The 71,628-nt window shown below is 45.8% G+C and overlaps 4 protein-coding genes across 5 annotated transcripts; 2 read left to right on the forward strand and 2 right to left on the reverse strand.

The window, feature by feature from the left end:
* Positions 1-6,862: 6,862 nt before the first annotated feature.
* Positions 6,863-7,897, forward strand: LOC136458363 (glutathione S-transferase U17-like). Its single transcript, XM_066458311.1, has 2 exons — positions 6,863-7,263; positions 7,348-7,897. The coding sequence occupies exons 1-2, from the start codon at positions 6,934-6,936 to the stop codon at positions 7,726-7,728; spliced, it is 711 nt and encodes a 236-aa protein (XP_066314408.1). The 5' UTR covers positions 6,863-6,933; the 3' UTR covers positions 7,729-7,897.
* Positions 7,898-14,941: 7,044 nt separating this feature from the next.
* On the forward strand, positions 14,942-18,561 carry LOC136458364 (uncharacterized). The gene is made up of 5 exons (XM_066458312.1): positions 14,942-15,393; positions 16,038-17,072; positions 17,180-17,405; positions 17,852-17,994; positions 18,083-18,561. The coding sequence occupies exons 1-5, from the start codon at positions 15,034-15,036 to the stop codon at positions 18,383-18,385; spliced, it is 2,067 nt and encodes a 688-aa protein (XP_066314409.1). The 5' UTR covers positions 14,942-15,033; the 3' UTR covers positions 18,386-18,561.
* Positions 18,562-22,144: 3,583 nt separating this feature from the next.
* LOC136460676 (uncharacterized mitochondrial protein AtMg00810-like) lies at positions 22,145-22,678 on the reverse strand. The gene has a single exon (XM_066460286.1). It carries the CDS (start codon positions 22,676-22,678, stop codon positions 22,145-22,147), a length of 534 nt encoding a protein of 177 aa, XP_066316383.1.
* A 13,585-nt stretch (positions 22,679-36,263) lies between these two features.
* LOC136456114 (DEAD-box ATP-dependent RNA helicase 40-like) lies at positions 36,264-41,219 on the reverse strand. Of its 2 annotated transcripts, XM_066455897.1 has the most exons (7): positions 40,671-41,219; positions 40,507-40,575; positions 39,423-39,692; positions 38,845-39,195; positions 38,464-38,741; positions 37,671-37,997; positions 36,264-37,248 (listed from the first exon to the last, which is right to left on the reverse strand). In XM_066455897.1, exons 1-7 carry the CDS (start codon positions 41,097-41,099, stop codon positions 36,600-36,602), a joined length of 2,373 nt encoding a protein of 790 aa, XP_066311994.1. In that variant the 5' UTR covers positions 41,100-41,219; the 3' UTR covers positions 36,264-36,599. The 2 variants fall into 2 exon arrangements, with proteins under 2 accessions (XP_066311994.1, XP_066311995.1); XM_066455898.1 differs by lacking the exons at positions 40,507-40,575; positions 40,671-41,219 and adding an exon at positions 39,910-40,481.
* Positions 41,220-71,628: the final 30,409 nt, after the last annotated feature.

Raw genomic sequence — 71,628 nt, forward strand, 5'->3', positions numbered from 1 at the left:
CTAGCAGGCCAAAACTGACGTGTCTATGAGTGCCGAGTTGAGGCAAGTTGCCAATGGATTTGAATTTAGGGTCAAGTCATTCTCTGTGTATGATGTCAATGGATATCGCTTTCACACAACTCGGCACGAGCAGAGTCGGCCGAATCGAAGAACCACAAATACCGGTGTTTTCACGCCAGGCACAGATGGGTTGGACTACTATGGAATAATTGAAGAAATATACAAACTCAAGTTTCCTGGTTGTGTACCTCTTCGTCCTGTCATATTCAAATGCCATTGGTTTGATCCCAAAGAAGTGATAAAGACCCCTGAGCTTGGGTTAGTCGAAGTTCTAAAGTCATCCGTCTTGCTAGGAGACGACGTGTACATTGTGGCCCAACAGGCCACGCAAGTTTATTATCTCTCATACCCGTGCCAAACCAAAGACCGTCTTAAGGCGTATGATGTTGTGTACAAGGTATCGCCGCATGGTAAAGTACCCGTCCCAAACGATGATGATTATAACATCGATGCAAACACATATGACGGAGAGTTCTTTCAAGAAGAAGGATTAGAAGGGAGTTTTGAGATTGTCTTAGATGTAGATCTCGCAATGGAAGTAGACAATGATACGGTCATTGTTGACGGGAATGATGGAGAGGAGGTTCACAACGCGAAGGACTTGTTATTACTTGAGCAACACCATTCAGGCAGTGTCGCTAGTGATGAGACTTTGAGAGACGATCATAATTACGTCGACAATAGCGATGATGAGATTTTTGGCCCACCTATCGATGATCTTGATGATTATTTCTAGTACATGTAAGATCTATAGTACTTATGGCAATTTTATACATGTATGATACATTTACTTATTTTGCATCTCTTTTATACATGTATGATACATTTACTTATTTTGCATCTCTTTTATACATGTATGATACATTTACTTATTTTGCATCTCTTTTATACATGTATGATACATTTACTTTTGTATATGCGTACTGATAGTTTATTCCTTTTGTTGTAGGTGATTGATGGTGGGCGGTGGAATCAGGAAGATTAGGTCGGTTATGACCTTACTGGCTGGTGGCGAGGGGTCCAGCCAGGGTGGAGGAGGAGGGCGTGCACAGACTAAGGGTGGAGGGCGTGCCCAGGGAGGAGGAGGAGGACGACGACGAGGGCGTGCCCAGGGAGGTGGAGCCCAGGGTGGAGGTGGAGCCCAGGGTGGAGGTGGAGCCCAGGGTGGAGGAGGAGCCCAGGGTGGAGGAGGAGGACGGCGACGACGAGGGTGTCGAGAGCCGACACCTCCTCCACAGGACGACGACGACGAGTTCGTAGCGGCCACAGAGGAGGATGAGGAGGAAGAGACTAGGGAGGAGATAGCAGAGGCGGTGGAGGAGGCACAGAGGGAGGATGAGGCCGAGCGGGCTGAGCGCGAGGAGGATGCTGACTTGCTGGCAGAGGAAAATGGGGTGCCTACGGTTTGGCTGCGAGGGTCGTCGCGCCTCCCAGACTTACCCATACAGAGACGGCCAGTGATTCGACCCTCCGGAACTAAGTAAGTAATTTTTGCATGTTAACACTACTTCACAGGTTTTTAAGTTATAACAGAAACTAATATTCAATCTCAATAACTTTGTGGAGGGATTGGGAAATGGTGATCCCAGGGAGTCACTCTCGCCGAGTAAACGGGATCCTAGGTCTTCTATGCAGGGCAAACTACCCCGGGATGGTGAGGATCGATGGTGTTGTGCAGCCCGCCATGAAGTGGTCCCACTGGCACGCCGCCAGCGATCAAACTGATCGAGCTGGCAGGTGTTATAATAGCAAGGCCGACCGGGTGATGAAAGAGCTATGGGTACATGTTCATCGCACTATGCTGATAATAACATCACATTAATTGTATATTACTAACTGTATTTGCTTGTAGGATTACTACACCTTGGCGGAGGGAGTACGTAGGGAGGACGTGGATGATGTGGTGAACAGAGTCTGTGTTCACCGAGTGCAGGACCTCTTCTACGAGACAAAGCTCCTGTGCAGAAGAATTTACCATGGCCGTAGAGGACACAGAGTCACCAGAGCGTAGGCAGTGCACCTACCCCTGACTAAGGAGCAATACTTGACGGTAAACATGAGATTACATCGTCTGCGATTAATTGCACTGAAATTGATTTATGATTTGTCATGTGCTCGTGTACGTGCAGGTGCCTCCTGCTTGGTGTGCGGGGATGGACAACTGCTGGGAGGCCATTGTGGACAAGTGGTTGAGTGAGGAGTACGAGCAATATCACGCCGTACGCTCACGTTGCCGTGCGATGATGCAGGGTTCCTCGCACAAACAAGGCCCCACTACCCTCAAGGAATATGCAGCCAGATATGTACGCGGATTTCATTTCGTTGTTGCTATGCTAACTTCTGAATGCATAATATCTTATTGTTGTGCTTCTTCCTGCAGACGCGGTTCCACCCCGGCCAGGAGTGCGCCTCGTTCAAGGCATATGCCTTGGCACACAAGGGCAAGGCAAAGGACCCCGACCTCATCTACAACCCAGAGGACCAGCCCGAGGCATACAGCAACCCGAGCGTGCACAGGCGCCTCAGCGAGTACACGGCGATGGCGAGAGAGATCCATGGGTCAGAATTTGATCTGAGCACTGCTGACCTCGAGGGTGACATCGTCATGAGGTTGGGACCAGGTAAGCCACACGGGCGGTACTATATGGGCAACAGCACCATAGACACGGCCAACACTCAGACACTCGCCCAGATTAGAGCCCGGAGCACAAGTTCGAGTCCGGCCATACGCCCACGCTCACAGCCCCAGGTGGTAGCACTCTAGGTTAGTTCTGTTGCATTCGTTGTCCATTCATTTTCTACTCGTTCTTTATTTGCATTCTAACTATGTGATAAATAATTGTAGGCCCAGATTGAAGCCCTGCAGGAGTCACAGCAGGCCTCACAGAGCCAGCTTCAGGCCCTCGAGCTGTCGCACCAGGCTGAGTTGGCACAGGAGAGGGCGCGAGTGCAGACCCAGCTTGAGGCCTTCCAGCAGGCGCACAAGGACTGGTACGAGTACATGGCCCGTTTTTCTCAGAGCATGGGCCAGCCTCCACCGCCTCCGTCGCCGCCGATGATACCGTTGGTGCCTCCACCTCCGCGCGACGGCACTCCTGTGAGTCACTTAGATGCACTCTTCACTTTCGTGTCATATAGAGCTACCTTCGACTTATACCTTAGTTTGACCTACCATAGCTTAGACCCTAGAATTTGCTTTGATCCAGATAACTCACATGTGCAATCTCATTCTAGGGACCTTCTACAGCTGGATCGAACAACGATATGCAGGGTGATCAAGACCTGGACTTGACTCCGTTTCTCCGCAGGCCTCCGACCATGTGACAGGCCATCCGACCTTGTTTGATAGTTTTGTATGTTGAACTGTGGACTTGGTTGAACTTTGTGGACTTTGGACATATGTTGATGGTGTTTGTGGACTTTGCATGGTGCTTGTCGACATATGTTTGTTATTGTGAGTGGATGTGACATTTGTGGACATATATGTGGTATATATTACCTATCTGTCATGTTATTATAATTTCCTGTGATTTTGTTGCTTATTGTGACTGGATATGCACTGAAACAAACAAAAAAAAATTCTGTGGACATATTTTACCGAGTGTAGCACTCGGTAAAACAGAGATTCTGTTAGTTTTACCGAGTGTAGCACTCGGTAAAACAGCCAACAGAACCAAATTGGTTCTGATTCTGTGAATTTTGCCAAGGGTGCCATTTTTTACCGAGTGCCGCTTCCCCACTCGGAAATATTTGACTACTTTTTACCGAGTGAGAACACTCGGTAAACATTATTCCTGAAGTTTATTTGCGGAATTGTTTTAATCACGAAAATGGTTATTATTTTATCGAGTGTTAGGAGCTACACTCGGTAAACATTATTCAAAAAATTTATTTGCGGAATTGTTTTAATCATGAAATGCTAATTTATTTACCGAGTGCTGCTAGTGACACTCGTAAACGTCGCCGTTAACGGTCAGTTTGGAGGCTGACGACCGTCAAGTCATAATTGTTTACCGAGTGTCATTGTAGCACTCGGTAACTCTCTGCTCCGAGTGTGCCGATATTAGACACTCGGTAAAATAACTTCACCGAGTCGTTGTTTGCCGAGTCCACTTTACCGAGTGTGGCACTCGGTAAAGAGTTTGCCGAGTGTGTAGCACTATTTGCCAAGTGTTACTCACACTCGGTAAATTAACAGTATCCGTAGTGAATACACGTAGGCATGGAATGACTTGGACTCCAAGCCCTCATTGCAAACTACAACAAACCTAGCATGTTCGCGTGCTCGTAAACGATCGTAAATTTTCAGCCGAAAACAGTGTTTTTCTCTCACACCAAACCAGTCAGCAGTAAATAATCCACGATACGATACGGCCTCCCCAACGTGGGCTAACAAGTGAATGCAGTACTAGGACCCAGTGCACTGACGTCTTCTACTTTTTTTTTTGTGTTTTCTGACACTTTATAGAGCAAAGCCACCATCCAGTAGCATCACAACGCGCTCCTACATGCTGCCTCCAACTTTTGTCAGATGGAGCAGTTGTATCTCCTGCCGGAGACTTTGACGTGCTGCGGAGCTACAGCTTACGGTAACACGGAGAATCAAAGCAGACGTGGTTTTAGGGCAGTACTCCACACTGCTGCGTTAGAGAAGCCCTTAGGGGCATAACGACATGTGGTGTTTCTATTCGTACAGATAATTAATTATGATATGCCTGTGGTTCCTGATGCCAATATAATACGTGTGTAGTTTTGAATCACCCGGTGTGGATTGAACTAGAATGGGTGGTCCTGGATTTGTAAATTAATTTTTAAAAAGGGGTGTCTACACCCGTAGCTCAAGTTTTTTTTATATTAACTGCACTTTATTCTTATATAGCGCCAGTGGCGAAGCTAGAGCAAATTGATGGTGGTGCCCCACTTAATCATAATCACAGTGACTCATATGATGTTCAAAGAAAATAGCATATCTAATGCGCAACTACCATATTTTAACATTAAAATTTGACTTCTAGCAATAACGATGAGATTTTGGTCGAAACATAAGGTAGAGGTAAATGATAATAACACTCACCATTTAACAAAAAGAAGACCACATTGAGCACTTTAGCAAAATATGTCATCCACTCCAGGAGACCAGGATCAAGATCCCACTAGCCTCAAAGGAAAGAGAATAGATAGGTCAACTATTTAGAAAACAAACTGCACAATTATCTATTAAGAGTAGACGTGTTGCATTACCTACCAGAGATCATATTTACGCTATTTTCCTTCCATGGTCACGAAACTTCCAAACTCATCGAATCATTCCGGAATAAACTTTCTCGTCTTGTCTCCAATATCTGAAACAAGAAAATTACATTTGCAAGCATAATCAAATTGCAGATCCGCACTATTATAAATGTATATATAAAAAGAGAGAAAACCCAGCTAATATTAACCCTAAACCAGTAAACCTGTAGGCTACAATTTCAATTTGAACACTATGAATTGGATGTGATGCCTTGCCTTTTCTTTTGGACCAGAAGAGAAAGCCAGAGAGGGTTGAGGCCGATCTTTTCAAAAGAAAAAAAGAGAGGGGTGAGGCAATGAGGGACTGAGGGTTGCTGGCGGGTTCTTCCGCCGGGCGCCGCCTGCTAGTTGCGCTGTCCGGTGCTCTGCTTGGCTACACAGCTACTTCCTGTGTAGAGCCGTAGAGATGGAAGGGGAAGGGACGTCAGTGTCGCCGCTCGTCGGCTCGCGCTCGCCGGCTCGCGCTCGCTGCGTGCGTTCAGGCGAAAAAAATGCGGACTCGCGGGCATATGCGGCTGTGCACTAGCGAAAAGTCGCGGCCTCCTGGTCTCCTGGGAGCCTCCGTGCCTTCTCCTGGAAGGAGCCTGCGAGTGCGAGGTAGGCTTGGGCAGCTGGGCCTCAATCTCTCAAACGTGTTGCTTGCTGGCCAAACTGGCTTGGTGGGGGTGCCTCGTTTTGGCCTAGGGGGTGCACAAGGGGTGAAATGTTGATAGTAACGATGTATTTTTGTTTTTGGCCTGGGTGCCTAGGCACCCGGTGGACTTAACTGGGCTTCTCCCCTGTATAGTGCAGATGAGAAAATGAATAAAAACAAAATTGATTCAGGGGGTGTTTGATATGACTCCTCCTGAGGGGCTCCTCTGAAGGCGTCAGAGCTGTTTTGGAGGAGCCACAATTTATAGTTTATTCAAAATGGCTTCAGCTCCTTTGCTTTTACTAAAAAACGGCTCCTCTAGAAAAACATTTGGCAAGGCTCCTCTGGAGGAGCCGGAGAGAAGCGCGGCCAAATAGGCCCTTAGTGTCTGTCAAGATATATTGTATAATAGTAGATTTATTAGTATCACCCAAGAAGTGGTAAGCCTTGGCAGCCATAATTTGGTGGACGAATCGGCACCCACGAAGCGGCCATCTGCATGCGAGGCTTGAAAATATCCGTACCCATTTTAATTTCCAGAAATACTACGTGACACACATGTGTTTTAGCATAGAAAACACATGAATTTTTTTTTTAATCTCTCCCTCTCTCTTTCTCACCGGTGACCACCGCGCGCCGACGACGGCGACCGGCGAGCTCGCCCCGGCGCCCGTGCTGGCCATGGCAGTGGCGGTGATGGCGGTGGCGGATATGTGATTTATTCTTCCATAGAAAAAAATTATGATCTACGATCTGTGATCTGTGGAGGCTGAAAGTAAAAAAAGAGTAGCTGTTGAATCTTAATCTTTACAGTGAAAAAAATCTGCGAAAAACAAGTCGTTGTGTGCTGGAGAGACTCCGATGATTCAGGTCGTGTTCATTGACCCACTCGCCACCTACCGCGGGTCCGCGCGCAGCTCCTGTCTTCGCTGCAGGGGTGCCCAGCTATGGCATCAGACGACGCGGCGGCGGTGGGCGTGGTCGGCGGGTGGGCGAGCCCATTCGTGATGCGGGTGTGCGTCGCGCTCAGGCTGAAGGGCGTGGCGTACGAGTTCCTGCAGGAGGAACCGGGCAAGAAGAGCGAGCTGCTCCTCGCGTCCAACCCGGTGCACAAGCAGATCCCCGTGCTCCTCCACGGCGGGAGGCCGGTCTGCGAGTCGCTCGTAATCTTGCAGTACGTCGACGAGGCCTTCTCCGGCGCCAGGCCGCCGATCCTCCCCGCCGACCCCTACGACCGCGCCGTCCACCGCTTCTGGGCCGAGTACGCCGACGCTAAGGTACAGATCCGGAGCCATTTCAGCTGGAAATCGAATGCTCCATCTCGTGGCTAATCTCCATGACTCGAAACCAAACTTGGGCAGCTCCCGATGGCGCTCCGGACGCTGAGGGGCATGATCGACGGCGACAAGGCCGCGGCGGCGGAGCAGGTGGCCGCGGCGCTCGCCCAGCTCGAGGAGGCCTTCACGGCGTGCAGCAAGGGGCAGCGTTTCTTCGCCGGCGACGACATCGGATTCTTAGACATCGTCCTCGGGTCCTACGTCGGGTGGTTCCGGGCAGCGGAGCGGATCACCGGGCAGACGGTCCTCGACGAGATGAGAATGCCCCGGCTCGCGGCGTGGGCGGCGCGGTTCTGCGGGCACGAGGCCGTCAGGGACGTGATGCCTGACGCCGGAAGGCTCGTTGAGTTCGGCGAGGCGCTCCGGGCAGCGCTGGCCGCCAACGCCAACGCTCAACGGATGTAAGGGGACGTATTGCTCTTCCAACCGTGCTAGGCTTGATTTGTCATGCGAATTGAAATATCTGAACAAATTATCAACGTCAGCTCTAGCCATTGAGCTTACTGTTTAGAAATTGTTTGGAACACCGAGTTTTCATAGCTAAAAGAACTTAAGATCCACGGTTATCGTGCGAAATTCTTATGTGCCAAACGAAGACAACACTCCCATTCAGTCTCAAGCCGCTTTGCCCACTTTCAGCTCCATGGCTAGTGTTCATACACTACCTACAGTAGGACGACTGGATGAGAGCTTCATTCAAACGTCTTCATGCTACAGTAAAACCTGCCAGAGAAGTTTGAGCCCTTTTGAGCTATGCCAAAGAAGCCCTCGACACTAAATAAGTCACCGTCCTATCATGGTAGTATAATTCTACTGTTCCATCTATCCTGAAATAAAAGGTACGAAAAGTTCAAAATTTGTCTCAAATCATAAGGTATTCTGGATTGCCCAACCCCATCTATATGTGCTTGACTTTTAAACCAATCCATACATGTCTTTAAACATCATCTTGCGCAAAAATGACTTCTATAATTGGTAGCCGAAACCAACGACATGCATGCATGTCTTTTTTAAACTACAGTATGTGTTACTAGGAAATTAAACAAGTTGACAACCAAGCTAACTAATTAGTGAATGGCAAGTTAGTCTTTTACCAACCTTCTTATTTGGTCCTAAAATTGCTTGATTGCATGCCTTGCATTTCAGGATTGAATGAGTAGTAAATATACAACTCTACCACCAAATAGTTTTAGGGTTGCCTTTGCGACAATTCAAATTTTGCACCATGGGATCTCTAAATCAACGGTCACGATAAATTCTCTTCCCACCTTATCTCTTCTCAACATCCTCTACCCATGCGGTGCACATCCACCCTCGACCACAACCCTCTTCCAGTAGGCGCACACAGCCTCGTTGGCATGTCTGGCACCTAGGAGGCCCACCCACTATAGCCATATGTCCTTCCTTCTCCTAGCATCGATGGGTGCTCGCCCCACCATCCTTCCCACTCTAGCGGCTCTTGCTACTGACAAATATCCCACTGTTGTGGTCGCTCCCATGCTAATTCATCGCCCGTGATCAGGTCGACATTTGTGACCGCCCTCGCCCCTACATAATCAAATCGATGAGCGACACCACCATTGTCTTGACCACGGCCACTGCCTGCCTCCATGCTACGCTGGAGCTCCCTCTAGGTCCACTAGAGACAGATATGCACCTTCCACAAACCTCATAACACTAAAAGATCATCGTTGGAGCTCGTCAGAGTAGGGGACATTCATCCATTAGCCAAGAAAATTGGATACGTGTAACACCCCTGGTGTTACGAGCTTGCTTAGCACCGAAATTTAGGACCAAGAAGGATTAGCTTAACAAGTTTCCGGGTTTTAAAAATTTATAACGCACGTGAGGCGGAAAACAATTTCTATGAACAAAGATCAAACATAACTTGTATTTAGTACTAAAATAAAAATTGAAGTACAAGTTTAGTAGATGGAAAGGCAACTTTAACTTTTGGAAAATAGATGTTGTAAACTAGTGTTTTGGCAGCTCAGAAATCAAATTTGGCGTTAAGATAAGCTCTTTTCGTTAAGTCAGCAAACACTTGAACTATTGTGTAAAATACCATTTTTGATGAATTATATTGAGCAAAATAGTTAAATGGTGCTTAAATATTTTGCTCCTATGGGTTAGTATAAGGTATGGACTATTGCATGAAATACTTGTTGGTAACAGTTAATAGGGTTTAGGCCTTTTAAAAATTGTAACAAAAGTGTTAATGGCTGTTAGTTTGAACTGAATCATTAACTTTTCTACGTATGGAAAAGTAGTAAGACAATGCTATTTCAACATGTAATTTCTAACAAAAATGTTTAAACACTAGCTGCATGTTTTAGTATTGTTGATTACATCAAAGCAGGTGCTTGAGGATGGCTTAGGTCGAAGTTGTGTTGGATGTCACGTTGCTCTCGTAAAAATTGCCCAAACTTCATTGGAACGCGTTGTTAACTATGTTGCTGGTGCCCTGTTCATGAACCGGCACTCCAGCGATGAACCCAAGTTCGCATCCTTTTATCTCCCTCTCTGGTTGCTCTCGGGTCATGACGATTGCTCCGCTAGCTAGCTGGTAGTGTCGACTTTAGGTCAGTAGGATTGGTTGAACTTCGGTTGAGATGATCGACATCCTTTGCTTCGCTTTAAAATCCATGCACGTCACATGCTTGGCTCGGGCGCACGATCCACTTGCGTGGCCGCTCGACGTAGCGTGGCTGGCCATGTTCTGCGCACCGCGGTGCCGACCCCGGTCGGGCGGTCTCACCGTGGGTTGGCCAAGGCCGGCCCAACAGGCCGTTGTCGTCGCCCTGCAGCTGCTGGCCGTCGCGCTGCTGTCCCACCTCACTGCTGCGTGCACCGCTGTGCCATGCCGGAGGGTTGCCACTGCGCTACACCGGTGCAGCCACTGCGCGGTCATGTGGCGAGGCGTTGTCGCAATACGGTTGCTATGTGCCCCGCTGTTGCTGCATGCGTGCGCCACCGTGTCCGTTGAGCCACGCGTGGGGTCGAACCAATGTTGTGGCCATTGTCATCGTATCGACGTGGCAGTCGCCCTACCCTGCGTCTCACCTACCGCGAGCCCATGACCCCGCCCACCGTGTCTAGGTCAGCCAACCCTAGGTTTAGGGTGACGGTGCGCCTCCCTGATTCGCCCTATTCCGCTAGCCGACGCCGGTGAGCCGCTCGGGCTCGGCTACCACATTCAAGTGCCTCGCGTGCTGGCACACCTCTTGGCTCCGTCTAGCACTACCCAACGCACCTATTGCCCTCAGTCGTGCGGCCATGTCCTCGCGTTGTCGTACCCTATCGGGTTGTGGCTGGGTTACCTGTGATGGGGCCGTGTCGCGTGAGGTAGCAGGGGCGATGCGTCACCCTCTTTCCTTCGTAATAACCAACTCAAAGCTTCCCAGCTCAATTCCTCGTGTTAGTGAGAAGCAGAGGAAGTTAGTTAGATGCCCCACTCTCGTCGAGTCCAACGGTGGTCTAGTCGTGGCCAATTTTGGATTTTGCTCGCCGCTGATCATGTGCGCCGCCGTGACTAGAGGGTTGGGGATAAGGCCTGTAGGACTGGTAATAGTTCAATTGCTCGTAACCCCGAGTTCGTCGTGACTCCTTCCATCCATTGCTCGCGTTATTTTGGCTAGGGTGCTCGTCGTCGGTGGGGTGACACGCCGGTGTCCATCGTAGAGCGCCGCCGCCTCGCTCGATCACACGTGGCTAGACCGTCACAGCGCTCCCCTACTTCAACCGTCAGCAGGGCGTATACCATAGTGATCCGCTGATGCTTATCCGCCACTTCTACTCTACCGAGCGTACACAGGCACGTCGGAACAGTCACGCCACCGCTGTGGATAGCCGCTCACCGCTGCAGCCCGCGACAGTACGCCTCCGAGTCCCTAACCGCCACCCATCCTTACGCGTTTAGATATAGATGGTGGTCGGTCCCTTAATTCCATCGTAGAGAGCCTAGTTTGCCCGACGTAATCGCCTTGTGCCGTCGGCTGACGCGCCGGCGCGCGCGGGGATTCCAGGGACCTCCCCATGGTAAAGGCAAAAACATCTAAGGGTTTGATTGCAAAATTACTGACGGAAGGAATAATGCATATAGCAGTCGTATTAATCTCTGAAAGCTTCGGGCCCTTTCTGTCGGGCCAGAAGGATCGCTGCCGGCCCTTTCCTTTTTCTAATTTAGTTTCTAAGGTAAACTTGTAAATTCAATATAAAATTGTGTAGTTAACCGAAAATTGTGAAACCAATTTTGTTAGGTTCCTAAAATCATGATCTATCTGCTAGTATATTTTATTCACCTAGTTTTATAATATTTTCAAGAGCTATCTAATTAATTTAAGATGCTTAATATTGTAAGATATAAACTTGTTGGATTTTTTGTGATAAAGTGGTGATAGTGTTGGCTCTGAAACTTTCACAGTAAATTCCTCACATTATTAGGTGCTCACTGTAACTTTTATAGCTCCATAATAATTAGTTTGCTAAGGTAGCTAAATGAGCCCTAGTTTAAAAATATATGTTTAATCAATAAAATGCCGAAACACCTTGGAATTTTAAAACTAGAATATTTTTTTCGAAGACAAAGCCTTACTTGGTGACGTGGATACGTAGATTAGTACGTTAGTCATTAAAGCTAGCTCGTTAGCTTGTGGAGCGTAATCGTATTTTAGAATTGTAGTTGTCATTGATTATTTATATCTCTACGTTGCATCCACGTATATCATAATAGGAACCACTTGCATATATAAATCCTTACCCTATGAGTCCTAATAGTATATTAGGATTGTGTAGATTGCTATGCTATAGGATCCGATAGAAGTCGAGTGATTACCTATCACTCGTGAGAAATAGGAAAGATATTATTATTACTGTCACATGGAATATAAATGAATGATAATTGGAGACCGGGCGGAATGGTACTTTGGATCTAGACTTGGTTAGGCATTCGAGCGACGCTTGGATTGCATTTGTTTCACCTATGTCGATTGAGGACCATTCGTTGCTGTGGATGGTAGTCAGGTCACAGACTTATTATCCTGAGTACATACTTGCTTATGGAAGCGGGAAGGCTCGTTACGCTCTTGTCGTGAGTTCCAGCTCTTTCTGGACCAGCTGATTGGAGGCAGGGAAAGGTGGAAGTCTAAGCACCATACTGAGACCGGGTCTCAAGTGTGGGGGCTAAGTTTGGACGGTACCTGGATCCCGTGACAAGAGTGGAATGGGTTGGTCTTGTTTGTGCCTGGGTCCAAACAGGACTTGTGTTTCGGGGTACCCAGCTATGATACATTGGTTCGTGAATCGCCGTTTCCGTGAGACGGTACCGACTTGGCTATGGTCTAGCACTGTAGTAAGAACTGGAATATGAAAGATGGTAAAATGGTTCTGATTGGTTACCACCTACTTGAAAGTAGCATAGGTGCTTACATAGAATGGTTAATTAATAAATTTATGATGACTGCTAATAAAATTAAATATAAGAACGCACATTTAGTAATGCTTCCGCAGATGCAATAACCCACAAGCCAAATAAGCCTTGCATATCCTTAGAGACTTTTATTTTCCTCTTGTCGGGTAAGTCTTGCTGAGTACAATCGAGTACTCAGGGTTTTATTTCCCCTATTGCAGGTGATTGGAGAATACCTAGAGCTAACTCTTGTGTGTGGAAACCTCCTGGTGGGCTCAAAGAGGATTCCTTTCACGCTACGACCATAGTGTTTATTTATAACCCTTACTAAAAGTTTTTATAAAAAAAGATGTAAAATCTGCTAGCATCTCTTGTATATAAATGCCCACTATATTAATGCACCACCATGCCGTTAAATTAATCTTTGCTTCCTCTGTAACTCTGATAATATTGTTAGATTCCGCTGTTATAATCAATTGAGGTAATATTCTACTTTTGTAATAAAGTGATGTAAGAAATGACTTCAGAATGTTATAAGCTTTATTCTCTCATTTATGATTCTGATGGAAAAATATGGATTTTTGAGTTCTCCCTTGGGGTGTGCTCGATGGAACTGTCCGATATAGCTCCCTTTCGAGGTGCTTAGTGTTGAAAGACGAGCGCCTCTGAAAGCGTGTTATTTCGGACGGTTCTGCTACAATGCGGAGGCGAAGTTTTTCAATCCAATGCAATATAGGAAACTTAAAGAAAGCACCTCCATGCCATTATCCAATTAAACATAGCCCAAAACTTAGGTGATAACCCGATTAAATTGCAGGTGTTAATATGCATTTGGAAAGCCACCTAACAACCCAGTGCTGATCCAATGGGGACGCTAAAAGTATCATAGAAGAAACATCCACCATGCAATACCATCAGTGCATATCATTCTCCCATCCCACAGCATCCATCCACACCATCTTCCACATAATTTCTCACCCCCCCCCCCCCCCCCCACGTCCTCACTTTCGGCCCAAAATGTAACACCTTTGGTGTACGCAAGGACCTTAGTCTGATGATACGTGCATTAGTAAGTTTTTCGAGATTTAGTGTAAGATTAGTGTATAAGAAACTCAAAAATATGAAGAGGCCAAAACAAAATTCTTAAACGAAACAAGGTAATAATCTAGATAAACTTAACCTGAGAAATTCAAAGAAGAAATACGGATCGTAAATGAGTTTAATTTCAACCCAAGTTTAAGTGTTGATATTTAAAACCCTAGCTCCCAAGTTTAACTTGGAATTTAAACCACAAGAAATAAGGTGATTTCTTAAACTAGAAACCTAATGATAAATCAAGTATAGGAGAAAGACCCTAAAAGCCTAACATGTTCTAATTTCATAATATAGAAATAGTGTCTAGATTAATTGAGCTTCAAAGCTTATAAAGGTTAGGATTAGTCCTTTAGCTAATATAACTTCTATGAATAATTCATAGGTTAATCCTTGAATAGAAATAGTGTGAATTAAGGAAAAGTAAACAGACAATCCAAATTAGATGTTTTCAACAAATTATATATTTATTAAGTACACAACAAAAACTACTTTCTCTGTACAAAAAACAATGCAATTATGATATTCGTGCCCGTCAAACAAGCTTCAGTTCCACCAAATTTATAATGAATAGTATTAACATTTATATCTCTAAATAAATTTATTATGAAATACATTCCGTAATTAATCTAATAGTAGATATATTATATCATAAATGTTAGTACTTTTTAATAGTTTGGTCAAAGTTCGAATCATATAACTCAAAAAATCGAGAATTGTATTATGTTTAGGAGAGAAGAGTACAAACTAGAAAAACTCTTATTAGGCTGTCTCCAGCAGGAGACCCATCAGGAAACCCAAAGTGAAAATGAGTCTTTAACAGAATACGTATAGCCTCCAACAGAGTACCTATATAGAAGACTCATTTTAGATGTCAAGAGATATATAACTCAAATCTGAGTATCCTCTCTTCTGGAGACCCGTTTATAGAAAAAGTTTTCTTTTGTGTCTTTTTGTTGGAGAAGATAAAAAATGGTATTGAACTCTTTATCTACAGTGCTACCCAAATATAAAATGGTTATTGTATTTTGGGTAACGGTCGTTGGAGAGTGTCACGTGTACTTGAGCAGTTTCGATTAAAAATTGAAATAGACAAAAGTACAGGGAAGTTAGTGCAAGTCCCCGCTCTTCTTCCACCAGGAAACGAAACGACATCGCCAATCCCTAGCAGCAGACACAGCCACGGCGCGCGGACCGGGATCCAGTCCGGCATGGAGCCACCCCGGCGATCCGCGGGCGGCGCTGCCTCCGAGGCCTCCTCGGCGGCCGGATCGGACGCCGAGGACGACAGGTACTGCAGCGCCAACTCCGCCCTCGGCACGCCCAGCTCGATCGCTACCCTTCTCCCCTCCTCCGACTTCTGGGACCACCAGATGGACCTCCTCGACGACCATCCCGCCGCCGGCGGATTCCCCAAGAAACAGCAGCTCAGCCGCCTCCAAACGCTGGCATCGGCGCAGTCGCGGCCGGAAACGGGTCCTCCTCCGGCGACTGCCGGAGTCGACGCCATCGCGCGGCAGGGGTCGAGTCCTGCTTCACCATATATTCCTCAGCGCCCCGATCACAACCAGGTGGGTTTGCTAGTGCTTCAGTTAATAACTTATTAGAGATGTGAATTTGAGCGGAGCAGTTGTCAATTTCTCTTGTCGTGACGTGGTCAGCTTGGTTTGGACTGATGACTAGAGGCATTTGCAAATGTAGTCGGATCCAATTGGTACGAGTTTTAGATGTCTTGGGTGTTTTGGCTCCCAAATTTGTTTGTCTTACCTTGCAAAAATGCTCTGCTCAGCCGGGGAAACAAAATATGTCCACTAAATTAGGAAAAAAAAAAGTTGGTGGGAGCTTCTGGGTTTATCGTCTATTCTGATATCTTGATATGAAATTTAGATTAAAAAAATACAAATTTACAGCAATAATTGTTTTCTGCTTATTCGTTACTTGACCACAACAAGGCTACTGATTGGTCTGTATCAAATCTCTACTCGTGAATATATTGGTTTGGTGCTCCTTTACTTGATTGGATTGTAATATTCTAATTCTGACATACATGTGCTCATTACATTCTTGGGTTAACAGTCTCATATGCCCAAAAGAAAAGGACATTTCTTGTAGGTCATTTGCTTGACCAAATTCTAGTATTAACTATTAAGTGAATCATGAATGTGCAGGTGTTAAGTCACATTGTTGTATTGACATGTTCTCTTTCTAACTTTAGGTGCATGGATTTGGTGACAATGATTTATTTGATGATATGGTCCAAGAGATGGAACAGATTCTGCTCAATTCAGGGGAGCCACATGAAAATGGATCTTTTATGGATAATCGCAGGAGTAATGCTCGCCAGGCTCACCATTTCAGAGATGGCAGCACTACTGCCTCTACTTCTGGTACAGATGACGCCTATGTATGTCGTGTTCCTCAGTATTCTTCAAGAATTGATTGGGTGGAGGTTGTGGGGGCAAAGCAAAGAACTGGAGATGTTTCTTTCGGTGAACGGATGGTTGGTGTCAAAGAATACACTGTTTATTTGTTAAAAGTAAGGAGTGGTGAAGATGAATGGGAAATTGAGCGGCGATACCGTGAATTTTATGCGCTTTATCGGCAACTTAAGGACTTTTTTTATGAGAGAGGTTTGAGTCTTCCCCCTGCATGGGAAAATGCTGAAAGAGAGTCAAGTAAAATATTTGGGAATGCGTCACCAGATGTTGTCAATGAGAGAAGTGCCCTCATTCAAGACTGTTTGCGTTCTTTACTGGTCTCAAGTTATCCATTTGGAATTCTCACCCCTCTGGTTAATTTTTTGTCACCAGGGAGGCCTGGATACGAATATAGTTTTTTGAAAACTCTCATTCCACGATCTTTGCAAAGGCGAACCAGTGATTTAAATTCCAAAGATTCAGATTGCAATGGAGGTCCACATGATGATTGTACCTCAATGGGCAAGACGATATCACTTATTGTGGAGGATAGGCCTCAGAAGTCGACCAGGCAGTTGTTGGAATTACAGCATTACAACTGTGCGGGGTGCCATAGGCATTTGGATGCTGGTCGAACATTGCTGCAAGAACTTGCACAGACTATTGGATGGAACAAACCTCGGTTTTGTTCTTACACTGGCCAATTGTTTTGTGCTTCTTGTCACACAGATGACACTGCAGTTCTTCCAGCAAGAGTTCTACACCACTGGGATTTTTCATTGTATCCAATTTCCCAGTTAGCAAAAGCATATTTAGACTCCATCTATGACCAGGTAATGATAAACTTAAATTGTATGTTGTTTATTTATTTGTTAGTTCTGAAATAAATTTACTTTCATACTTTTTGGGACCTGAAGCAAATGATGATTTGCATTTTCAGCCTATGCTCTGTGTAAGTGCAGTCAATCCTTTCCTATTCTCGAAAGTACCAGCTCTGCTTAACATCATGAGTGTCCGGAAGAAAATAGCAGCTATGCTTCCTTGTGTCCAATGTCCTTTCCGGAATTCCATACTTAAAGGACTAGGAGTTCGAAGATACCTTCTTGATGGGAATGACTTCTTTGCGCTTCGTGACCTCGTTGATCTCTCAAAAGGAGCTTTTGCAGGTACCGTTCAGTTTTAACAAGATATTTCTGAAGTGCGCAATCCAATCTGGGTGTAGACTTCTGTGCAACTTCTTGTTAATGTTAACTCCTGACACGTATGTCAATAAAAGAGGTTTAAATGGTAACTGCATCTATACATGCTGCTCCATTATTCAGCACAACCGAAATCTGTACTAGACTGATATTTCTACTTATGTACATCACAAACCACAATTGAAGAATTGTGTTTCCTCATCCTTTTGAGCTAATTCAGCAAATTATTTTTAAAACAGTTTTTAGGTATAATTTTTGCTTATGCTGCCCTTCTGATTGCTGTTCAAGACTGATTAATGCTTGATGATCTAAAAGATTGGAACCAAAATTATAAAACCTTAAGATGATATTCGTAATCACATTCTCAGTGAGTTAGTTGCACCACTAACACAAATTCTGTTTGCTTCGAACAGCACTTCCAGTTAAGGTGCAGACCATATCAAACAGGATACTTGAGCACATCACTGAGCAATGCCTTGTGTGCTACGACAGCGGTGTACCTTGTGCTGCTCGACAAGCTTGTGATGACCCGCTGTCCCTTATATTCCCATTTCAGGTGCCCTGCCAAGTCCTTGCTTTCTAATTCATTTCAGCTTAATATAATATATACTCAGTGCTAAGAAAATCTGTTACGATTGTTGTAGGAGGATGAAGCTACAAAGTGCAGTTTGTGTGGGTCAATCTTCCACAAGCAATGCTTTAGAAAGATCAGTGTTTGCCCTTGTGGTAAGGCTTCTAATGGCAGGAAGATCGCGGCACTTGAGCAAGCTGTACATGATGGCACGGGCATGCCATCAACGGAGTCTATTCAGCCTCCACCTTTCTCTTCATCTTCTGGGTTTTTCTCTGATATTCTCTCCAAAGCAAGGCCGGACAAGCTTTGGAGGCCGAGAAATAGCAGTCCTGTGATCCTTATGGGTTCTTTGCCAGACGTCTATATGAGCTGAGTTGTATTTTTATGCTCCATTGATTGTGATTTTGCCCCCAAACAAGGCCATACTGTACAGTAGAGAGGAGATTCTCCTAGTTTTGAATGAATGTAATAAAATGCAATGTAATCCTCCAGTGTTATTACTTGCAGTATGCCATACTGATACAGAAACGTCCAAACAAACAAAAATTACATGAGGTGTGCGTGTAGATTTATTTTTCTCGAACTATGAAGGAGTTGTGTCATTTCATTTAAGGGAGGAAATAATAAAAGGAGAGACTGAAGCCGCCCCCCGCCCCCCCCCCCCCCCCCCCCCCCCCCCCCCCCCCAACACACACACACAAAAAAACACTCAACGTACACTAGCAAAACAGCTAGAGCGCTCCACGGTGAAGAAAAAAAAATGACCTCTAGCCAGTCAAGGCCGCTCCACGGTGAAAAAAAAAACATGACCTCTAGCCAGTCAAGGCGCCACTATGAAGAAAAAAATGACCTCTAGCCACTCTAGAGTCTAAACAGTCTAGAGCTATCGATCTAAGAAAGTTCGCTAAGGGCATCTCCACCAATACTACTGCATATTTTTCTATTGGTAAAACGGTGTTTTTACCCTGTCTAGAATTTCAATTGTGATTTTACTTCTATTTTTTTAACTTTGTGAGTTTACATCTGTTATTTTGAAACGAATGAGCAGTTTGCTCCTGGTTTGGCTGTCCGTTATTTAGAGGCTGATTAAAAAAATAAAACACATAGAATCAGATGCGAAATGACTGAAATGCCCTTACACAGTTATCCTATCCGCACCATGTCCACCGGTGCCTATTGGGCAGGGTGTGTGACATCGACGGGGGAAGCATGGCTGGCGGGCTCGCGGCAAGGCGGGCGTTGCGGTGGGTGCGGCGGCCGCGACGGGGGCGTGGCTGGGCGGGCGCTGCGACCGTGCGAGCTCACGGCGCGGCGGGTGCCGCTTGGTGGGCATCGCGGCATGGCCAGCGGGCGCGCTGCGCAGCGGGTGCGCAGGCGCGCAGCTGGGCGGGCGTGGCAAGGCAGGCGCTGCGGTGGGTGCGGCTGGGCGGGCGCTGCGGCGTGGCCGGTGCCGCTGGGCGAGTGCGCAAGCGCGCAACTGAGCAGGCGCGGCGAGGCAGGCTCGGCGGTGGGTGCGGCGGCCACGTCGGGGGCGCGGTTGGGCTGGCGCTGCGGCCGTGCGAGCTTGCGTCGAGGCGGGTGCCGCTGGGCGGGCGCGCCGCGCTGCAGGTGCGCAGGCGCGTAGCTAGGTGGACGTCACGGCATCGGCTGCGGGGGCACAATCGGGCGTGGCGGGCAGGCGGTCGAGCGGCCGTGTGCAAGGAGGGCATCGCGGTCTCGTGCGGGGCTGGAACAGCCAGCAGGAGCCTTCCATCTTCGGCAAGAGGAGGCGGCGGAAGGATCCGATGAGAAGGCTCTTTTCCTGCAGGGTATGAACTGTCAATGAGCGCCGCAAGGGAAGGTAGCAATTGTCGTTGGAGTTGCATCACACCACCTTGCTACGCTGCTGCATGCATCGACAGAGCAGTGATCAAGCAGCAAGAATAGGTGCGGCGATGGCAACGAGAGCACGGTGTTCGCCTGAACAGCATTGGCAAGTAGCACAGGCTGCAGACAAGGTGTCCGCCGGAATGCAACAATGGACTTAGACTTGCAGATTTCGTTTGTTATTTTGCTTCTAACTTTTTTGGTATCATAGCCAGGACAGGACTACTATAGACACCCAACATGTGATTTGTGAATAATTTTTCCAATATTAAATCTGAATTAACCAAATATAATAACCATTTTTTTCAAAATACAGTATATGCGTCTTATTCCAAGTTAGGGGTAAAATAACAAATAGCCCTAAAAACCAGGGGCAAAATCACAAGGGCATATTTGTCCTTTGGTACAAAAGTTAACATCATTAGGGGAGGATGACGGAATATGGGCAAAGTGGTGCTTCATTTTGAATAAGCAGTGGCAAATTCACAAAGTTAAAAAACCAGAGGTAAAATTACAATATCGATATAAAATAGGGGTATGGATGCAAGAACCCCTTTTCTATTTGGGTAGCCAACTATTCCGAGAGTCAACCAGCCAACAAAACTCATCCTCCTAGTGAATGACATGTGGGACCCACTTTTTGTCGAGATTTTGTACAAAATTTCTCTAGTTTGCATGTCTTTGTATGTGCTATATTGAGAAGCTAGATTGCTAGAAGAAATTAAAAGATAAGAAGCTAGCAAGTCGTATTGGCTTCTTATCATGGTCTCATGTGCATGGTTGTTCACGTGTGGCTAACGGAGCTACCACTAGCTAGCAGCTTGCATGAATGTGCTTATGACAAGCTAATTATAACACAAGTATATACATCTTATGGCTGCATGTATGTGCGTGCGCCCACGCGATTCGGCTGATAACGTGAGCCGTGCAAGAATAATAATGAAGAAGCTAGCAAGTGTATGAGCTTCTTTGTGATACGGTCTCATGCATGAAAATGAGCGTTCATGTAACAATGTGTGCTAATAAGCTAGCAAGCTAAGCGCGTCCATGCATGATACGTGACCAGAAAAATATACCTGGCTGCGGTGTACACGCACGTATACGCAGGTTTGTGTGCCAGCTGAGCCCGCAGGTGGCCCGGCCCGACTCGGAGCATTCTATAGAAGCCTTCGCCATCTACGAGCCTGTAGATATCCCGGCCGACAGGTGGAGTCCAACCTTCGGAGATCAGCGGGCGCAAATCATCTAGATGGATGGATAACCTCGAGGGATAATCACGAAGCAACCAGCGACGCGCAAATATCGCTCCAGCTTCAACGAACGCGGGCGGCGCGCGTGCGGCGTCCCCACACAGCTGACAGCCCCGTTGTCCAGGATCTTCCACACGGGTGAGCCAACCGCTCATCGGTATTGTCGACCACATGTTATGGCTAGAGATAGAAGAAAAAAATAAGAACAAAACGTGCACACACAGAGCACAAGCATCAGTGTTGGCCGGAGCTCTGCAGAGGAGATCGCAAAACTGAACTCGCTCGCTGAGTTACAGTGGAAAGCTATATATACAATTTTACCCATCTAACCCTAGTGCACAGATATGTCAGGCTGCCATACTGCTACAGTGACTAGATGTGATAGTAGGACAGACTTTGGCGTCTGTCCCTGCTGTGGCTACAGTGCGGCAGGTGAGCTTTTCGACACCTCCTCCTGCAGCGGTTATAGCGCAACAGCATGGGAGCCCTTTCGGCGTCTGCTCCTGCCGCGCCGTACAGATGAGAGCTGCAGATTACTTAATAATTCTTTCCCTAATCCTGCTACTAACCCTAAAACCTCCACCATGCCGATCATCTTCTTCAGCCCCATGAACCGAAGATGGCCGAGCGGCTTGATGAGGACATCCACGAGTTGTCGACCAGTTTCGACGAACTCGATAACGATCTGCCCTTCATCGACACAGTCCCTGAGAAAGTAAAACTTGACGTCGATGTGTTTGCTTCGATCGTAGAGAACCGGATTCTTCGCGAGGGTGATGGCGGGCTAGTTGTCCACCATCAGTGCTGGTGGGTGAGCTTTCACACCGGTCAGCTCACCCAGCAGCCGACGTAGCCACACAGCTTGCACGCCGTTGTGGCCGCCGCCATGCACTCTGCCTCGCACGTGGACAGCGCCACCACCTTCTATTTCAGCGTCAGCCATGAGATTAGAGCCGACCCAAGGAAGACACAGTGAGCTGCAGCCCACTTCCGCCGGTCTTGGTGAAGACGATCCCCTAATCCACCGTCCCCTTGACGTAGCGCAGCAGCCGCTTCACTACAGCCCAATGATCCTCTCGGGGATCCTTCATGAAGCGGCTGACGTAGCCCATGGCGAACGCAATGTCTGACCTCGTGTGGACTAGATAGCGTAGACCACCGATGATGCTCCGGTAGAGTGTTGCATCTACCTTCGCCGTGGTATTAGCCTTCGTCAGTTTTAGCCGCTCCTCCATCGAAGTCACCCACAGCTTGCACTCAGCCATGTCGCTCCGCTCCAACAGCTTCGAGGCGTACGTGCTCTGACCAAGCGTGAACGCCTCCTTCCCCTGTCTCACCTCGATGCCGAGGTGGTAGGAGAGCGCGTTGAGATCGCTCATTAAAAAATGAGCCGCCATCTCGCCTTTGAAGCTGTTGATGTCCTCCACACGCGCGTCGGTGATGATCAAATCGTCCACATACACGTCGACGATGACCTCCTCCTTCCCCCGTCGCCGCGTATAGAGCGCGTGCTCAGTTACGCACCGCGTGAACCCAAGCTCGCCCAGCATGGCGTCAAGCTTGGCGTTCCACGCTCGCGGGACTTACCGTAGCCCGTAGAGCGCCTTGCGCAGTCGAAGCACCATGTGCTCTGCTCCCTTGATGACAAAATCCGAAGGTTGCCTGATGAAGACTGTCTCCACCAGCTCACCATTGAGGAAGGCCGATTTTATGTCCAGGTGATGGACGCGCCAATCCTTCGCTGCTGCCAAAGCTAGTAGGAGTCGGATAGACTCCATGTGCGCTACCGGTGCAAAGACTTCTTCGAAGTCGATGCCCTCGCGCTGAACAAAGCCTCGGGCGATAAGGCACGCCTTCTGCTTGATAATGGCGCCGCGCTTATCCCGCTTGACCTTGTACACCTACTTCAGGCTGATCGAACGACATCCTGGAGGTGGATCGACGAGCTCCCAAGTCTCGTTTTCCTCGATCGCCTTCATCTCCTCTAGCATCACCCGTCGCCAATTTAGATCGCGCTCGGCCAGCGCGAACGTGGGTGGTTCCTCTGCACTGACAAGAAGCAACTCTAGGTCATTGAGCACCCAACCCACCAGGCCTAAGGACCCATGCCGTCGATGATGTTGTCTAGCCTATGGAATCACACCTCCTCACCATCGTGGAAGGCATCCACGAACTCGGTGATGTCGGTTGGAGGTGAGGCGAACCCGATCAGCGTCGATGGAGTCCCTCGTTCCGTTGGTGAGGTCAGCACAGCACCTGGAGTGCTCAGCACCCTGGCTGTAGTGCTCGGCACTACTCCTGGACCACTCGTCACCACTCCTAGAGTGGTCGGCACCCCTCCTGGAGTGCTCAGCACCAGTCTTGGAATAGTCGGCACCACTGCAAGACCTCTCGGCTTCGCTACGGGAGCATTCGGCACCCGTCCTAAAGTGGTCGGCACCACTTTAGGACCACTCGGCATCACTTCTGGAGTGCTCGGCACCCCTCTCGGAGTGCTCGGCACCGCCCCAGGAGTGCTCGGCTCTATTGCTAGAGTGGTTGGCACCTCTTCTCTAGCATCTCCACCACCTGGATGACCAAGTGCTCGATGACGAAGGTGCTAGTGAAGCCGCCAGCTTCCCCCATGCCCGGACTGTCCTAGTTCCAGGCCGCCTTCTCATCAAACACGACGTCACACGAGACAACCACCTTGCCTCCGCGTGGGTCATAGACCTGGTACGCCTTGGTACCATCCGCGTAGCCCAGGAGCACCATTGGTGTGCTCATGTCCTCCAGCTTGGTGAGGACCAACTTCGTCTTCCTAACGTGGCCGATGCAGCTGAATGTCTGGAGGAATGACACGCTCGGCTTGCGCCCATACCAAGTTTCGAATGGCGTCTTGCCCTTCAGGGCCATAGTGGGCATGCAATTGAGGATGAACACCGCCGTGGTCACCGCCTCACCCTAGAACCTTACCGGCATGCTCTTAGCCTTCATCATGGATCAAGCCATGCTGACCACCGTCTAGTTTCGCTGCTCCACCACACTATTCTACTGTGGTGAGTACGGCACGGTGTGGTGTCGCACCACACCATGATCCGCGTAGTACGCAACGAACTCCACCAAAGTGAATTCACCGCCCCGATCCACACGCAGCACGCGTAGCTTCTTGCCGCTTTCTGCCTCCACGCGCGCCTTGAACGTTTTGATCACCTTCGCTGCCTCGTCCTTGCTCGTTAGGAGTTACAGCCACATATAGCGACTGTAATCATCCACGAGCAATAGGAAGTACCATCGACCACCATTTGTGGCTGGCGTGATTGGCCCACAGAGATCGTCGTAGACGAGCTTGAGAGCGTCCACCACGTGATACTTAGCCGCCTTTGGGAATGGCAACCTCCTCTGCTTCCTGGCCAAGCAGCTGTCACACATCTCGCCTCCGTGCTTGATGTGGGGCAGCCCTCAGACCATCTTCTCTAGCTGATCGAGCGCGACGAAGCTGAAATGGCCAAACTAGGCATGCCACAGCCATGGTTCCTCGGTGTGTCGTGCTACCAGGCACACCGGCTGCTCCACCTTTAAGTCAAGCAGGTACAGCTGGTTCTGGGACTTCTTCACCTTGGCAAGAAGGCATTGTTCCTAGTCCCTAATCCTGAGGACGTTGTCCTTAATCAATACCTCGCTGCCGTGCTCATCCAACTGGCTAATGTTGATGATGCTTGAACACAACTATAGGATGTAATATACATCTATTAGTGTGTGATGCTCACCGTTCTAGAACCTAAAGATGATGGTGTCGTGCCCTCAGATCACCACCCTTGAGCCATCACTGAACTTCACCATGCCGGTCACGTTGCCATCAAGCTCAGAGAAGGCTTCCTTAGGGCCTATCATGTGGTTGCTGGCGCTAGAGTCTAGGTACCACCGCTGCTCTTGTTTGTCGTCCACATGTCTGAGGTGGACTTGGGTGCATGGTTCGTCGAGGTGGATAGCCTTTAGAGCCTTGTCTTGCCCTTCCACCGCCATCACCTCTCCCTTCTCCTTCACCTCAACGTCATATAGTGCACAAAATGTCGCCATCAGGATAGTGGCCTCATCATCCTTATCAGCCTGCGCTATATGAGCCTCAACCTTCTTCTTCTCTTTTACAATTTGGGCACTCCTTTGCCTAATGGCCCATCTTCCCACAGCGCCGATAGGCATTGGGGTTGACATTCTTCTTCTTCTCTGAAGAAGCCTTGCTATGATGCTTGCCATCGTCATCGTGACTAGAGGAGGCTTCCCCGAACTTCTTCATTCGGATAGCCCACTCCTCCTCTGTCAGCAACAGCTTGCCGATGTCCATCATTGCTATAGCCTGCTCCATGCGCTCGTCCACCGCCTACAGACGGCCTGTCACATCCTCAATAGTGAGGGTGGATAAGTCCAGCATCGTCTCTATGGAGAGAGCGGTTGAAAGGTCCTTATGTGGTTTTGGTAATTGAGTGACAACCTAGGTGGACTAATTGTGTTTATGTGAGATACACAGGTGATTAGTCCATAGGTACATGTGTGTGAGCAACATATGCCATGAAGGTGAAAATGGCTTAGAGATGTTGCAAAACTCACACATGTGATGATGAAGGAGCTCATTGCACATGAGACATGACATTGAGTCATGTGATCAAGGTGGAGAAGATCAAGACAAGACTTGGCTTGATGGACCGGTTGCAAGCGTGAAGGGCAAGTCGGAGGCTTTGGAGCGATAGACCATGTGGCGGTGAAGCTTGAGCAAGACTTGGCGCCGATGGATGAAGGCAACAGTGAAAAGCAAGTGAAGTCAAGATCGATGAACCAATATGATCATGTGATGATATGAAGTGGATCATAGCATTGTTGATCATGTTGGTGCATGTGTTGCATCGACATTGGAGGAGATGGAATGGAATGCGCAAGGCAAAGGTATAACCTAGGACATTTTATTTTGCCGGTCATAGGTGTGTAGAGAAGTTTATGACCGGGTTTTGGATAGATAGCCATACTATCAAGAGGGGCAAACTTGTTTGCATATCGGTCATCTAGTGCCACTCGAGTGATCTAACTTTGCATCGTCGCTAGGATCGATTGTTGTGGCAAGTTGAGTGGCTAACACCCTTGAAAATATTTGTGAAAATATGCTAACACATGTGGTTGGCACATTTGAGCAAGGGTGAAGAAGTTGGAGGTGAAAACGAGTTAGTCGCGCTGGTCATAGTGTGACCGGACGCGTCCGGTATGGTGACCGGACATGTCCGGTATTTGGCGACGTACTCAGCGACCGGACACGTCCGGTCGCCACACCGGACGCGTCCGGTGTGAATCAGCAAAGACGGTGTTCGGTGAGACAGTTGATCGGACACTGGCAGCGTCCGGTTTGGTGTGACCGGACGTGTCCAGTTGTTAGTGGGTGCTTACTGTACTTGATCGGACGCTGAGGCTCAGCGTCCGGTTAGTTTCTAATAGACGCGTTCGGTCGGCCCTAGAGACTTACTGGACTCGACCGGACTCAGCGGCTAAGCGTCCGGTCGTTTCATGCTAAGCATTTGGTTGTCTTGTCAGAGAGCCATTGGAGGCAACGGTTGGACACGTGGCGGTCTGGCAGCTACCGGACGCGTCCGGTATAGCGACCGAACACGTCCGGTATTCACGATCGGTGCGTCCGGTGCAGTGTCTGGTGCAGTGTCCGGTGCAGCGTCCGGACGACCCAAAAAATGCCCAGTGAAGGGGTAACGGCTCTATTTGTTCGTAGGGTTATAAATAGAAGCCATGGTCGGCCTTTGGCCGAGAGCTTGGAAGAGCTGAGCACACTAGAGCCTTGGTGGCTTGTGTAGTAGTGCTTGGGAGCCCTCTATCTCACACATACTTGATAGTGATCATTCGATTGTGTGAGAGAGCGATTCTAGTGTGATTGCATCGTGAGGTTGCATCGAGTGGCACTAGGTGATCGAGTTGCAAGCCAATGGTGCTTGTTACTCTTGGAGGTTGCCACCTCCTAGACGGCTTGGTGGTGGTCCCCGTCAAAGCCCGCAAGAAGCTTGTGCGGCGCTTCGGAGAAGTGATTTGTGAGGGGCATCGTGCTCGCCCCGCGGGAGCCGCGAAGAGCAACTTTAGTAAAGCGTGTCATTGAGCTACCCTCACTTCCGGGGTAGGTTCTTGCAGCGCCCGACGTGCGGGCTTGGCGGGTGATGCCAATTAGCCACCGAACCACCAAGTGAGCGGTCGACACAATGAGGACTAGCGTGTTGGCAAACACGTGAACCTCGGGAGAAAAATCATCATGTCAACCTTGTTCTTCCCGTTGGTTTGCATCCCCGTTACACAAGCTTGCAATTACTTTCATATACATTGAGCTTGTGTTGTTGCTCTTGTAATTAGTTAGCTTGTGCAGCTTGCTAGTTACCTTCTTGCTTGTGTAGCATAGAAGTAGCTCCCTTACGTGGCTAATTTGGTTTGTGTAACCTTGTTAGTCATATTGCTTAGTTTTTGTAGCTAAGTAATCGCGCTCTCTAATTTGGCATTGGTTGCCTTGTTATTGAGCATTGCTAGTGAGCATTAGGTGGCTTTGTGCTTTTGCTTACTAGCATGTGTAGGAGCTCCCTTGTTGCTTAAAGTACTAGTGGCATAGGTTTGTGTGACCTTGCTCCTAGAATTGGTTAGGTGAGCTTTAGCTAGCCCGGCACCTTTGTTGCTTGATTAGTATCTTTGGAAGGTGCTAGAGAACATAGATAGAGGGGTGTAGTCTTGGCTAGACCGATAGTTATAATTCTGCACTTGTTTCGGTTAGCCAACGTAATTAATTTTAGAAAGGACTATTCACCCCCCTCTAGTCCGCCATCTTGACCCTATAGCGATCTAGAACTTCACCGGCACAGAGTAGAGGTACTTGGAGACCGCCTCTTCTTCGTTGATGATGATGCCGTGGCTTCTCAGCTTGCTAATGAGCGACTGCAGGCGGAGAGAGAAATCCTCCACCGATTCATCATCCTTGAACTTAAGGTTGGTGTACTCCTGCTTCAGTAGCTAGGCCACCACCTTCTTTACGTGGTCGGAGCCGACGCGCATCGTTGCAATGGCCTCCCATGCCTCATTAATAGAGTTCTTCGCCCCAACGGCTCCCTGTACTCTGCTGGCATAGCAGCGAGGATAGCCTCCAACGTGGACATGTCATTTTCTTCATTGTCGGTGCCCATGTCAATAGCATTCCAGAGACATCGGGCTCTAAGCTTGACCTTCATGGTCACCGCCCACTCGCCATAGTTGGTGCGAGTCAGCGTCGGCCAACTGGTGTCGCTAACCTCCCGCACCATGCGCGCGACGACCTCCTATCGTGGCTGGGTAGCCATAGCAGTGCCGCTGCTATCGCCCATCTCCAAACCGTCTGTTATCGCCAGCGGTTAGTCTGGCGACAACGCTTGTACGGCTTTGATACCACTTGTTGGCCCCTGGATCTTCCACACGGGTGAGATGACCGCTCAACGGCATTGCCGACCACACGCTATGGCTAGAGGTAGAAGAAGGGAGGGAGAACAGAGCGCACACACACAGAGCACAAGCACCAGTATTGGCCGGAGCTCTATAGAGGAGATAGAAAAACTGAACTCGCTCACTTTACTGAGTTGTAGTGGGAAGCTATATATACAACTCTACCCATCTAATCCTAGTGCACAGACATGTCAGGCTGTCATGCTGCTACAGTGACTAGATATGACAGTAGGGCTGACTTTGGCGTCTGCCCTTGCTGTGGCTACAGTGTGGCAGGTGAGCCTTTCGGCGTCTATCCCTATAGCGTCTACAGTGCAGCAGCAGGGAGCCCTTTAAGCGCCTGCTCCTGCCGCGCCATATAGAGGAGAGCAGCATATTACTTAACAAGCCCTAGCCCTTGGCCTATATAAAAGAAGGCCACTACTTCACGGGAGAGGTTAATCACGCCCGACCGATTGGATCAAGGAAGGGAAGCCGCCGCCACGGCGCCATCCATCCATATCAAGGCTCGGTGTGGAACGGCAGATCGAGGCTCAATGCGGATCGGCCGGAGGCAGCCCGGGCAAGCCCCAGCCACTGCCATGGCACGATGAGGATGAACAAGAGGAGGAGATCTATTCAAGCTGGCCGCACGAAGAGGCCGTAGGCCAAGATCCATCCACGAACATGCCATCATCAAGAGCCGGCCACACCAAGAGGTCGCCGACCAAGATCCATCCATGAACATGCCATGATCAAGAGGGCGGCGCAGGGGATGTCTTCACGAGTCTTTAGCCAGTGATACGCGACGATGAATGCCACCCGTGCGGGCTGTCACTCTGTGCATCACACCTATAGGAGGAGGCTGCACTCTTTGGTTGCGCCAACACGAAAGGCAGCGCGGCCAACTCGATCGTCTGCCACGTCACATCGGAACCACCATTAGTAGATCCATCACCATGATGCGATGAACAAGGTGACGAAGACCAAGATTGAGAACCGCCATTAGTAGATCCATCGCCATGATGCTATGAACAAGGTGATAAAGACCAAGATGAAGAGCGGGGGCAGGCGCATGCACTAGGAGGTCAATTCGATGAGCGTCCATGGCGCTGGAGGCCAGCTCCGTCATCCACACGTCCCTACTGTGGAGGCCGGCACCTTCGTTGTTGTGAAGGTCGTTGTCCTTGTCTACACGTCCCTGCTATGGTCACCGTTGCTAACTCGCTGTGCATTGGCGTGGTCCTCGTGAAGACTGCATGTCGATGTAGCGCACGCTCACCAGCAGATGCCACATTTGTAACCATCATGTGCCGGCCATGATCATTAATGGCGGCCGTAGAAGACAATACTCCCTTCATACTCAAAAATAAAATCATTTTGGACAAGGCTTGGATCAAACATTGGGAATATAAATCATGAATAACTTTTAAGTTGTTGAGTTTGGAAATGTGAAAACCATATGTATAGATTTGTCTTGAAAAATACTTTCACAAAAAATTACATATATCACTTTTTGATAAATATCTTTATAAAAATAAGTAGTCAAAGTTATGCTTTGGAGACAGTGTCACTGTCCAAAACGACTTTATTTTTAAGTATGGAGGGAGTATCCATCTAACATTTAATCTCTCAATCATATCTCGTATTACATCTAATATGTAGGATGCAATAGCCGTTAAGGTCCACGCGAGATCCCACCGACGTGGGGATGGCTGACGTAGAAGCGCACCAAGCAAGCAAGTCTAAGGCGTATGTGCACACGCATGCACGTATTGGCCACGCATGCATGTACAAGCAAGGTGCCAAGGGAGCGACAAGCCACGTGCGCAGCGCTACGACGTCGCCGTCTTCATCAACAACTACAAGTACACAACTCCATGTGATCAAGTTCCACGACGTACCACGACGATGCTGCCGAAGAAGTTTGAGGCAATCCAAGCTACACCAACCATGCAAGTGCGACTGCGATGACACCATGCGCCGTTCGACAACGATGAGGCGGACGACGTAGGCGGACATGGCTGACATTACAGCTATGTTGTACCGGCTCATGGACCGACAAGGCCCTTACGCCAACGACACCCACATCTACACCAACACCATGCATGGAGACGTGAAGCAAAGATTGAAGACGACGGCCACAGCAACAGAATCGGAGTTACTCTGTGGGTTAGCTCATGAGGGTAATTAACTGGGAGCCATCCGAGGCCCCAGGAACCATGAAGACCATGATCGCCCAAGTTAGATTGCCGCTAGCAGGCTATGGAGTGCATCTTGTTTTAGGAACTTGTATTTGTTAACTCATGGTTGATTAATAAAATACCCATTCCTCTCTTTATTTTTGTGTACTTTAGTACACTGGCACGCCTGCACCTTTCCCACACGAGAAGCCACTTGAGGCGGATTTTCTGGTGTCCAAACACCCACTTGTCATCCTCTTCGGTGTCCTTGCCATAGCCATGCGCCGGGGACCTCCACTGCGGGATCTCGCTCCGAGGGCAGGCCGCCCGCACCGTGGACCTCCGCCCACAGGAGCTCGTGCCGGGGCAGCGCTACCGCGCTGAGGAGCTCACCATGGGAGCCATCGATGCAGGTGAAAGCTCTAGTTTGGTTTTGTTGAACTGATGAAACCCTAAGTGCTAACCTAGTTTATCTAAGTGATTATGAGATAGGTGGCACTATTCCAAGTGGTGGAGCAATGGTGAAGATCATAATGATGGTGTGACCATGGTGATGATCAAGTGCTTGGACTTGGAAAAGAAGAAAGAGAAAAACAAAAAGCTCAAGGCAAAGGTGATATTCCATAGGAGCTTTTTGGTTTGGTGATCGAGACACTTAGCGAGTGTGATCACATTTAGGATCGATAGCCATACTATTAAGAGGGTTGAAACTTGTATCGAAATACGGTTATCAAAGTGTCACTAGATGCTCTAACTCATTGCATATGCATTTAGGATCTAGTGGAGTGCTAACACCCTTGAAAATGTTTGTGAAAATATGCTAACACACATGCACAAGGTGATATACTTGGTGGTTGGCACATTTGAGTAAGGGTGGAGAAGTGGGTGAAGTGAAGGAGGTTATTGTCACTGTGAAACAGTGACCGGACACAGCTTCCACGATGATTGGACGCTGAGGTGGTGAGTCCGGTCATTTATAAAAATGTAGGTGTGCTCGGGTTCTGTTTGTGTCTAACCGGACACAGCATGGTAAATGTGACCGGACTCGCAGGGCCTACGTCCGGTCACATCTGACATATGGTGACGCAAGCTCAGGCTATGTTGAAAACTTTTGGACGGTGAACAGTCAAAGGACCGAACGCTGGGCTGAGTCTGGTCATGCCACCTCGAATGCGTCAGGTCATGAAAATGGCGCTCGGGGAGCTCTCTATAAATGACCCGATGCCATGTTGTCATGGACACCGGCACGTTCGGTCACAGTGTTAGGCGTGTGGGCTTGCTGGTGAGCGGACGCAGCGTCGGGCACGTCTAGTCGCTGATCAGCGCGTCCGATCACAACTTAACCACGCGCGGGAACTCGATCGTTGGGATCGGGTGGTGAGCATTTGAAGCGGGGACATGTGGATGGTGATCCATGATCGGACGCTGGGGTGCTGCGCATCTGGTCGATCTGACCGGCGCGTCTGGTCACCCCGAAACCAGTGAGGGGTTGAGCCCAGCGGCTCTTTTTCGTGGGAGCTTTTATTTAGCCCCATGGCTGGCTCAAGCTCCCTCTCTTGGCCATTTGCATTGACATAGCAATCTTATGAGCTTAGCCAAAGCCCTCACACTCATCTCCATCATTGATTTGTCATCTTTGTAAGATTAGGAGAGAATCCAAGTGCATTGCTTGAGTGATTGCATCTAGAGGCACTTGGTGTTCATGTTTCGCTGCAGGATTCACTTGTTACTATTGGTGGTTGCCACCACCTAGATAGCTTGGAGCAGCGAAGATCGTTGAGCAGAGGTTGGTGATTGTCTTCGGCTCCGATCGTGGTGATTGTGAGGGGTTCATGACCTTTCCTCGGCGGAGAGCCAAAAGGTACTTTAGTGGATTGCTCGTGGCTTGTGTGATCCTCATCTTGTGTTGGTTGTATGGCACCCTATTGAGGGTTTGGCGTGTGATGCCAATTAGCGCGTGAACCTCCAAGTGAGTGAATCGCCACAACGAGGACTAGCTTGCCGGTAAGCAAGTGAACCTCGGTAAAAAATCATTGTGTCATCATTTGATTCCGAGGTAATTGATTTTCATTGGTATTCATTCTTGTGATTGATTGGTTCATTACTTGACTCGGCCGTATAACCATCTTGCTCTCTCTCTTTACATTACCGCAAACTAGTTGTTAAGCTCTTTAGTGTAGCTAGTCGTGAGAGCTTGTTAGTTTGGTTAGTGTGGTTCTTTAGTTAGCCTTTGAGAGCACACTAACTTAGTGTAGTGGCATAGCCATTGTGTGGATAGAGACTACAGAAACTAGAATTGTGGTAGGTGGCTTGTATTTTTAGTAGGCTAGCGCAACACTCGCTTTGCCTCATATTTGTCTAACCGGTTTGCTAAGTGTTGTTGTTGAAATTTTTAATAGGGTATTCACCCCACTCTAGCCATTAGGACCTTTCAGCAAGGCCGCCGCGCCGAGTGCAGGCCGGCGCACGAAGAGAGGCGGGGACACTGGATCCGCCCTCATCGGACCCATAGATGGCAGCGGCAGTGTAGGAAGGGGGCCGGCGAGGGGGCGACAACAACAAAGAACTAGCGCAGGCGAGCGGTTGTGGGCGTGAGTGGGGAAGAAACCAAATAGGTGCCCATCTATTGGCCTAACAAAAGTAGGTAGTGGAAGGAGGAATTTGTTGTGCCAATAAATTTGGGTAGTCTAATAGCTTAAAGTGTGTGTTGTTTGCCTCCACTACCCAAATATAGGATATGTAGTGTGTTTACTATTTAGGTAGTTTGCTGGAGTTGCTCTAAGGGTTGAAGCCCCTGACATACACCACAAGCTACCGTTATTGGCCAATGTTTGGGGCCTATTTTCTTCAAAACACAGGCATTAGAGCAAGGATATTAGATTTTCTTCAAAACACAGGCATTAGAGCAAGTATAATGGAGGGTTGCAGGGCTGAGGTGGAGAGAGGGGATGAGAGAGAAGAGAAGCATGTTGAAAGTTTACCGGCAGCTTATACACAAGAACCAGAAAAACTTAGGAAAAAAAGTGGGTTTTACTGAGATAACTATTATATAAGTGAGCTAATAGGCAAACTGAAAATGTACATACAACCAGCTCAAGGCTGCATTACTAGCCTTGTTCTTAAGACGTTTCCACAATTTCGAGTTTGTTGGAATGATTAAGGCCTCATTCGGTTATCAAGGAACGAACTCTCTGGAAATATTCCAGCCGGAATACTAGCTTAATTTGTATAAGCGAGTAAACAGGAAATAGTTCCGGTCCTCATTCTAGGTTAACCGAACATGGCCTAAGGAGTTTAGACCTTTGTGCAGTTCCTTGGGACTACTTTTGGTGGTATTTTACCACCAACTTTGAGAACCAGTTTGCAGTTCTTGAAGGCGCCAAATCTGGTAGGTTTAGCTTTTGACAAATTAGGCGCCATATGTGTCAGTCAAAAATACAAGAGATGAGGGTATACTAGATCGTTTCCTTGGCCTGATCACAAAGAGGACAGGCAAAAGCATATGGGAATCCAGCATGACGATCAGTTGTCTAACACCTACTGTTGACAGCTAACCGGGTAAATAATTTGCATTTCAGAGTAGCCCAACTATTTGTGCAAACTTGGTGGTCCCAATTTTTGTTGGCACTTGGATTGGTAGGCCAGATCATGATCTTGAGATATCTACTATTTGTGCCCAAAGCCAACGGATACATAGATCACAACCAAGATTCTCTAAATTATGCACACCAAGGCCACCGTACCATATAGGTTGCTGGACTCCCTCCCCAAAGATGGGACAGTTACCACAATTGGCTTGCTCTTGTCCTTTCCATTCCATAAGAAACCTCTTCTCCTTTTGTCAATAGCCTTGATGAGCAACTTTAAAAGATTCATAGCCATCAATATATAGATAGATTCATAGCTGCTAACTCTACAAGAACCATGATCAAGCGGCCAGTCTATTAATGAGGGAGGCCTTCCATCCAGGTAAGTAGCTAGCAACCTTGTCCAACAAGGCCAGGAGGTCAGTCTTTGTAGGTTTGCTGATTGTGAGAGGGAGGCCTAAGTTTGCTAATTGTGAGAGGGAGGCCTAGACAGGGCATGAGAAATCCTCTGTTGTACACTGTCAATTCTTCCTCGGTACGAGAAGATAGAGGGGATCCCCTTGTGAAAGGTCAGGTGGTGTTTGACTGGTGAAGGATTAGCTCCGTTCCCTACAATTCGAGTGCAGTAGATGGAGAGCAATAAGGAAAGAAGATCATGCCATCTTTGACGGACCCCAGATGTTGTGAGACCTAAAAATGGTCATGCCATCTTTCAATGGACTATATATGTTGCAGGACCTCAAAAAAAAAATGAACGTGGGCTTACAACACATTATCTACTTTGAGACTCATACCCCGAGAAACTCACATGTGCTCTAGAGAGAAAAATGAATAAGGACCCCTTTTGAAATGCAAGAATTTTATTAAAAATTATAAAATTTCATAAAGATCAGTTTATATTTCATAGAAAAAACAAAGGAAACAGAAAAAGGTTTCTATATTCCGAAAATGAAGTTATATAAAAAATTCACAAAGATCAGTTTATTTCATGGAAACACACACAAAAAAAACATCTCACGCACTGAAATTGGCCTAAAATAGTTGGGTGCCTCACCAACAACGCCAGCTCACTAAAGTTTTGGGGGCACATCCATATTGAACTGCTAGACATTGGTGGGTAACTTCGAAAAAAAATGAACAGCATAAAGATTAATAGCGTGTAAAGTTCGTTGATGAAAAAAAAATGAACAGAAAAAAGATTAACAGCCTGCCTCACACATGGAAGGCCCTCGCTAGACAGACTGCAGAGGTATGTTGGCTGTCCTTGTTTGGTTGTTTGTATGTATATAACCTAGCTGAGAAGATTAATGCCTGCATGAAGCCGTATCGTACGAAATTAAAATAGAAAAACAGGTGATCTTTTAACATTTATTTAACTTGTGTAACTACAATTTAGTAGTCCCTATTTTACTTTTAATATCTTAATTAATCTACTTTAAATAAACTAATATCACTTAATCGCCTTAATACACATTAATCACATATCAATAGCATTGTTAATAAACTCCGCACTGCACCATACGGGCCAAGCTTCCAGGAACACAAATGAAAAGCGCTGGACTGTCTTACATCTGGGGAGCAGGTTCCAACTAGGATGTGGGCAACCAAACACCTCGTGCCTGGCTGGGCAAAAACCAGCCAACCAACAGGCTATAAATGGTTTCGTGATGCTAGATATCACTAACTAGGGAGCTGCCAATATCATAAATACTAAAGAATACAGTTCTGGAACATTACCGTGTTTTAGTATATCAAGTTTGACCAATTATAAATAAAAAATTTATAAATATTTATAGTATCAAATTAATACTATTAGATTAATTACAAAATATATTTTCATAATCAATTAATTTAGAGACATAAATGTGAATATCATTAACTAGAAACTTACTCAAACATGAATCACATGGCACGCAACTCATAGTTACATTCTTTTATTAGGGACCGAGGTAGTACTTCCAGACCTGACAAATGTCATAAACTATAAATTCAGACCTGACAATATACTTTATCATAAATCACTTCGAGAACAGTAAGACATAACACAACAATGGCATTAAGTTTAACAACATAACATGACATGCATCAACAGTTTGGGTTCATATAGATGGCAGAGGAATATGTTCTACGAGACATTTAATGGCACACAAATGCATTTCTGTATTCTGGACTCTTCCAGATGGGAATGACTGCAGTTTGCATAACAGAGGCTTGTTGTCACATAAGATGCAGGCCACTCTCCATCAGTTATTACCATTCTGCACAGCTGCATTTGCACGTGGATCATCCTCAGCAATCTCTCCATCCTCGTCTATGATACCTTCCTCGTCATCATCTCTGCCTTTGCTGTGGCGCACTGGAGATGCAGGCTCAGGTTTCCCAGAAGGTTTGACATATTTGGCATCTGCCTCTGGCTGAACATTGGGGCTCATCGAGCCACTGGCTTTGCCATTGTACACAGGACTATATGGAGCAGACTTGTCATCTTGTGGGCTGGGCGAGCGATCAAGATCAACCCTTTCCATCTTCCCATCTTCCATGTGGTCATCCTTGTGGTCAGAGTGGTTCACATGGTCATCCACAGAGTGAGATCTTGGAGGGCTTTTGTGCTCTGCATGCCCCGAGTTAGGCCGAGCAGATCCTGAAATAGCAGCAGTCTTTTCATGCCTACGGCTAGCAACAGGGCTGCGACTCTTGCTGCGGCTAGCACGATGGTTTCTATAGCTCCTGCTCCTGCTCCTACTCCGACTCTTAGTCCTGCTACGTCTAGCTTCATGACGGCGTGACCTCTTGGGACTTGGGCTACGGCTTCTACTGTGACTTCTGCTACGGCTTCTACTGCGACCTCTAGCAGACCTACGAGATCGCCCATCAGTTTCACCAGAGTCATACCTGTTAGCATCACAAAAAAATCAGTCAGGGTCAGCATATGGACTGAGTATTATCATAACCTCATACCAGATTCTTCTAAAAACAAAAACAAACTTCAGATATGCTACTCTTATTACTAATTTGAAATCATAACCTCCTATCTGATTCTTCTCAAAAAATAAAACACTGAGCTAAACTTTTAGGGGTCCATAACAATTGCAACAAATAGGGTTGAAGTTTCTCCAAAGTGGTGCAGATAGTGGAGTTAGAGAGGGGGACCTGCACCCCTCATCTTAAAAGTTCTATGCTGCCTTTGCTTTTTAGTGCATTTACTATTACTAAGCCATTGTGAATATAATTATAAAAATGCAGCATATATGGCATATCCTAGCACAACAGACAAATCACCGATTCACATAAAAGAAACCTGGTACTAAGTTTACCTGCCACGGCTACCATAATCATCCCTTCCACGACTGCCACGACCACTCCTTGAATCCAGTTCAGAACGTGAACCACCCCTGTCAGAGTGGGATGCCCAACGGTTCCTCTTCTTACCTCGCCCACCACCACGAGAAGCCATATCATCTAAATCACAGGGCACCCGTTGGTTTGCCCCTTCCAGAATTTTGATTAGGTCAGCAGCATATTTTGAATCCTGATCACAGAAAAATGTATATGCAACACCAGTGGCACCAGCCCTTCCTGTCCTGCCAATCCTGTGAACATAGTCTTCAACACCAGTGGGGAAGTCATAGTTGATCACTACCCTGTGTAAAAAAAAACAAGAAATGCTTCACTATTTTTCACTATTTTTTATATAAATTCTGACCAAAAAGGACCCACAAAGGCACAGATAAAGTGAAACAAACTGGACTAGGATCTCAATAGATAACCAATGCAACAGGTAACATATTCTGCAACCATTTCAGCAGTTCTAAGTGGTGACACATGATGGTCCAAACATCTCTTAATCTCTTGTAATCATCTAAATATGGAAATCAATAACAATACATAAAAGTAATGCATCAGCAACCTCCAAAGAAGATGAGTGACGCATGGAAACATGTTGACCTTTCTTCATTTTAATTAGTCCACGCAAGGTATTAACAAGCACTTTAGTCAATAATGTCCAATCTAATTTGCTTCTTCATTATTCCATCATACCATGACATTAGAAATCAAAAGGCATACACACATGCATACGCATAACAGAGAATGGAAAGTTAGTCTAACCTGATATCTTTGATGTCCAAACCTCGCGCAGCAACATCAGTCGCCACTAAAATAGGTGACCGCCCAGATCGAAAATGATTCAGAACCTTCTCCCTTTCACTTTGGGACTTGTCACCATGAATGGCCGAAGCTCCAAACTGCCTGGTGAGTGTCCTTGCAAGCTGGTCACACATCCTCTTGGTGGTACAAAATATTAATATCTTTGAACCTGAATCCTGGGATCGTAATATCTGCTCCAGGCGCCGTTGTTTTTCTGAGGGTGTTATGACCTCTACATGCTGCACAGAAAAAGAAAATAGGATAACATGAATATGTAATGTAGGATTTTTTGTGTAAGAGAAATAAGAACAGAACAGAAACTACCATTCATGCATCTCATACCTGAGTAATAGCACTATTAGCAACAAGCTCATCAACACTTCCAATTGTCACCTGTACAGGATGAACAAGAAGATCATCTGCAATCCTTCGGACTTCCTTGGGCCAAGTAGCAGTGTACATAAGGGTTTGCCGACGGTGAGGTATCTCTTTCACTATCTTCCGTATTTGTGGCTCAAAGCCCATGTCCAGCATGCGATCAGCCTCATCAAGAACAAGATACGACACTTGCTTAAGACTTACCCTTCGCATCTCCAAAATGTCATTTAACCTTCCAGGTGTTGCAACAACAACATCAACCCCTCTATCTAAATCTCTCAACTGAGGACCTTTAGGAGCACCACCATATAGGCACTATAAGAAGATTAAGAACAAAAGGTCAAACGATGAAAATATAACCCGAGATCATGACACTGAGGCAAACATTAGAAACAGATCAACAAGTACAACATCATAATTCACAATATAACTTCAACACCTGGTCAACAGTTTAAAGTTTCCCTAAAATGTTTTTTGCACTAATATCCTGGTCAAACATAAATTCATGACCATTTGTATATATTAATAAAATAGATACAAACCGTGCAAGAAATTCTAGAAGATCTTCCAAATTTCACAGCTTCATCCAGAATCTGTGTTGCAAGTTCCCTTGTTGGGGCCAAAACTAGCACTGTTGGACCATTCCTAGTGCTGTTCTGCAGGCGTTTGATATGCATAAATCCAGGAAGTAGATACCCAAGAGTTTTGCCTGATCCAGTCTTCGCAATAGCTATTACATCTTGACTTTGCATAGCAATTGGCCATGACTGGGCTTGGATAGGTGTTGGGCTTGCAAATCCAGCACGTTGTATCTACAAAAAGTAAAATGGGGGGAAAGCGACAAACAAGGGCAAAGTAAGGACAACAGAAGAATTAATATAAGTGCATAAATCTGATTAGAAATATCCCTCTTTAACTCTTCGTTGCGCAAATAAAGACAATGCATGAGGACAATTTAAGGCCGTACAAATAAAATGTGCCCGCAATGTGTAGACTTGCAGACAAAGGCGAAGTAGAAAAGGCTCTAACAGAGTCCGTGGAGGCTCGCTCAGGCATGGATAGTTGATCCACGAGGCCCCTTCCAGCAGCTGCCACCCGATCCTATATATGGATGGACGTTGACAGCCTGGGCCAGACCTCCATGGGTCAAGCCCCAGAAGAGGCCCATCATCCATGCGAGGAGCCCTTTCCAAGAACTGGACGCAGAGCAACAAATCGGCCACCGTGGGTGCCGCGAGTGGGTGCCCCTTCGCGCCATGGGCAGCCCCCCAGGGAGGGAGCGAGCAGCCTCGGGCGTTCACCCACCTTGGCAGCTCCATCAACGAGACCTGCCCTCAGCCCATCTCACTTATAGATTGGCCAAGGGCGCGCGGGGCAGCATACGACATTACCTCCACCTCGGAGCAGATATCGCATCTGCCACAGATATGGAGATAAGCAGTCGGTACACGTAGCCAGCCCTGATTTAGCACAATCAAACAAATAAAGAGAAACAAGCAGGCAACTGGAGCACATGTTCACGATCCATTTCGCTCGCCATATTTGAAGACCTTGGTCCCTAGCATGCGACTCTGTTAGGGTTAGAGTTAGATCATGAGTTAGGTGGGTTCACCCACGGAATCATACCTCCTTCAGAATTTCTGACGGGAAGCCACCAGCCTCAAATGAAGTTATTGGAGCTGGCACGTTATCCCCCTGCAACAAGAAGAGAGATCGGATCAGATAACATGGTACGAGCTTGAGCTGCATCTAATATTGTAGCAGGAGATGTGGCCGCGTAGAATTCATACCGTGACGGTGATCTCATGGCGGCGGCTGTAAGCCTCGGTGGACGGATCGTCGGCGACGGCTACCGGAGCCGGCTGATGGTGGGAAGACGCCGACTTCGAGGACGCGTGCTCGTCGTGGCGCCTGTCACGGTCGCGATCGCGGTCCCTGTGGTCGCGCCGGGGCGGGGTGCGGGATCGGGATCGGGACCTGGACCTGTCGCGGCGGTCGCGGCTCCGGGGAGGCGGGGGAGGCAACGGGGGCGGGGGCGGTAGTAGCTGGTTATCGGGGGGCATAGGCGGCTCGTACTGCGTCACGTTCGTCTCCGGGTTCCAGTAGTAGAGGTAGCCGGTGGTGCCGTCGACGAGGCCTCGCCACGGCTTGGGCAGCGTCGGGTCATCCGGGGCGTACCGCGGGGCCGCGCGCCCGGATGAAGCACTCCCTCCTGACATCAGATCTGGCCGGATCTTTGGTCTCCGGTAACGCCTGCTCCGCTGAGGCGGCGGCGGCGGCGGCTAAGGGCAGGACGATGCGAGGGTTTCGGATTTGTGACTTTTTGCCCTGAAACAATTTCACCGTGCCCTCGTTTTATTGTGTTTTTTAGGTGCTTCCGGAGTCGTGGTCGACTTGGAGGTTGGAACTGTTTTCCAACAGAGGTCCAACCGAAGTGGCCCAAGACACCCAAGACCTGGGTTTGTTTTCTCTCCGACTGCCGCACTTGTTCACTCCCAAATTCTTTCGTCAACACAAACAGTGATGAAAACACGCGCACCGGAATCAAAGAAGAAAAGAAGAGGGGAGCTGGCGGTTAGGGTTAGGGTTAGGGCTAGGGCTCGTCGGCCGGTGAGGCTTCGAGAATCTCCCCGGCTCTAGATTGCTGGCCGGTCGGCCGGGGGTGACGACCGCGACAAGGTGGTGGTGGCGGGTTGGCCAGTGGTGAGCGAGGCGGAGGCGGCGCCACCAAGCGGGCGAGGTAGGACAACCGGATGGGCGGGGGCGAGCGCCGACGAAGTTAGGGGAGGGTGGGTTCGTCCGACAGGGGTGGCTGGTAGGCGGGGAGGGCGCTAGTGGCCTGGGCAATGGTCGAGGTGGATGGGGGAAGAAGATGAACAGTGTAGGGGCAGCCGTGTGTGCCAGCAGCGCTGCAAGCGCATGCGTGCTGGGGAAGAATATCTTATCTCACATACGAGTATATATATGCACACTACCGACAATGGTTATTTCCATCTTGGCAATCTAGTTGATTCCTGTGCGGTGCTACACTTAGAACTTAGGGAGTGTTTGGGACTGCTCCACTCTACGTTTTTAGCTCCGCTCTACGTTTTTTAGCCAAACAGGTTCAGCTCCACGCACTTCGTTCGAGGAAAAAAGTGGAGTTGTGAGAGCATCTAAAGATGTGCTCCACAAACTCTAGTTTACGGATGGGTGGTGATCTAGTTTAGGGATTGATAGCCACTAGAATGTGTTGGGCTACTATTTCTATGTCGGTTGTGTGCTTGTTTAAGCAGAGGCTGGAAGTGCTTGAAATTAATAAAAGCTTCTTTTTATCAAAAAAAAATTGTTATCACTTAATAATTAAAAAAACTAATGACATATTTTATCCAAATATTATCGACTAATCACCCCATCATTTCTGCCATCTTTAGGACCTATTTGAATACGTGGGCTAATTGCTAGCGCTAAAAAATAACTAGAATTAATTAGCTTTAGTTTTTTTCTAAGGAGATAGCTTTAGTGCATCCAAACAAGAGGTCTAATAAGAGCATCTCCAAGGGATTCTTCATATCTTTCCTAAATGCTATGAATAGATATTTTGGTGAAAAACTATCCTCCAATAGTTTCTCTAAATAGTCATCCAAATATAGCCATCTTCTATTTTGGATTTTTCGCTAGCAAAAAATAGAAGACGAGAATGACTTTCTAGAGTGTGCATGAGATATAGAAAGCAAATTTTATGCAAATGGCTTTCCAAATTATGATTTAGAGAGTGAGATTTAGAAAGGCTCTTGGGGGTGAAATTTTTAGCTTGTTAGCCATTCATAGCTAAATTGGGCTAATTTCTAGTCTTAACTAATAACTAACTGTGTGTATCCAAATATGCCCTTAGTCTATGACTGTATACATGAGAGCTTGCATTATTAAGAGAAATTAGCTCAATATAATAACAACAGTGCCCCACGCCCCCACCAACCCACTCGTACACACCACCAATAACAAGAAGTCAACAACCCCACCCAAACACACCACAAAGCCATGGCAACATTGTACACCATACAACTTGTTCTGCCATAAATGATTAGAAGGAAACAAACACCACCAATAACAAGAAGTCAACAACCCCACCCAAACACACCACAAAGCCATGGCAACATTGTACACCATACAACTTGTTCTGCCATAAATGATTAGAAGGAAACAAAATGACTAAAAATGACATCAAGATTAGTTCAATAGCTAGACGCAGTGGCATGCAAACATATGGTGCTCATCTTTATCTACCTCGCAATATCTCTAAAAGGACTAGCTATTCCATACCTAAAAGGATGATATTTTGTGAAGTGCAGAGAGAGAAAAAAAACTCACTGCATCACTATATGACATCAATTGGGCTTCAAAATAAATTTTACTAATAGCAGAAGCAATAAATGTATCATATTGTGATATTACCGTACCTAACATATGAATTAAAGAGATATATCAAAGTCACAACACATGGAGTATTAATGAATACTTAATAACAATTAACAATAGGGAAGTGGTAATACCATAAGTAGTAGATCATTAACACTTTATCTCTTGAATAGTGACACGCACAAGACTAAAGGAGATTACAGCCAATAAGCTGAAAACCATGTTTATTTTCTACTTGGTCTAGCATAAACAATAGTAGCTTGTAAAATACAAAGATTTTTGTAATATTATGAGGCCATTACTCTAAAAAAAACAAGATCAGAAAAATAGAAAGATAGTGATAATGGAGCCATTTGATGCCATACATCAGCACAAAAGGCATGAGCAAGTGTGGTCCATGCATGTTCATGTGCAATGTCATGACTTCCTATCACTAATGGAAAATACCTTGTCCAGGTGCAAATACTTGAGTGTAATCTAATTCAGTATAGTGGTGCATTTTATTACATGTTTACAGCGGCGAAGCCAGTGCAAAGTTGTCGGGGTCATGCGACCCCGATAACTTTGTACGAATCAGTGGAACCCCGCGTATTCCGGCCAGCTACGACCCCATCAAATTGAGTTCATGAATCTGTGCGACCCCGGCAGCAGTTTAGTCTAGATTCGCCGCTGCATGTTTATGTACAAACTTGGCATGTTGGTGAGCGGTTTTCAACCCTTAGAGCCAAATAGCTTTATACATGGGTTATTACCTTATGTAAGTTGCACCTTAAGAATAATTGCATTACATCTTAAATTCATCTATATCTATATCTAATATTAAAAGACCAAAATTTATTTCCCATTTTTTGTCTGACTCTCCCTTAACGAACTCTATGAATGTAGAAATTATGTCTATTCGTCTATCAACAACCCTTCTATTTTATATATACGATATATGCAGGGCTTCTTCAAATAACCTAGATAGTAATTGAAATAGATCCCTCCAATCCTAGATAGCTAGGAATCATAATTCTAATCTAAACAGATCCCTCTGATCCTGAATAATCTATAGAAATCCTAATTTAAATAGAAGAAATAAAAGTATAAATTTGTATTTGTATATGTACCATATCTTATCTTATTTTATCTCACCCTTAATATTAAATCATAAAAAGTTTCTTGGTTTCAATCTTGTTTTTAATTTTGTTTTTTTCATTCGTGTTTCGGTATTTCTTGGTTCCATTTTTTTCGTCATTTTTTCTAGGCCTATCTGCTTTTTTTCCTTGTTTCATCGACATGCTTTTTTTTGTTTTTTTTTTGCTATTTTTTCCAAGTTTTCATCCATTATGAGTTTTCTTTCGGTGGTTTATTGTGTTCTTGTTTTAAGATTTCATCCGTTTGGAATAAAATCTCTTGTTGAGCTCCCGAGAGGGTGCACGAGAACAACAATAACAAGATGAGGAAGAGGATATATCAAGTGTAACAAAATTACGAGGACCTATACATGGTGTTGGGTAGACCGAAATCATGAGGCCACATCAAGTGTAACGAAATTATGAGGACCTTTCTCTCTTAAGAGGGGAACTCAAAGTTCAAAATAGTTATCTAAGTGCCACTAGGTGAATTGACTCTTTGCATGTGCATTAAGACCTAGTGAGTATGTGAAAACCCTTCAAAAATGTTTGTGAAAATACTAACTCACGTGCACGAGTATTTGAGGCACTTTGGACTTAGCACATAAGAGAGAAAAGGGTTGAAGAAAAGAGCTAGAGGGCGCCTCTAGGAGGCATTGGACCCTAATGATGAAAGCATCGGACCATCTATTGATGGGTCTGAATTCTAACCCTAGCTCGGGCATGCAACATAGCAACTGATTCTCATCGGACTCTCGGTATTGGTCCAACGAACTCGGTCTGACGGTCCTCGAATGGCATGCGCACATTGTTCATCCTGGCAACCGTGGGTCAACATGAACTAGGGCTGGTCAAGGCGGTCGTTGAACTCTGACTTTGGTTCAACATCTGAGGGCGAAAAACATGCTCTGGAATCTTTACTAGATTGTACCAGACCATGGCCGGTGAATGGTTCGATGGTCATCGAACCTTAGTGACTCAGACCTCCACACAGATGAATGTTGGGCGGCAAGCTCTGTGTTGAAGAGATGGTAGGGTGGCCATGCAAGCTCCTGAGAATGGATTGGGCATGTTGAAGAGATGGCAAGGTCAATAGTAGGTTAATTTCCTAATTGTTCTTCAAGGGCCAGGCTATGTGTTTCATCAAGACACTGTTGCCATCTTATTCTTGTGCATGAGGAGAGACTTGAATGCGCCCTTGTGGTTTGAGGTGGCAATTGTAGTTGTAGGAGATGCCATCAATGAGGTGTAGCGGCATAGGATTCCAAAACTCGTAAAACTTGGCCCTAGGCGGGTACAAAACTTGATGAAAAAAGCTTAAGGTTTTGCGTTTGTTCAGTGAAAGCATCTAGGCCTCCAGTTGGGTTTCGATGATTAATGACGACATAAGATTACTATGACTAACGTGTGTTTTGCAGAGGCAATTTGAGTTATGTCATGGTAATAGAAATTAATTGGGTAATCATGGTTGTCATGCCCCTGTCGATGGAAATCATTTCAGTTTTCAAAGGATGGTCGACAAGGTTAAGGATGGACTAGTTCTAAGTGTCATTTGGTATTGGAGAGACACTTAGAGTAGTATAGAACCTTGTTTTTTCCTTTGATCATACTATTAAGAGGGGTATGGACTAGTAGTTTAACATAGGTGAGTCTAATGGATTAGGTGTGGTGCATACTTGTCAAACTTAGCACTGGGTAGATAAGGAATAGCCCTAAGATCGATAGAAGTCAACTTCATTCACAAAGAATTTCTAATTGGAAGTAAATGGAGAGTCAAATGACTGACCGGAAGCTGGTTTGGTTGTGACCGGGCGCAGCTTGGAGCGTCTGGTTAGTTCATTTGATCGGCAGCAGCAGTCAAAGTGTGACCGGATGCTGGATACTAGTGCTCACCGGACGCGATGCTAGTCGTATTTGTAGCAGCGTGGATAGGCTGTTGACCACGGACCAGACGTTGAACAGAGAAATGACCGGACTCTAGGTGCTAGCGTCCGGTCAACATCAGTAAGGTTTCAGAGAGGGTTTTTGATGACCGGACGCGTCCAGTGGGTGCTGACCGGATGTAGGCTAGAGTCTGGTTAGAGCAAACAACTCTTTCTGATACGCTAACATATTACACTGACCGGTGCGTCTGGTCACCTTGATCGGAGCGTCCGGTCATCCCGGTACTTACTAAGTTGGACCTCAACCGTTATATTTTGAATGGGGGGTATAAATACATATCCCATTCGTCCATTTGAGGTCTCTTACCCATTTGTTCAGCTGAGAAACACCTTTGGAGTGCAAGGAAGAGCAAGAGCCTAGTGGGGTGATTGAGATTTGATAATCCAAGATTAAGGACCTCATTAGTGCATAGGGAGTATCAAGTATGCATCCACCTTACTCATTAGGCTTGTCTTAGTCAAGTGAGAGTTTGTGCTTGTTACTCTTGGTGATCGCCATCACCTAGATGGCTCGGTGATGATTGGGAGCTTGGTGATCATCCGACGGAGCTTGTGGATGACCTAAGTCATTTTTGTGAGCGGTTGTGGGCGATTCACCACGATGGAGTGTCAAAGAATCAGTCCATAGAGAGCACTTGATCCTTGCATGGATCAAAGGGGAGCTATACCCTTGCGTGGGTGCTCCAATGAGGACTAGTGGGGAGTGGCGACTCTCTGATACCTTAGGAAAATATCGCCGTATTCCTTTCCCTTTCTTTATTTTGAATATTTACATTTGAGCAATTCATTTCATATCTTTACATTCCTAGAATTACCATGCTAGAGTAGGATTGGAACCTAGGGTGCAAAACTTTTATACGGGAGAACAATAGAAACACATTCTAGACACAAGGGGTGAAATTGGCTAAGTGTAGGGCTTAATTATTGTAAAAATTTAGAATTAGTCCAATTCACCCTCCTCTTGGGCACCTTGATCCTTTCAATTGGTATCAGAGCCTTGTGCTCCCTAAATTAGGCTTAACCGCCTAGAGCAAGATATCCCACGGGGATGGACCCCCCTATCTTTGAGGAAGATGATTTTCCTTATTGAGAAATTCGCATGGAGGTATACCTAGAGGCTTTAGATGTTGGAGTTCTTAGAGTCGTCTCACAAGGCTTCCCAAAACCTAAGGATCCCGCCAACCTTCAAGGCGATGAGGTTAACTACGAGAAGTGGAATGCAAAGGCTAGAAACACCCTCTTTAGAGGCCTTTGCAAGAATGTTTTTAACCATGTGTGGAACCACAAAGATGCACATGCACTATGGTTAGACATTTGTGTTCTCCATGAGGGAACCAAGAGTGAGCGTGAGGAAGGCTACCACCTTGTGATGAAAAAGCTTAATTCATTTTAGATGCTTCCTAGAGAGTGCCAATGAGATGTATTCACTCTTGAATGTTCTTGTAGAGGAAGTCAATGGGCTTGGACTCACACAAATGCAACCCTCTGATGTTGTGAGAAAGATCTTAAGTGTCCTCCCCATTAACAAATATGGGCATATTGTGATGGTGCTTCATTAAGGTGATCTTTCCACTACTACACCAACTCAAATATCGGGGAAGATCAATGCACATGAAATGTACATGCACATCACTCCACAAGATGGCTCTTCTTCCACCAAGAAAAAAAGATTTAGCATTCAAGGCTAGCCAAGAGAAGAAGGACAAAGCAAGAGTTGATCATGATAGCTCAAGTGATGATGAGATTGATGATGCAAGTCTTGCTCTCATGGTGAGAAAAATTGCCAAAATGCTCAAGAAGCTAAACAAGAATGGTGTCAAGTTTGATGGCAAGAAGAAGAAATTCTTCACTAGTAATAGAAGGAAGCCCATCTCCAAAATGGATTGCTATAATTGTGGAGAACTTTATCATCTAGCTCATCAATGCCCCAAACCTAAGAAAGACAAGTACAAGAAGAAGTGCAAGGGCAAGAAAGATGACTCAAGTGATGAAAATTATGATGAGAAGAAGAAGAATAGGTCATACAAGAAAAAGGATGGCAAGAAGAAGAAATTTCACAAGAAGAAGAAGAATGGCAAGTCATACATTGTTGGTAATTGGCTCACGGACATTGAATCATCAAGTGGCTCATCCGATGATGAAAGTGAGAATGAGAAAGAGAAGGTGGCCGCTCTTGTGATTGATTCTTCACTATCTTCACCGACACCGTCGCCGTTATCCTCTACACACCTATGCCTTATGGCCAAGGGTGAATGAAAGGTACAAAATGATAATGATGTAGTAGTGACGATAATGCTAGCAATGATGAAAGTGGTAGTGATAGTGATGAAGAATTTGAATCACCTTCTTATTATGATCTTGTCAAGTTGCTAAAACAATACACTAAAATCATTAGAAAGACAAGAGCTAAAAATGAAAAGCTAGAACTTGAGAAGGACTCACTCTTAGCAAAGTATGACATAGCCGAAAAAGCTAGTGTTGAGCTTAGAGAAGAAAATAAATTGTGTCATCCAAACTCAAGGAGCTCAAATCTTCTAAAAAGAAACTTAGAGAAAAACATGATAAACTTGAGGGGATACATAATGAGCTCACCACTAGTTACAATTTGCTAAAAGAAGAGTACACCAATTTCAAGATTAATCATGACAATCTTGTTCTTTCTCATGAGTTATTATTTAATGAGCCACATGATGCTACTAACAATGTTGTTAAGATTGATATAGCTACATCATGTGATGACTTGATTGTTGAGAGCATTGAGCAAGGTTCTAGTAGCAAAGGCAAGAAAGTGATTGAGTCCAACAACTATGATGATTATGTCAAGCTCAAGAAAGATCTTGAAAAGCTATCAACCACCAACACAATTATGATAGAGAATCTTGACAATGATTATGATATAGCTCTTGAGAATGAGATGCTTAAAGAAGAGAACAAGAGACTCAAGATGGAGAAAAATCCTGATGAACTTAGAGAAGAAAACAAGAAGCTCACGTTGGAGAAAGAACATCTCAAGACTGGTTTGAGCAAGTTCACAAGAGGCCAATATCTCCAAAGTGAGCTACTCATGAACACCATGATGAAGATGGATAGAAGTGGTATTGGGTACTTGGCAAATCAAGAGAAGAAAGCTCAAGCTCAACATCAATAATGATACAAGTTAAAGCCTAAGCTAAAGAGATGTTTTGAGTGTGGACAAGAAGGTCACTTTGCTCATGAGTGTCAAACTCCACCACCACAACCCTTGCCCAAGCATGCTAGACCCTTTGTCTTCAATGCTCACTACATGCTTAGAAAGGATTCTAGTGGAAAAATGAAAGTCATGTTCTTAGGTCCACCCAACAAGAATAGGCCTAAGCAAATTTAGGTTGCAAAGTCACTAGTTGAGAAAGTAAAGGGCCCTCATCAAGTTTGGGTCCCTAAACAACAAGCTTGATCTCTTGTGCGTAGGTGAACTATAAGACCGGTGGAAGTCATTGGGTTATTGATAGTGATTGCACTTAACATATGACCGGTGATTCTTGTATGTTCACCTCACTAGATGAAGAAGTAGATGGTCAAGAAAGGATTATATTTGGTGATAATTCAAAGGGCAAAGTTCTAGGATTGGGTAAAGTTGCAATATAAAATGATCATTCAATATCAAATGTGCTATATGTTGGTTGATTGAGTTTCAACTTGCTATCTGTTGGTCAATTGTGTGATCTTGACTTTCAATGTTTGTTTACCGAGAAGGAAGTGCTTGTGTCAAAGAAAGATGATGATCAAGTTATATTCAAGGGTTTTAAATACAATAACCTATATCTAGTGGATTTCACCTCCGAAGATGTAAACTTGAAGACATGCTTATTCACCAAAACATCACTTGGGTGGCTGTGGCATAGAAGACTTGCACATGTTGGGATGAGCTCACTCAAGAAGCTAGGCTATGGCATAGAAGACTTGCATATGTTGGGATGAGCTCACTCAAGAAGCTAATGAAGAATGAATTGGTGAGAGGTTTGAAGGATGTGAAATTTGAGAAGGACAAGCTTTGCAGTGCATGTCAAGTCAGCAAGCAAGTTGCAAACACTTATTCAACTAAAGCTTACATGTCAACAACAAGAGTGCTAGAGCTTCTTCACATGGATCTATTTGGCCCAACAACTTACAAGAGTTTAGGAGGAAATCTCTATTGTCTTGTGATAGTTGATGACTACTCTAGATATACTTGGGTGTTCTTCCTTCATGACAAGATCAAAGTGGCCGCATGTTTCAAGAAGTTTGCCAACAGAGCACAAAATAAATTTGAAGTGAAGCTCAAGAAGATAAGAAGTGACAATGGAAAAGAATTTGACAACACAAACATTGAAGCATATTGTGATGAAGTAGGGATCAAGCATGAGGTCTCTGCAACATACACTCCTCAACAAAATGGTGCAGTAGAGAGAAAGAACCAGACACTTATCACCCTTGCGGGAAGAACAATGCTTGATGAGTACAAAACACCCGAAGCTCTATGGGCAGAAGCTATCAACACCGCATGTTATGCATCCAATCGCCTAATTCTTTAAAAGTTTCTTGGCAAGACCCCTTATGAGTTGCTCAATGAGAAGAAACCAGACGTATCATTATTCTAGGTGTTTGATTGCAAATGCTACATCTACAAAGAAGTGGCAACACCTAGGGAAGTTCCAAATATGTTGTGATATTGGTTTTCTTATTGGTTACTCATCAAAGTCCAAAGCATATCAAGTATTTAATCAAGCCACCGGCTTGGTTGAAGAAACATATGATGTGGAATTTGATGAATCTAATGGCTCCCAAGGAGCACATGAGAATCTTAAGAATGTAGGTGATGAACTATTGAGGAAGGCCATGAAGAAAATTTTAGTTGGAGACATCAAGCCCAAAGATGATGAAGATGATGTACAAGTGATTGATCCACCTTCTTCATCAAATGTGCCACAAGATGATGATAAAGATGGAAGAGTAGAAAATGAAGATACCCATATCTCCCATGATCAAATGGTAGCACAAGCTCAAGATATTGATGCTCCACAACTTCCCCCTCAAGTGGATGATAGAAGAAATTCACCCCTACTACAAGCACTTCCACAAGATCTCATCATAGGGAGTCCTTCAAAGGGTGTAATGACTCGCTCTTAAAAACTTGCTTCATTTATTAAACATCACTTGTTTGTTTCTTACATTGAGCCTAAAAATGTAGAGGAAGCTCTTCAAGATCTAGATTGGATAAATGCCATGCATGAAGAGTTGAACAACTTCACCCGAAATGAAGTTTGGACACTTGAAGAGTGACCACAAGATGCAAGAGTCATTGGAACAAAGTGGGTGTTCTGCAACAAACAAGATGATCAAGGCATCGTTGTTAGGAACAAGGCAAGGCTAGTTGCGAAGGGGTTCTCCCAAGTTGAAGGGTTGGATTTTGGAGAGACCTTTGCACCGGTTGAAAGACTTGAAGCCATTCATATCCTTCTTGCATATACATCCGTCATGAAATGAAATTATATCAAATGGATGTTAAAAGTGCTTTTTACAATGGTTTCATAAATGAACTAGTCTATGTTGATCAACCTCCCAGGTTTGAAGAACCTAGATATCCTAATTATGTCTATAGGTTGTTCAAGGAGCTATATGGGCTTAAGCAAGCCCCAAGAGCTTGGTATGAGCGCCTTCGGGATTTCCTCATTGAGAAGGGCTTTACCATTGGGAAGGTCGATACTACACTATTCACCAAAAAACTTGATGAGAGATTTTCATTTGTCAAGTATATATTGATGATATCATATTTGGCTTATCAAATGAAGACTATTGCAAAGAGTTTGATGAATTGATGTCAAAGGAGTTCGAGATGTGTATGATTAGAGAGCTTACATTCTTTCTTGGTTTTCAAGTAAAGCAAATGAGAGAAGGGGTTTTCATCTCTCAAGAAAAATATACCAAGGACCTTCTCAAGAGGTTCAAAATGGATGAATGTAAGCCAATCAAGACACCAATGCCATCTAATGGACATCTTGACCTAGATTAGGGAGGTAAATCGATTGATCAAACTCTCTACCGTTCTATGATTGGTAGTTTATTATATTTGACCGTATCTAGGCCCGACATCATATTTAGTGTGTGTATGTGTGCTAGATTTCAAGCTAATCCTAAGGAGGCTCACATGGTTGCCATTAAAAGAATCCTTAGGTACCTTAAGCACACACCAAGCATTGGTCTTTGGTATCCCAAAGGAGCTAGATTCCAACTAGTTGGCTATTCCAATTTGGATTATGCCGGTTGCAAAATTGATAGAAAAACACATCTAGAGGGTGCCATTTGCTTGGTAGATCACTAGTGTCTTGGTCCTCAAAGAAGCAAAATAGTGTGACATTGTCCACCGCCGAGGCGGAGTACATTATCGCGGGTGCTTGTTATGCATAAATTCTTTACATGAAGCAAACTCTTCTCGACTATGGTATAGTTCTAGAAAAGGTACCTCTCTTGTGTGATAATGAGAGTGCGGTAAAGCTTGCTAATAATCTGGTTCAACACTCTCGCACCAAGCACATAGATATCCGCTATTATTTTTTAGAGATCATGTTGCTAAAAATGATATATCACTAGAAAGTGTAAAGACCGATGATCAATTGGTAGATATCTTCACTAAATCGCTAGATGAGGCTACATTTTATCGATTGAGGAATGAGCTAAATGTGTTTGACTTTAGTAACTTCACTAAAAAATAAGCTTGTGTTGTCCCTTGCATTGTGTCGGTGCAAAAACATGTCAATGCGCCGAGCACACAGCAAGCCAGAAGGATCTGCTTAGGATGAGCCCGAAGATCCGCTTGGCTTCAATCGCAGGACCTGTCGACCCTGCGAATTCCTCCCGAGGCGTGCCAGTCAATTTGACCTACAATTGACAAGGAGAGAAAGTTCATCAGTAATTTAAGGTAGAACATACTAGTCTTGCCTAGATAGTTCCAAGTGTGCCGCTTCGGGAGCAGCTAGACGGGAAAATCGACTAAATAGCCGATACGCGAAGAAATCAGCTATGACGGACGGTAAAGCTTATGGGTCACGATTGATTTTATATTGACAAGTACAATGCCCATAGATGTAAGTAAAATCATCAGCTAGGTGGATATTACCTGTGTGAAGCATTGAGCCAATGAATCTAACGAGAAAGGATATAACATGCGAACAAATTAACTGTCTAGTACGAATGGATCTACAAATGCTCTGAATCTAATCTGTTACCATCAATAGTGAGGTTCGACTAGATCGATGGCAACTATGATGATAATAACAAACTAAAACCAAAGAATCCATAAAACCATCTATACATTGACAGGCTTTCCGAAAGACATGCTATATGTGTGAAAGCTCAGTCGACTCGACTGAAATAGCCGAATCAGGTGAAAAGGGACTATAGCATGTGAACAATTAACTATTTAACATGGACAAATCTATGAACTTATCAGACTTAATCTACTATCTCTAATAGTGGGGTTCGACTAGATCGATGGTAGCCATGATAAAGACAACAAATCAAACCTTTAAAGTAAATAGATCTATTGATATTTAACAGAATCATGAAAAAACACTATAGGTGTTAAAGCATAGATGATCGGCTATTTAGCCGATGCGGACATAGCAAACAGTTAAGGTCATGCCTAATCGAGAACAAATCTACCAACTAGCATCCTCCGATCTAAAGTGCCATCCGTGGGGATCAACTAGATCGTTGCAGCCATAACAGCGAACTAAAGACCAGATTTAACCAGCCAGCAAACCTCCTCAAGATCGGACATGCCATAACCACGTACTATGCACGATCAAGATCTAGGTAGAACAACCGATAAAACATAACCCGTCGCTCAAAGTAAGAAATATCATATTGCAACAAAGCAAACAACGAGCTAAAAGGATGTGAGGCCGATCTAGATCGATCTCGATCGGGCAGATTGATGTTGCTAAAAACTAATAACAATAAGAATATCAGCAAGATTGGTAACTTAATGAATCTACCCAAAGGACGCCACCCTTAGGTAGAGCCGATAACTTGACCTTAATCTAATTCGAGCAGTGGAGGTCGAACTTAACCGATGCAGCCGTACTTAAACTAGATAAGAGTCGATAACTAGCTTATACTAGAGTTCGTAGTGGAGGTTGAACTTAACCGATTCAGCCGTACAAATACAAGTATAAGACATGATGGTACTTATAGACAAGCCGAAGGTCGGCCGGACCGATGCAGCCCTGCTTGTTGAAGAACTCGCCGAGATCTACACTACTCCTTCTCCTAAGGGTTGGCATAAAGCCAAAAAAGGTAATTTGTATTGATTGATTAGATGTCTTTTCTACAATAGTCGGGGTCCAATATTTGTACCCGAAGCCTAAGCATGAATCCTACTCAAGTACAACTTATTATAATCTTTGGTATAAAAGAAAACATTCCTAACTTAAGATAACTTGGACCCTAATCTTTCCCTTTTTGTAGAGTTCAACATGTATTTCCCCATGCCAATCGTAGCTCATTATCGTTATCTGCTGACGTCATTCGAAGAGAGTCAATTCTAGTGCCGTATCTAAATCAGCTGATATCGATCCTTATGCAATTGATTCCTTGATTGACACAATCTTGGAAGTTTTGAGTTCCCGCGTTCTTCTTCCCAAATTTTGGTGTAAACATATGCCTCCCAATTTTGGAATAAAAATAATTTTATTCCAAAATTCCTATTCACCTATTCACCATGTCGCAACCGTTTTATTCCGAGATATACGCGTGACTCCTGACTTCTCGGTCTGAGTCTTATATAATATCCCAACAGTATCTTTTTCAACTCACTCGGCCCATTTGCTTTCCCCTTCTTTCTCAAGCAAATCTTAACAGCCAATGCCGCCATCTCCAAAGCCTCAACCCTTGCAAATCCTCTGCCCCATCAAGCTTTTATTCAAGCGATCTTCCTCAGATTCAAATCTATTTCAGCTATAATGGCGACCAGCGACCACGTCCCTGAGGTATGCTTTCAAGTTCCCATTCTCCAAGTATCGGCCGCTACCCTACATTTCTCTTCTTCTCAAATTTATTTTATCTGATTTCTAGAAAATGAGGAATGAAATCTTGATTTCATTAGCTGTTGCTCCCAATGTCTATTTTCTTGGGCCTATGAGTGACCCTGATCCATCTAATTTTATCCATCAACCTTCAAACAATCTATGTGGATTTGTCCTTCTGGAACACCAAAACCCCCTTCAGGAACTGGCCCAAGATGCCTAGGAGATAGAGAGACTGGTTTCGTAGGGTATCTGAGAAAAAGGCTAAAGATTGGGAGGTTTATGACTTGAATCAATGCTTGACACTTTCATTGTCTATAATGGAGAGGAACGATTCACTCCTGATTGCTGCATCTTATTTCTGGTCTAATACGCTGAATGCTTTTGTTTTTGGTCATGGCCCAATGACCATCACTTTGGTCGATGTTTATATATTGATCGGCCTTAGAATAACTGGATCAATGCAGCCTTATGATTACTTAAGTGCTGGTTCTAAGAAATTAGCCAAAATATCAAACTACATAGGATGGGCAAACTATATTCTGAACCATATTGGAGATGGATCAGCTGTTAGCAAAAGAGAATATGTGGCTTTTCTGAATATGTGGCTAGAAAGATTCATCATCTGTGGGTCATCTTGTGGTCTAACTTACAATCATAAACTCATGGCAGAGCATCTAGCAGTAGGCGTTGAGATTCCCCTTGGAAAGTATCTATTTGGAGCTACTTATCATCTGTTGCATCAGGTAGCTACCCAGTTACGGAAGAATGAACCAGTGCACACTATTAGTGGCCCTTGGTGGTTGATGCAGATGTGGTTAAACTTGTATATGTATAAGATTCTAAGGCCAAATCTCTAGAATTTGAGCTTTCCCTCCTCCAACTTTGATGAGGAATACAGAGGCAAAGAGGGAAGAACCCATCAGTGCATGAACTATGGTGAAGCCACATTGGCCATAACAATTGCTATAGATGTTGACCATCTCTTCAAAAAGTTTTATAGAGAGTTTGAAGTAGATATCCTGACTTGGCTACCCTATGATGAGGATGAGAATAGTGAGTTGGTCTTCCCATTCAAATTTTGATTTGAATCAAGCTGCTCAAACGAAACAGCGGCTATAATCTTTTCTTCCTTCATCAAACCTTGTGTTCTTCTAGCCAAATTTTGTCATGGCTGAGGCAAAATGTCTACAGGTTCCTTCCTTCCAGGCAACCTTCCAACCTACGAGTTTTACAATCCCTCTTTTGTAGCTTGTCAGTTTGGTCTTGGTCAACTGCCTCCTCAACTATTCTTCAAGAACACACTGAAGCCAAGAGAAGGTATCAGTGAAGTGATGAAAGCCTCCAGAGTCTTTCAACTAGGATCAGATCTTCCTTCCTTTTGTTTGCATGATTGGACCATAATCAACTTCTCCTCCACTCTTTTTGACTCCTGGTGGCAAGAATGGCACTCCCATCTCTTCTATGGGTCGGTCCATTCTAGGTGTATAGCTCTAGGTGGAGAACTTACTTCTGACAGTGAGGTAACTTACCATCCCTTTTTAGAAAAATTATTCGATTGCATTCCCCTGCCAACGATTCTGACAGAACTTTTTTAGGACACTAAATTTGATCCCCCAAGTTTGGACAGGAAGGGGCATCTTATAGAGTATCATCCACCATGTCTAGCGTCAAGAATGGGATCAACTGCATCCTCACTGAAGAAACTGATGAAAACTCAAGTTGCCTCTACTATTATAATGTATCAATCCTCAAAGCGCAAGGCAGCCCAAGGGACAACCCAAAAAACTATTACTAGAAAAAGACTCCATAGAATGAGACCATCAGCTGCTCTAGTAAAAAATTCATATTTTCCTCAATGATATTCAACTTCTAATCCTCTTTCTTCATAGTTATTAACCATTGCATCCCAATTGGCTCTAGGTGCAAAACTATTGTCCCAGGCATTTAATTTAGCATCAACTAAACCTTCATCGGCCGATCCCCAAGAGGAGCCGATTTCGGTTGAACCAACTGATGCTTCTAGGACTGCAGAAGATGAGAATCCTTCCACTTCAATCCCTGACATTGTCAAGGTATCTCCTTAAAGTTCTTGATTCTTATTCAATTTCACCCTTCATTTGACTATTTACCACGTCAGATACCCTCTGAGGAAACACCCATGCAGGAGTAGGAGTCTGATAGTCTACTTATTGAAAATGATCCTATTGGTATTGAAAATGATCCTACTATTGTTGATATCCAGACTGTTGATTCCCTAGTTCAGCACACAACCAATGGTAAGAAAATTATATATCTATTTTATCCTTCTGCAACAATCATGAACTAAAAATCTTCCTTGATGTTTGCAGATACTAATGTTCATAGTTTAGAGCCGATTCAACCAGATACTATTGGTGCATCATTAGTCGTTCCTTCTTCTTAGATAGAAGCTACCCTAGAAAAGGTATCGTACTTGCTTCGCCACTCATCTTGTTATCAATTGATTCAATCATCCTAACAAGATTTTCTTATATATATAGGTACTTAATATTCCAGCTCTAAGCTACTCTTTCAATCTTGAAGAGTATCTAGATGAAGATGAAATCAGCTCATCAGTCGCCTCTTCTAAAGAAGCTCTATCAGAAGAGACTAGAAATCAGCTAAGGGCTATATTGCTAATGCTTGAGAAGAATATATTCAATTTGGTCCAAGAGACAGATTTAATGTAAAGAGTCTCCTTGGCCTTTAAGGATAATTCATCCCCGGTTCTTACCAAGGTCTTATCATCTTTGTCCATCATTGAAGATCAAGCTCCAAAGGTAAAAAAGGCTCAAAGGAGACCTTCTAACCATGAAGCTTTACTGGCCAAGAAGAACTCCAATAGGCAAGAGGCCAAAGAGCTGACATAGCTGATCAATGATTTGAAGAACTCTTATCTTAGGATCGATCCATAGCTGACCCAACTAGAAGCCAGGCATGTAGAACTTGAGAAGGAACTGGAGAATGTGAAGGCTGCCACTGATCACCACAAGTCCAATCTGGCTCAAATACCTGATGCCATTAAGCAGAAGAAACAAGAACTGCTAGCCAAGGTCAGAGAAGGTAGGGCCATCTGCAACAGCCTTGATGATATTCCTGGATCAGCCAAAGAAGACAAGCAACAAATCATAGAAGTCAATGCTATCTGACTAGAATTATTAAAAGCAATCCAGGATGTTCTTGACTTGTAATCTATATATCAATATGTATCTTGTGTAGAATCAATGATAACTATATTTTCTGTCGCCTCATTGTATTTCTTGTTTCGGCTAAAGAGCTGATTTGAAAATAGCCGATTCCAAATTTCTAACCTTGATCCGATTAAGTCTGAAAACATGACCTTTATTAAGAGAACTCCCTCAATTTTCTATCTTTAGTTATCAACGCCGCATTCTCTTCGACATTAGTGTGGTGGTGCTTTGCCTTCTATTAATTGTGGTTGCCTTTTATATGTCTCGAGATATCTGCCACCTTGCTTCATGGCTACAAATACCGGCCGAGGGCTCCGGCCTTGAACACATCTATACTCGCAACTGCTCTAGTTCCTTTGCACTTCTCTGCCCTCACAAACTCTATAGCGGTTTTCTTCTTTCTCGTAGATCCAATCAACCCCATGGACAGTGAGGACAACTGAGGTAAACACGTGGCGAAAGAGGTTCTGGAGGAGGACATGCCGGTGAGCCAGCGCCTTCATCGTATGAGGTGAGATTGATATCTTCTGCTCATAGCGATGAACTCTTCTAACTTGTTTATAGGTTCATCTTGAATGACAGCCTTCATCATCTTCCTAGGGCCGATGAGCCCTCTGATGTTGCATCCTCTGTGCCGGACTCATCGTCGGACTCCTCTAATTTTTACAACGGCGATGATGCCCGGCGTTTCCTCCGAGAGTGGAGGGAAGCCCAGGACCGTTATTCCGAGACAACTCGAGAAAATGACCAGCTTGAGATCTACCTCGGGGTCTCTCAAACTACCCTTCACGCTGCTGAGGAAGAGGCTAGCGCTGCTCGGGCGCGGCTGGCCGAGTCTGACGCCATGGTGATAGGTAAGATGGATTCTAGGAACACCTTTAGTCTAATTTCCACTGTCTTTATCTTAATAGCTCTTCTGTTTCTGTGATGACCAGCCCTGACGGTGCAATTGTAGTACCTCCAACTAGCGGCGAACGTGGCTATGACAGCCATCAACGCCCGGGGCCCCCTCATCAACGCCCACCTCCATGATGTCCTGGCCCACGTCCAGGAGATCACCCTTCATGGCATCCGTCATGGTGTGTCAGTGGCACTGGTCACGACATAGGTCTAGACCGGGTATGAGCTCCACACCATGGAGACTGGCTTCCTGATGGGCGATGGCCCTGAGGAGCATGAGGAGTTGTGGGGGGTATGACCTCGAATACCCACGGCAGACCACATGGGCTGCGCCCTCAGGGGCAGCCTAGCCCACAAGACGCAGCCTTGCGGGGCTCGATCCTAGTCAGCGCCTTCTATAAGACATCTAGAAGATATCCTGAAGATACTATGAGATCTGTTAGGATATGTATGATCCCAAGATTCCTATAATCAGTTATTACTTTCCAATTATCTCTCAGATCTAACCGACTTGTAACCCTGCTCTCCAGACTATATAAGGTGGGCAGGGACCCCCTCCAAACACACGCAATATCATATGATAGCTAATACAAACCAACAGACCACAAGAGTAGGGTATTACGTCATACTGATGACCTAAACCTGTCTAACTCATGTGTCTCTGTTGCCTTCTTGTTCTTGATCTCACGCTCCCCTGTCGATCAATCTACCTTCATGGGGATACCCCTCGGAGGACTGTTAATGATATTCTATCGATAGTTGGCGTGCTAGGTAGGGGTGTGCATGCTGTTTCCTTGTTGAACAAGATGGCTTTGTCATAGGCTCTTTGTCCCTTCCCTAGCCTGGCCAGATCTTCATGGTCGGATCGATCTCCTAGATCATCAACGCTGATGGAGTCGGAGAGCTCCTCGAGTCGGTGCAGATCGTTTCTGCGCCGACCACCTCCGCTCCTGCAACTACAGATCCAATCTTAAAACCACTTCCAAGGTCGCCTTCACCAACAACTTGCCATCTGCTTCCTCGCTACCAGAGGAGGCAGATCAACAACGATGATCTAATCGAATCCATCGATCGGGTTGGACTGAAGCTCATTGATTGTCTCTCCATCGCTGAATCGGCTCTAGACACTTTGGTTCAGCACCGACCACCCTCCGATCCAAATCTATCGGAGGCTGCCTAGAAAACTCCAGGAGTCGTGGCTTTGCCCTTCAGGCTCACCAACGTCGCTGCCACTTTCCAAGATGCCCTAAGGGGCAAATTTGGCGACCAGGTGGAATGTGCCCATCTACTCGCTGACCAGATCGCTGTCCAGCCTCCGCCAGCTGTCAACATGCTACACTTAGGCCAGTGCCCTAGAGTGCCCCTCTAGTCCATCCCGGAGGAAAATCTGGGCTCCAAGTCTCAGGGCTCTATGGAGACCCTCGCCGAAACTTTCTCTGAGCAACTCCTTCCACCCTTCCGTAGTGGTGCGATCTTCAATGTCAGCGTCGACAGCCCTCCTCGGAATGGCAAAACTGAGGAGGAGCACGTTGCTTGGGAGAACCAGAACATCGACCGCACGCAGCACCGAGAAAATTAGGTAGCCATTGTGAGGGCCGAGGCTGCTCAGAATAATTGGCTCGATTCACAAGGAAGACCGCTCCCGCTCCACCATGACCTCGATAAAGAATTTCTCTGTGTTGACGGCCATGATGTCTTTAAGACTCTAAGCGCCAATCTGGCAGTGGCCACCAATGAGCTCGCTCGCCTTCCATAGATGCTCGAGCTCGCTAAGGTCGCCGCCATGCTTAAAGCAGCACACTGTCAGGTTAATTAGATTCGCGAGGATCAGGGACCTTCGTGCTCAATGAGCATGATTCGCTAATCAGCTGCGCTGAGATCTAATCACCACCCCAGTCAAAGCCATTTCGTTGACTAGTCGCTAACTCTCTAGGGGGAGCCAGGGGCCACCGCGTGGAACACCATCGTCAACACGACCAGGAGGTCGAACAGGACGCTCGAGTGCACCTCAACAACCTTTAGGATGCGCGACGGCGTATCGAGCAACGTCACTTTGGTTGCCATGAAGACAAAGTACGTCGCCGCCAGGAGTACGAGCAGGAGTACGGCAATGCAGACTCAGCCCTTGAGCCTATCGCTGACCGCAACGCTGCAGACAACGGTGTCGACAACCCTAAGGGGCCTCTAGCTTTCACAAGGGCGCTCCAAACACTTCGGTGGCCCCATGGTTTTAAGATCACTAGGGTCGAGCCCTACAAAGGAAGGATGAACCCGACATAGTGGCTGTAGGCTTACACCACTGTTGTCCACACCACCAGAGGAGACACTAGTGTCATGGCAAATTATCTCCCTATCATGCTCACGCCACCCGCCATGAGCTAGTTTACTAGCCTTGCCCGGACTCCATCGGATCCTAGGAAGAGCTAAAGAAAGTCTTCACCAACACCTAAATGGCCATGTGTACTTGACCCGGCACCAAGCACGATCTCAACCGCATCAACTAGAAGCCGTCAGAGCTCCTCCACAGCTACATCTGACGTTTCTCCAAGATGGGGAATTGTATTCCCAACATCACGGAAGCTGAGGTCATCACCGCCTTCATTCGAGGACTCCACCATGTGAGCTTTGCTCCAAATTCAACTGCAAGCCACCCACCGGCATCGGCGAGATGATCACTATGGCCAACCAGTACGCCAATGCTGAGGAAGCCGAGGTGCACTTCAATGAGGATGCGGACACTCATCGCCCATCCCGCCGCTACGACGACTGCCTCGACGACCGACGCCACAACGACCGCCGCCCCGACGATCGCAGCTATCATCACGACGACGACCGTGATCGGACAGAAGGACCCAGGCTTGGCCAAAATCGCTGCCGCCGACCAGACCACATTGTCACTGCCATCAGTCAACCTCGCGCCAAGCGCAACTACGATGAACAGTACTGTCGGTGTGGGGCCCACGGGATACCCCGCAAGGAAGGGAGAAGATATAGTCTAACTAGGATTCTTCCCATGTAATCTTAGTAGTAGTATTATTCTGTAATCCTACTAGGAACTCTCATTGTAAACCGACTAGGATTCTGACCTCCTGACTATATAAAGGAGGGTAGGGTTCCTAGAGACACAACTTTAACGACAATAGAACACTTCACAATCAATCCAACACAAAGGCTAACACCGACTAGACGTAGGGCTATTACTTGATCAAAGATCAAGGGTCTGAACCATGATAAATTGACTGTCTCTTGCGTTAACCGTCAAGTTCCGCATATGCTAAAGCCCGAACATATTGCCCTAGGTACCCCCATGGCAGGCTATCAGTGGTGAAACATCGACAGCTGGCGCGCCAGGTAGGGGCTTTCGGTGACTTTGCATCCGAGAGCTCGACAGACCTCAACAACATGATCTTCTCAACAGGATTAACCTTCATCTTCGGTTCATGGATCTACGAGGTAGGTGACAATGCAAGCTCCAAAGCCGTCTCCTCGAAAATTTGGATCACCATGAAGACCATTCTATTTCAGCGACTACAACAGATCAGCTTGCTGGAAGATTCGCGCAGCTCGCGATGTCTGATCCAACTCAGATTTGTTACTTTGCACATCCAACTCAAACTCAGGTTCCGCATCTAAAATGGAGTCTTACCCAAGTTCTTCCAAGAAACTTAGTTCTTTTCCGATGGGGCTTAAGAACATGGCCTTGGCCTATCAAGAATACAACTCGGAGTACACTTAGAGTCTTTTCAAGAAGTCGAGTCCTTTTCCGTTCAGACTCCACAACATGGTAACATCTTATCAAACACAGCCCGAAGGATTCCTTGATCTAGTGCTTAGAATGCCACTAAAAGGAGCTTAGGAAGGTCTCGTACTAACTATAACATCTCAAGACTGCATCGTCCACTGGCCAGGTTCTGTTCCTGAGGATAGCGGCACCCAACTAGTCAGCAATACGACAACAACAATTCTACCCTACCAAGAAGGAGACTCGATCTGCGACCTCAAAGCCTCTACTAAAGTTATCAACTACTCCGACAGTGTGGAAACCGACACTGATAGCGGAACAATTCATGCACGAGAAGTACTCATGGTTCACCACCCTCGATCACCATTGGTCCCCCCAGAAGCACCCGACGTCAGGTCATCAGATGAATCTGAGTCCAACATATCACCCTTTACCTAGGGGCACGATGGTGAGACCAAGAGTCAGAGGCAAGCCAGAGAGAGAAAGAACAAATTGAAACAAGGACGTCAACGCCGTGCTAGGCAGCGCAAGGAAGATTGGATCAGATATGTGTCAGATCTGGCTGAGTACAATAGAAGAAAATCAGAGCGAGAGGTTGAAGAAGGACACGCGGTGAATACTCCCTATGATAAGATCTGAGAAGCACTAGAAGAACTCAGAGCGACCTCACATCCCAGTGAAAAACAAGAATAGCTCTTGGACTTTCTCTGGTCAACAGTCCTAAGGACACACGACGGAAGGACCCGCTCATAACTACCTACCAGGTCAACATCTCATGAGCAGGAAGATCAAAATCAAAGGAAGTTCGCTTTTGAGAGACTTGGACCAAGTGGAAGTCACAACAGAGAAAGTAGAAGAACCATAGTCAAAACGACCGAGTCGAACAACCAAGAAAGGTCAGAAGCAAAGCACCTACTCGGACAGCCACGCAGAACTACTCTCACCAAGACAACAGTTGGCAAGAAGGGGGTGCTGAATCAGAATACACAGAAGCCAGAACGCATGATAGATTCCCCTATTTTGCAAACAGACTTGCTTCAATACGACTGCCTCACAAGTTCAAGCCGTCCAACCACTCCAAGTATGATGGCAAGACCGAACCAAGGCAGTGGCTCAGGATTTACTCACAATCGATTGAATTGGCCAGAGGAGACGATGATATCAAGACCTTGTTCTTTCCCATGGCCCTAGAAACCATGCCCCTTCAATGGTTTGACAAATTAATCCTAGGATCAATCAGAAATTGGGAGGACTTGCAAAGAGCTTTCTGTGAAAATTTCACGGGTATCATTACACACCCAATCACCCACAGCAGAGTTAAAAGGACTCAAGCAGAAAGGAGGTGAAAGTCTCAGAAATTACTATCGACGATTTGGCGAACTACGAGCTCAAGTACATGACATCACCGAACGAGAAGTGAATCGAAGCTTTCTCTCACGGAATCATGGCTAGGTGGCAATTTCAAGATTTCTGCAAAGAAAACCCAAGAAACAATGAAGAATTCAGATGAACAGTAGAAAAGATGATTACTGCAGAGGAAAAGACACGAGAAAGGTTCCCGGATAGAAACAACCGAGACAACCCAGATAAGCAAAATCATCGAAACAACAGACATCAGGAAAGAAAACGTGGACCAGACAACACCGTAGCGGTGACTGACAAATCAAGGAATGTTTTCCAAGCCTAGAAGGTATGATGACATTGAAAACATGCGTTGCATCTTGCACCCCAAAGGAAATCACACCATCGGAGATTGCTACACCTTCAAAGATCGATACACAAGAAAAGATAGTAAGGAGAATACCAAAGAAGGCAATCAGAAAAAAGAAGAAGACAACCATGAAGACAAGGGATTCCAAAAATCTAGGGGGACAGTAGCAGTGATCTTTGTCGGGGTTCCAGATTCCAGAAGCAAACATCAAGAAAAGCTAGCACTACGAACCATCATGGCAGCAGAACCGGCTACACCAAGATATCTCAATTGGTCACAGTATCCAATCCAATTTTCAAGAGAAGACCAATGGACTAGCGTAGGAAACGCAGGCCATTACCCACTGGTTCTAGATCCAACTATTGCCGGTATGACTGTCACAAAAGTACTAATCGACGGGGGAGCCGGACTCAACATCATTTTTTCAGAAACTCTAAGGAAGATGGGACTACAACTCGCCGGGATGATTACACCAACAAGCACGCCTTTTTATGGCATAGTACCCAGGCAAGGCAGCAATGCCACTTGGACAAATCACTCTACCGGTTACTTTTGGGACTCCCTCGAACTACCAGTACAGAGTTCATCAAGTTTGAAGTTGCAGACTTCGATTCATCATATCACGCAATCCTCGGGCGCCCAGCACTAGCAAAATTCATGGCGATACCGCATTATCCGTACCTATTGCTTAAGATGCCAGGGCCTAACGGTGTCCTTTCTCTTCGGAGTGATTTGAAGCGCGCTTTTGACTGCGATGTTCAGGCAATCCAAATTGCAGCAAAAGCACAAGCCGCCGATGGTAAGAAAAGAAATAGCCACTATCATAGCAGAAATGAGCCCAGAAGAGCTAGAGATACCGGCTAAAAAACCCAGCATCCTCGCACCACCAAAAGAAGCCGACGTCAAGCAAATCGACCTGGGCACCAGTGATCCCTCCAAAACGGCAACCATCAGCGCCCACCTCTCGGCAAAATAGGAACTCGCGCTCACCAACTTTCTTTGGGACAACAAAGATATCTTCGCTTGGAAGCCGGCCGACATGCCAGGTGTCCCAAGAGAGTTGGCTGAGCATAGAATTGATATCAATGAAGGCTCCAAGCCTGTGAAGCAACGGACTATGACTGATTCTCACCCGACAAGAAGGCAGCAATTAAAAAAGAAATCACAAAGCTAATGGCAGCCGGATTCATCAGAGAAATCCTCCATCCAGATTGGCTAGCAAACCCAGTTCTAGTACTAGAAAAAGAATACGGACGAGTGGCGCATGTGTGTCGACTACACAGATCTCAACAAACACTGCCCGAAAGATCCGTTTGGGCTACCACGCATTGATCAGATAGTTGATTCAACAGCAGGATCTGCCCTATTATCCTTCCTTGATTGCTATTCAGGATATCACCAGATCGCATTAAAGGAACAAGACCAGAGCAAGACATCTTTCATCACTCCATTCGGTGCCTACTGCTACAAAACCATGTCATTTGGACTCAAGAATGCTGGTGCCACTTACCAAAGAGCTATCCAAACGTGCCTTGGTGATCAGATCGGCGAAAACATAGAGGCATACGTGGATGACGTAGTAGTAAAGACAAAGAACCCGGATACACTAATTGAAGACTTAAAGCAAACCTTCGAAAACCTAAAAAGATGGAGGTGGAAATTGAACCCAAACAAGTGTGTATTCGGAGTTCCTTCGGGACAACTACTCGGATTCTTGGCCAGTCATCGTGGAATCGAAGCAAGCGCCAAGCAAATTCGAGCCATAACAGAGATGGGCCCTCCTCGAAGTGTCAAAGATGTGCAGAAACTAACAGGCTGCATGGCGGCCCTCAATCGTTTCATATCAAGACTCGGCAAAAAAGGGTTACCTTTCTTTAAACTGCTAAAGAAGACAGACAAGTTCGAGTGGACAGAAGAAGCCAACGAAGCTTTCAAGAAGCTCAAGGCATACCTCACCTCCTCGCCCAGTTCTCACACCTCCAAAGAAATACGAAGACATGATGCTGTACATTGCGGCAACTTCTACTGTGATCAGCACAGCGATTGTCGTAGAAAGAGAAGAAGAAGGGCGTGTATATAAAGTACAACGCCCCGTATACTACATCAGCGAAGTACTGTCAGAATAAAAATCCGGTACCCGCATGTGCAAAAACTACTCTACGCCCTCCTGATCACTTCACGCAAGCTTCGCCACTATTTTGAAAGCCACAAGATTACTCGTGGTGACTAGATTTCCCACTCGGAGACATCCTACACAACAGAGACGCAACAGGGCGCATATCTAAGTGGGCAGTTGAACTTGGTGCTCTCAATATCGATTTCACCCCACGGAAGGCAATTAAATCTCAAGCCCTGGCCGATTTTGTTGCCGAGTGGACAGAAATTCAACAACCTATGTCAAATACCATCCTTGATCATTGGAAGATGTACTTTGATGGATCACTCAAGCTAGGCGGAGCCGGTGCAGGCGTTCTCCTCATTTCTCCAGACGGAAAACAACTCAAGTATGTCCTTCAGATATTATGGCAAGCTACAAACAATGAAGCAGAATACGAAGCCCTCATCCATGGGCTACGAGTGGCAATTACCCTCGGAATCAAGCGTTTACTCGTATACGGCGATTCGGCAGTAGTCATCAATCAAGTCAACAAAGATTGGGACTGCACCAAAGAAAACATGGGCGCTTACTGTGCTGAAATACGAAAGCTCGAAAAACATTTTCAAGGATTAGAAATTCTACATGTCCTAGCACGATTCTAATATTGCGGCAGACGTCCTCGCCAAGCTCGGATCGGACAGGGCGAAAGGTCCCACCCGGTGTATTCATAGAGGAGTTATCAGCTCCCTCTATCAAACAACCCGGTGAGATAACCCCTGAAAATCTCAGCTAAAGGCACCTAGATTTTGGTAATCACCACCTTCATGGACCCAGGTTTTTATTGATTATATCAAAGAGAATAAGTTGCCAGCAGATAAAGAGGAAGCTACCCGAGTTGTTCGTAGAAGCAAGAACTATGTCCTAGTAGGGGACAAGCTCTATAGAAGAGCCACGTCATCAGGAGTACTCCTAAAATGTGTCTCATTTGAAGAGGGCAAAGAGATCCTAGACGAAATACACTCAGGTTGCTGTGGAAATCATGCCGCCTTCAAGAACACTAGGTCGGCAAGGCATTCCGCACCGGATTCTACTGGCCAACCGCTTTGAAAGACGTAGAAGAACTTGTCAGAAAATGCAAAGGTTGTCAAATGTTCGCAAGACAAGCTCATGTGCCAGCTCACAATCTCATCTGCATCCCACCCGCTTGGCCTTTCTCCTGCTGGGGGCTGGATCAAGTAGGACCTCTCAAGAAAGCAAAAGGCGGTTTCGAGTACATCTTCGTAGCAATTGACAAGTTCACCAAGTGGATTGAATACAAACCACTCGCAAAATACAGCGCAGCCAAAGCAGTCGAGTTCATCCAAGACATTATGCACCGCTTCGGCATGCCCAATCGAATCATCATAGATTTGGGTTCTCCCTTCACAGCCACAGAATTCCAAAGTTGGGCACAGGACTGTGGCTTCAGCATAGATTACGCATCAGTCGCACATCCAGAGGCCAACGGACAGGTAGAAAGGGCTAATGGACTCATACTAGCCGGATTAAAACCAAGATTGTATGAAGAACTAGTGGACTATGGATCAAAATGGATTGAAGAATTACCCAAGGTCGTATGGGGGCTACGAACTCAAATAAGCAGAGCCACCGGATACTCACCTTTCTTCCTAGTTTATGGATCAGAAGCCGTACTACCTACCGACTTGATCTGGACGTCACCAAGGATAGAACAATATGATGAAGGAGAAGCAGAACACACCCGAAGATTAGAACTCGACTAGTACAGAAGAAGTCAGAGTAAATGCTACCCTTCAATCAGCAAGATACCTCTAAGGATTAAGACGCCACTACAACAAGAATACCCAGCCTCGATCACTACAAGTCGGAGACCTAGTACTAAGAAGAATACAAAAAACTGACGGACGCCATAAACTACTCAGTCCATGGGAAGGTCCTTTTATCGTCACAAAAGTCACCGGACCAGGCACATACAAGTTGATAACTGAAGATGGAAAAGAAGTCAACAATACATGGCACATCAGCCAGCTAAGAAGATTCTACGCATGAAAACAACTCAAGGAAGAATATATATACAAGCCACAAGAGATCAATGTTCATGATCAATAAAGATGGTGCTCCTCGACAACATATGTATTATTATGGCTTATCAACGTTCATGATCAATAAAGATGGGTTTTTCGACAACATATGTCTTATTATGGCTTTCACTCGAGTTGTTTCCAATAGCATACCGGCCGAGAGCAAAAGAGCTAAAAGATGCTTGAGCCCGCCGATGAGGGTAGCTAATAAGCTAACACCCGAACCAAAAAGCAAAATGGCTGAAAATACGCCTGAGCATATCGGCCGAGAGCAAAAGAGCTAAAAAGATGCTTGAGCCCGCCGATGAGGGTAGCTAATAAGCTAACACCAAACCAAAAAGCAAAATGGCTGAAAATATGCCTGAGCATACCGACCAAGAGCAAAAGAGCTGAAAAGATGCTTGAGCCCACCGATGAGGGTAGCTAATAAGCTAACACCCGAACCAAAAAGCAAAATGGCTGAAAAGACGCCTGAGCATATCGGCCGAGAGCAAAAGAGCTGAAAAAGATGCTTGAGCCCACCGATGAGGGTAGCTAATAAGCTAACACCCAAACCAAAAAGCAAAATGGCTGAAAATATGCCTGAGCATACCGGCCGAGAGCAAAAGAGCTGAAAAGATGCTTGAGCCCGCCGATGAGGGTAGCTAATAAGCTAACACCCGAACCAAAAAGCAAAACTGACTAAAACTAAGCCTGAGCATAAATCAGAGCAATTTCAAGACAAGACCCTCCAGCTCCTTGTTCCAAATAGCAAGAGGCTCGGGGGCTACACTCAGAAGATCCCAAGAAGCGCTACACGGTTTCGCTCAGGAAAGCACTCAGACGACGCTTGTTACCTACTCGGCAGGACCTGAAGGAACAAGACGAGGCTTCCAGAACTCAACCATGAAGTGCTCGGGGGCTTGTCGATCCTAGGATGTTTTTGCAACCTAGGGAAAGGACCAGATGCTGACCACATCTCGAGTTAAGCCGAAAAGAAGAAGCTGAAGATACTCGAGATCGCCGGTCCTAAGTCTTTTTAGTACTAACAAGAACACAAAGTTTGTCAAGACAACTGATCTATACCGAGTTGTTTACAAGTCATAGACGAAAGCCAGACAAGCACTCGATCAAATCAAGAAAGTCTATCAAGACAATGATCTACATATACCGAGTTGTTTACACAGGCACAAACAAAAGCTAAAAAAGCACTCGACAAGATCAAGAAAGTTTGTCAAGACAACTGATCTACCTAAACTAGGGTTGTTTACAAGACGAAGAAATACAGGCAAAGAAGACATCAACAAAAATAAAGAATCTTCATTCAATCTTCATTCAAAAAGAAGTTTAGTATTCTATTATAGAAGCTAGAGTACAAAGGTCAATTACATCAAGCATTGTCATCAGGAGAAGAAATGTCAATGTTAAGATTATCAACAATCCTCCTGGCTAAATCTTCAACCTCAGGACTCCACCTTCTCAACAGCATCCAGATATTCTTGACTCTACGGCTTCATCAGCAACCTTGGACAAAGGAAACTCTAGAGAAAGAACCCGGACCTGGGCAAGAACATTTCTGGTACACAGTTGGGCGCACCTCTTCACGAACTCCTAGAAACGGGTCAGCACTTGGGGAATAAACTGAGCCCAAGATTGACCATCATCTGCTAAGTCCAGAGAAGACCGGCTACTGACCGAAAGGATTTCCATAAGCATTCTAGTTCTCAGTAGCCATCGCCAACTTGCCAGTCAAGACTTCGATAGTTTTTTGGGCCTGCACAAGATCCCTATCAGCTCCACGCCTAATCAACTTAGCAAGCATGAGTTCTTCTTCAGCTCGAGTAATTACCTCCTCAGCCCTATTGTGGTTAGTACGAACAAGTGTCTTCATCTCCTCGATACCCTCCGAGAGCTTCTACTTTTCAACTCGGAGAGCTAGACCAGGCAACAAAAAACAAGTCAGCAGAAAGGGAAATTTGAATACAAAAGGAAACGAAAAAGAACTCGCAATACCAGTGCACTCTTTCTTCATGGCCTCCACATTTTTCAAGGCCTCCTAGGCAGCTGCATCCCTCTGCTTTTCTGCCTCAACCACCCAGGCACTAGAGAGCCTTCTCCTCCTTCTGATGCGTCTGATGCTCAGTCTCCAACTCAGCCCGACAGAGGTCAAGCTCTGCCTTTAGGGTACTCACCTCAGAAGACTAACTTTTTCTCGGTTTCAGACGAGAAAAAGAAGCTGGTATGATCACGAGAAAAAGACTGAGCAAAAAGAGAGAGAGAAAAACAAGACATAAGGACAGAAGAAAGATGAACATCCAAAGAAAGAACTTCAGAAAAACATACCTGGAGCTTTTCCCCAAAAGAAGTCGCAAAGGTCACCAAGTTTCCCCAGATAGCAGTACAGCTCTGACAACCGATGAGTAGCATCAAATTGATGCAACACATCATCATCCAAACGCGGAGCACCGGTACCAAGAGAGGCAGAAGGAGAAGCCAGCGCAGGCAAAGAA

Source organism: Miscanthus floridulus, chromosome 6 (assembly GCF_019320115.1).
Source record: "Miscanthus floridulus cultivar M001 chromosome 6, ASM1932011v1, whole genome shotgun sequence".
NCBI lineage: Eukaryota > Viridiplantae > Streptophyta > Magnoliopsida > Poales > Poaceae > Miscanthus > Miscanthus floridulus.

Excerpts from the sequence above, each read along its gene's own strand:
- LOC136458363 (XM_066458311.1), top strand. The coding sequence starts at position 6,934 with ATGGCATCAGACGACGCGGCGGCGGTGGGCGTGGTCGGCGGGTGGGCG. Across the intron at positions 7,264-7,347 it reads CCGAGTACGCCGACGCTAAG|CTCCCGATGGCGCTCCGGAC; the intron begins GTACAGATCCGG and ends AAACTTGGGCAG.
- LOC136458364 (XM_066458312.1), top strand. The coding sequence starts at position 15,034 with ATGGAGCCACCCCGGCGATCCGCGGGCGGCGCTGCCTCCGAGGCCTCC. Across the intron at positions 17,406-17,851 it reads CTCAAAAGGAGCTTTTGCAG|CACTTCCAGTTAAGGTGCAG; the intron begins GTACCGTTCAGT and ends TGCTTCGAACAG. Across the intron at positions 17,995-18,082 it reads CCCTTATATTCCCATTTCAG|GAGGATGAAGCTACAAAGTG; the intron begins GTGCCCTGCCAA and ends CGATTGTTGTAG.
- LOC136460676 (XM_066460286.1), bottom strand. The coding sequence starts at position 22,678 with ATGCTGGGCGAGCTTGGGTTCACGCGGTGCGTAACTGAGCACGCGCTC.
- LOC136456114 (XM_066455897.1), bottom strand. The coding sequence starts at position 41,099 with ATGTCAGGAGGGAGTGCTTCATCCGGGCGCGCGGCCCCGCGGTACGCC. Across the intron at positions 39,693-40,506 it reads CGTCAGAAATTCTGAAGGAG|ATACAACGTGCTGGATTTGC; the intron begins GTATGATTCCGT and ends TACTTTTTGTAG. Across the intron at positions 37,998-38,463 it reads TTGGACATCAAAGATATCAG|GGTAGTGATCAACTATGACT; the intron begins GTTAGACTAACT and ends TTTTTTACACAG.